General features: G+C 58.4%; 1 protein-coding gene across 5 annotated transcripts; it reads right to left on the reverse strand.

Annotated features, from left to right (window-relative positions):
- Window positions 1–905: 905 nt before the first annotated feature.
- PCDH1 (protocadherin 1) lies at window positions 906–58948 on the reverse strand. 5 transcript variants are annotated; one of them, XM_050979827.1, is made up of 7 exons: window positions 58744–58942; window positions 57475–57628; window positions 50811–51625; window positions 47083–49275; window positions 30404–30623; window positions 6556–6598; window positions 4643–4781 (listed from the first exon to the last, which is right to left on the reverse strand). In XM_050979827.1, the coding sequence occupies exons 1-6, from the start codon at window positions 58909–58911 to the stop codon at window positions 6573–6575; spliced, it is 3576 nt and encodes a 1191-aa protein (XP_050835784.1). In that variant the 5' UTR covers window positions 58912–58942; the 3' UTR covers window positions 4643–4781; window positions 6556–6572. The 5 variants fall into 5 exon arrangements, with proteins under 5 accessions (XP_050835781.1, XP_018770831.2, XP_050835782.1 ...); XM_050979824.1 differs by lacking the exon at window positions 6556–6598 and having other exon boundaries at window positions 906–4781; window positions 58744–58948; XM_018915286.3 differs by lacking the exons at window positions 6556–6598; window positions 57475–57628 and having other exon boundaries at window positions 906–4781; window positions 58744–58882.
- Window positions 58949–69940: the final 10992 nt, after the last annotated feature.

Genomic DNA, 69940 nt, shown 5'->3' on the forward strand with positions numbered 1-69940 from the left:
CATGGCTCAAAAGGAGTCCCTGCAAGGAGAGGGGAGGCTGAGCTTCACCTCCAGGTGGGAACTCCTCTTTCCTCCTCCAGGCTGGGAAGGAGCCTTTGCCTGCTGGTCCAGCCACAGCGAGCCCAGAGCTGAGCAGGGAGAGGTGCAAGGCTCTGTGTGAGCCCACTGCAGCCCAGATGTGCCACAGCTGCATGGAACCCACCAGAGAGGGGAGCAGCCCTGCCCCAAGCCAGGAAACTTCCCGGGATCATCGGGATCCTGTGCAAAGGCAGGCAGGGAAACCCCACAGCCAGGGCTGGAGGAGCTGGGGTGGGAACAGCCACAAATGTGCCCTGGTTTGGAGAGGCCCAGATGTTTCCAAAGGGTCTGAAATACCCCCAAACCCCCAGCCATGCCTGGGAAAGGAGATGGTGAAATTGAGCAAGTCTCCAAGGAGCAGTGGTGGAGATGGGAGGGGATCCAGAGAGCTCTGATGGGATTTTCCCTGATTCCCACCTTGGCTGGTGACAGGCCTTGGGGCTGGAGGTGTTTTGTCATTGAAATATTTGGTTTTCAATCATAGAATCAATCACAGAATCATGGAATGGCTTGGGTTGGAAGGGACCTGAAAGCTCCTCCAGCTCCAACACCCTGCCATGGGCAGGGTCACCTCCCACTGGAGCAGGATGATACAAACCCCGTCCAACCTGGCCTTGCAGGAGCCTGGTCCGTGGGACAGTGCTCTGGGGGCTTATCCTCCTTGTCCTCGTGCAGGAGCGAGGACAAGGAACAATCCTCGAGCTGGCAAACAGGGAGCCAAGAGCAGGGCAGGGAGGCAGGCACATCCCAAAGCCTCGGCAGCTCTTTCTTCCCCTGAGGGTGCTCAGAGGGAGGCGTGGGAAGAAGCAGGCAGGCCCAGAAGCAGCCGGGTTTTCACACTTTTATTGTAAAGCTTTAGGAAGGGCTAATTACAATGGAGTTGGTCATCTTGACAGCTCAGCAAACGAACGGAACAGGGGAGAACGGAAAGAAAGGGGCATCACGACGGTGTCATGCTCACGGCTCCGAACAGAAAGAGTTACAAGGGAATCAATTGTGCTCACAGCGCCCGGGGAAAACCAAGCCCAAGGCCCAAAGGCTTCCCCGCACAGGGAAATGCATCACACATTGAGCAGTACAACCTTAGCAAGAGGCGTCGCCTTAGACATAGGGCACCATCTGAAAAATAGTGGGGGGACTTTACTCTGCCATAGGATTTCTCCTTTAGAAAAGCTACACCTGCATGTACATAAAACTGTACAAAAAACAAGGCATCACAAGCAAGGAAATGAAATCTCGTATAAATAGAACCAACACTGAAGAGCTACAAAGGGGTCGCTTAGATCCTTCCCACGCAGCCCGCCTGCTCCCTGGCTCCCACCTTTGGTTTTCCCCCTGGCTTGTCCTAGTGCAGTGTGAGATACAGTGAACCCTCCTCCTCCCTGTGCTTGTCTGGACTGGAGCCCGTGGGGAGCTGTCCTCCCCCCACGTGCACAGAGGCTTTATCCTTCTGGCTTATAATTGTGCAAATGAGCTTCTTCCCACAGCACCTCTTCCTCGCCCTCCCCCAGGACTGATCCCCAGCGACACTGGCAGCTTCCCCCCGCGACAAATCCCCTCAAACCCCTCTCCCAGGACTGATGGCCGGCACCCTCTCCTCCCCAGGGACCCATCCCCCTGCACCCCGCTGAGGCCCCGGTCTCCCAAGCCCCTCTCTGGCCTTCCCCACACACCCACCCGGTGCCCCGAGCCCCCCAAGCCCTGTGCACCCCCAGACACCCAGCCCTGGCCCCACCGTGCTCCCCTCCAAACCCCCAGCAGCCCTCTGTGCACCCCCACAGGCCTCAGCCACCCCCAAACCCATCCCCACCCCATCCCCGTGGACCCCCCTGCACTCCCCCCTCCCTCCGCACCGTGCTCGCACTGAGGACCTCGCCAGGTGCTCCAGGAGACAGCACAGCAATTCCAGCCACGGGAATTCCAGCCTCGGGATCCCTCTGGAGACCCCAGCACAAGGTAGGGAGCCCCCCCGCCGGGATGAGGTGGTCTTGGACAAGCCCCCCTCGGATGTGGCTCCCCGGGGGTCCCCGAGAGGGGGCACTGGACACTGCCACTGCCTGGGCCCAGGGGAGGCGTGAGCAGCCGAGTTGGCAGTGAAGTCAAAGATCGTGGCCAGTGCGGCCAAATTGCACATTCTGCCCAGTTTGGCCCTGAAACTACAGAGCTACAATAAAAACAAGGTCAGGAGCGGCACCTGCTCAGGCAGCCAGAGCGGGGAAACGCGGCCCTGTGGGGCAGAGCAGGAATCCCGGCCGGACCCCCAGCGGGAGCACCCGGCCGCTCCGGGCCCGGCCGGGCGGGAGCAGCAGCGGGAGGCCAGAGGAGGGTCCTGCCTCCTCCGGCAGGCACCGCCGGGGCCGGGGCCGCGGGCCATGCGGGGTGGCAGCGGTGCCACCCGGGGAAGGCAGGGCTGGGGCACGAGGGACACGAGGGGCATGAGGGGCACGGGACAGCAGGTGCGAGCAGGCGCCTTCTGCCGCCCTTCCCCTGTGGCCCGGGCTCGGCTGGCACCGTGTCCCCTCAGGGAGCCGCGCGGGGAGGTGGCTGCGTCCCCATGGAGGGGAGAGGAGCTGCTCAGAGCGGGGTGCTGGGGGGGAGAGGCTGGGCAGGGGGTCCCGACAGGCACTACAGCTATGGCAGGGCAGGCCCTGCCCCAGCCCTGCGGGGTCCCTGTGGCCCCGGAGCCTGGCGGAGCTCCGTGCCAGCTCCGCGGGCACGGACCGGGCCCTTGCTCACCACAGGAGAGCCGTCCTGGCGGCCTCGCTCCCTCGGGAAGGTGCCAGAGCTGCAGACGGGAAGCACAAGGGTGCAGCACGGCCCCTCCCGCGGCCCGGAGGGGAAGGGCTACCCAGGAATGAGGCGCGAGTCGCCCGGACCCCTCCGGCCAGGGGTGCACCCCAAAACCGGAGCTGTGCCCCGGCTGCCAAGGGAGCAGCGACAGAGCCAGGGGCCCCCTCAGGAAGCCCTGTAAGGGGCTGGGGCTCCTCTGACCCTGCACGGCAGCTGAGGACGCCGGGGCAGCAGGAACCTGCCGGGGAGACCGGTGGACCTTTGACAATGGAAGAGAAAGCTGGACCCCGTGAGAGTGGCCCTGTGGCCTAAGGGCAGCGGAGTCCAGCGGGCAGGGGCTCGGCGGCCCCCGGTGTGACCCTGAGACAAAGCTCCTCCTCACAAAGGCAATGGTGGCTTTACAGGCGGATGGGACGGAGGTCGAGGGCACGGCACAGCCTGGCCTCGTGGGCATCCCCTGCCCCGAGGAGGCCCGAGGCGATGGGCTGAGAGCCAGAGCCACTGGCGACCTCCCTGCCGGCAGAGGCGGACTGAGGGCTTCTCCGGACCCAGCCGGTCCCTTCCTGGGGACATCCCCTCCCCGGACCCAGCCGGTCCCTTCTCTGGGGGCTTCCCCACCCCTCCTCCACCCGCCAGGCGCAGGGCCACCACCGGGGACCCCCTCCCCCACCCCCAAAGCAGCCCCCACCTATGGCACCGGGCAGTCCCTAGGGACCCTGCAGCTTGTGGGCACAGTGACAACGTTCAGAAAGAGATCCAGGCTGAAAAACGGCTAAGTCCCTACAGTCCGGCCAGGATGCTGCCCCTCTTCTCCAGCTCCCCAGCTGCTGTTTCAGGGACTGATCACATCTCTATTTACAATATAGAACACGAGTGCGGGCCGGATGCTGCGCTCCCAGGGGCTCTTCCACGCAGGAAACCATTAAAAGCTGGAACTTGCTCCCTGTGGTTTGTTATTTTTTTTCTCTTTTTTTTTTGTTTTGTTTTTCCTCTTTTTTTTTTTGTCTGCTTCTTTTTTTTTTTTTCTCGTTTTGTTTTGTTTTCTCTTTAAATGTCTCTCTTTTTTTGTTTGTTTCAAGGACAATAAAAAGTTGCGATCAGGCAGGACTTGAATGTCATTCCTATAAGATTCGTATTTACAGGAGTCTACAGCAAAGAGACAGGCAGCTGGCTCCCCGTGCTCGGGGACACTCCTCGTCCTATGCCCCAGGAACTCCACCAGCTCTGCGTGGACCTTTGGTACGTAAGCCCTTCTCTCCCTTCTCCGTGCCCTCCGCACCAGGAGCCTGCCCAGCCCTCCCCGGCAGCAGTTCGGGATGCTCGGCAATCGGGGTCGGGATGCTTTTCACCCTCCCCACCCACCCCCAGCCCCGGGCAACAGGGGGTTAAAAAGGCGCTCCTCTCATCCCTGCCTCGCCCTGCCCTGCTCCCCGCAGAGCCCCCTGCCTGGAGAAGCGGCAGGAGCCATAAAGCATCGAAGTGGAAAATGTTCCTCTGGCCTCAGCTCCCTGCCCCTCGCGCCCAGCCTCACAGGTAGATCTCCCTCTTGGTGGTCTGGGCCGAGGGGGTGGTGGCTGGCTGGAAGTCCGAGGTCTGGGTGAGAGGAATTTCCTCCATGGGAGAGTCCTTGCAGGGCTCATGGCTACTATTGGAGAAGGCACTGTACGTGGGGAGCAGGCGGAGGTTGGCCATTTTGGTGCTGCGCTCTTCCGACAGTCTGGGGCTGCCGTTCCCGACTTGCTCTTGACTCCCTCTGTCTTGGTAAGGCACAAAAGTGGAGAGTTTGAGGGCGTTCTTGGGCCTGCGGCTGGGGGAGGACTGGCCAGGCATCCAGCAGGTGTCGGAGTGGCCGAACTCTGTGCACTCCCGGGTGCAGGTCCCAGTCATGGCTACATCGGGCAGAGGCCGGAGATCTGTGGGGAACAAGGGACAGTGGTGTTACCCCTGGGAACCCCGGCTTGGGAACCTGGCCTTGGGAACCTGGCCTTGGGAACCTGGCTTTGGGAACCCTGCATTGGGAACCCCGCCTTGGGAACCCCGCCTTGGGAACCCTTCCTCGGGAACCCCGCCTTGGGAACCCTGCCTTGGGACCCCCCTCTCTGGATGCAGGGATGAGCAGCAGGGACTGGACATCTCCATCCTACCCATGCTGGGACAGACAGCCGGACTCACAGACACCCTGGGAGATGGACCCATGGACACCCTGAGAGCCAGACCGACAGACACAGCAGGAGCCAGACCCACAGACAAAAAAAACGGGAGCAAAGCAGAGCTGGGAGGGGAACCCAAAGCCACAGAGAAACAGCAGGCAGAGCACAGGGCAGAGCTCCCCGAGCCCTCTGGAGACCAGGATTGCACAGGGAGGCTCCACAGCTTGGATTTGCAGAGCATGACATGCACTGCCACACCAGGCTTGTGATCCCAGAAGGTCAGGCACCTCCTGGAACCTGCCAAGATCCAGGATTCCCACTGGGCACTGTGGCATCCCATGGCATCACTGTGCACTGCCCTGGACTCAGCCCCGAGGCACAGCCATGTGTCCTGGGCAGCATCCTCGGGCATCTCTGCCCTGCTCCCACCAGGCATTCCAGGCCACATTCCAGCCTCCCCTGGCACCCTCAGCAGGAGCCACAAGCCCAGCCAGAAGTCCTGGTCTCCTGTGGAGCCTGCAATCCCCAAGCACACAGAGGCAAAGCCATGCCCACCCTGAGAGAGGCTGGAGATGCCATGGGGTGCCCTGTGCACCAAACCCCTGCCCCCGAGGGAGCCCAGCACCCCAGGGCACCACGGCTCCCTGCTCCTGGCACAGCCGGGACACTGAGCACCAGTTAGACCAATTCACATACTGGTGTCCTCACACACCAGCCACCCCCTGCCCCAGGTGTCCCTAAGCCTTGGCCAGGTGTCCTTGGCACAGGCAGCACCTGTCACGAGGCTTCTGAGGCCGGAATTTGGCACTTCATGCAGTCCCTCCCAGAGCCATCCCAGTCACGAGCCATTCCTTGATTTCTGCCCCAGTTTAGGACACCACAGAGTGCCCCAGGACACATTACTGCCTGCTGCCACAAGCAGATCCAGCCCGGTGCTCATGCTGGGGTGGAAGCAGGGGCTGCCCATGACCTGGAGGCTGCTCGGACTTCCAGATGCCCCTGTGGTTCCCAAAAATCCTCTCTATGTCTCCACCTCTGTGGAGACATGGACAGACTGATGGAGGGAGATGCTAAGGAGCTCTGGGAACCTAAGACCTGTGGGCACCCCCTTCCCATGGGACACACACTGATGCACACAATTCCCTCATCTGAAAAGCAGGGCAGACCCACAGGTGCCCCCTGAGCCCAGGGAAGAAGCAAACCACAACACCATGGTGGGGTTTCTGCCCTGGCCAACGCTCCCTCCTGCCACCAGTTTGGGACTGCCACACACCCGAGTCACCCTGGCACAGCTTTCACACACAGGACGCAGGAGAAGGCTCCAGACAATGCTGGGAATGCTTGACACCGGCATGGACAAAGGGGTGAAGTCAGCAGCCAACCACTGTGTGAGCACATCTTGCCCTAAACCAGTCCCCAGTGATGCTCCCCAAACCCTCTGCTGGGGGCTGGGGCCTGTGCCCACATTCCATCCCTGGCACCCACGGGAGCTCCCCCTGGCAGCTGGGATATCCTGGCGGGAGCCACACAGACATACCTGATGGCAGCCCCCCTTCACAGCCTGCTCCGCTCAGGGGACTCTGATGAGGGGCAGAAAAAGGACGACAGTGTCACATCAGTGCACAGCCCCGGCCTCCACACCCCCTTCAGCCTCTGCCACCCCTGTCCCCCTGGTCCCCGCTGCCTCCTCAGCCTCTCCTGGCCCTGCTCCAGCCTCCTGGAGGCCGCTCAGCCACCGCTGCTCCTCCCTCACTCCTTGCTCCAGCTTCATCCTGATCCTCCCTGGAGCCCAGCAGCCCCAGCGGGACTCACACGGGGATGCTGGGAGCCACCTGGGTAGTGACACCAGAAAGTTGGGCACATGGAGGGGTTGGGGCTGTGTACACCCACGGGGATACACACACATGGACACACATGGATACACATGGATACACACACATAGATACACACACATGGACACACATGGATACACACACAGGGATACACACACAGAGATACACACATGGACACACACATGGATGCACAGACAGACACACACACAAGGATACACACACACGGACACCCGTGCATAGATACACACACAGGGATACACACATGGATACACAAAGGGACACACACAGGGACACACACACATGGACACACACACATGGATACACACACAGGGATGCACATGGATACACACATGGACATACACACACACACACACACACACATATGGATACACACACATGGATACACACACACACACACAGACACACACAGAGACACAGACACACACAGACACACACACACACACACAGACACACACACATGGATACACACACACACACACAGACACACACAGAGACACAGACACACACAGACACACACACACACATGGATACACACACACACACACACACACAGACACACACAGACACACACACATGGATACACACACACACACACAGACACACAGACACACACACACACACACATGGATACACACACACACACACAGACACAGACACACACACACACGGATACTCACAGACACACACACACAGACACACACATGGATACACACACACACACACACACACAGACACAGACACACACACGGATACTCACAGACACACACACACACACACACACGGATACACACACACACACACACACAGACACAGACACACACAGACACACACATGGATACACACACACACACACAGACACACGGATATACACACACACACACACACACAGACACACACAGACACACACACACATGGATACACACACACACACACACACACGCACACATACACACACGCGGACCCACACCCAGATCCATCCCACAGGATGCTCGCCCTGCTCGCGGCGGGGGACAGCCATGCTCACACCACGGGGACAAGAAGCAGCAGCACAAAAGCAGCCCAGGGGACACGGCGGTGGCACGGGCGGCATGAGAGCACAGCTTGGCAGGGCACGTCCTTGGGGCTGGCCATGCACCAGTGCCTGTTTCCCGGGGAATCGCCTCGATTCTCTCTCCCACGTGAGACACAAACCCAGAGGCACAACAGCTCCATTTCCATCCCTGCTCTGGGCAAGCAGAAGCAGAGAACGGAATCTGAATCCAAGAGGATCCATCACGTTTTCCTCTCGGGACCACAGGATGCTCCAGTGGCCACACAATGGCTTGGGCACTTTGAGGTTGTGTTCTGTGGTGTTTTCCTTGTGTCCATGAGAAATTATCGCCATCCTTTCCTCCTGGATATCCTTTCCTCTTGCAGAAAGGCCCTGCTGCTCTGTGCTCCCAAGGAAGTGGATGGGAGCCATCCCCTCTTCCTGGGGCAGAAGGAGATTTGCCGAGCCCGCAGAGGGGACTGGCAGGACTGGAACAAAATCCACCTCTGCAGGGAACAAAGCTACGGAGATTTCCTCGTGCCAGCAGCAGCTTGGGAATGGCAGGATCAAGCAGGAACGCTGTGTTCAGGGTCTTTTATTCTGCTCTACCCATTGTCTGCTCCTGGCACTGGAACCTTTTTCCAGCGTTGTCCCCTCGCTGGCAGAGCGGATTCTGTGCCATGAGCCCGGAACAGGGCAGGGTGCAACTCCTGAATAGCTGGGACTGAGGGAAAACACGACCCCATGGCCTAATTCCCAGCACATGCTGGTGGCTCAGGGACTCTGAAGTGCCACCAGACAGGCACAAATCCCTCCTCGGTGGGAATTCTGCCCACGGATTTTCCCCCGTTTTGTGGGGTGGTGAGGAGGCAGGCCCTCACCCAGGGGTGCACAAAGGGTACTCGGGATTTCCCATCCCTCCTCCACCCAAAATGCACTTTTGTTCCTCCGCGGCCCTGGAATGTGACAACATTCCCAGGGATGAAGAGGATGGCCATGCTCTCTCTGGTATCAGGTTGTCCTGGTCACACCAAGTAAAGCTTCGTGCAGCTGCCATGTTTTCCTGAGCTTTGGCCCATCCTGGTTATTCCAGGCCACCAGACCGTGCTTTCCAGGCAGGGAAGTGGTTGCTTAGGCATTCACAACCCTCACATCCTCCTGGCTCCCCCCTTCCTGCAGCTTTGCCTCTCTCTGGCATGCCCTGGTCAGTTGCCTCGGGGTGCTCTCCTCCTCAGGGACGAACCCAGGGCAGGAAAAGTCAGATCCCTTTGGTTTCTTGGGGAGCACCTCTGGGGTTTTACACCAGGACACCCTCAGAGATGCCAGGTTGGCTCCTCTGGGAAGAGGCACAAATTGGTGCTGCTGCTAATTATTCCTGTCTCCTCTCTCCCACCCAGGGCAGGAGCTCATCCTGTCACAGGGCTCCTCCAAACCTTTACTGGGGGATTCCAGCACAGCTCTGGGGCACTTTGGGAACAAGACAAAAGCAGCAGCCTCAGCCAGCAGTGCTTCCATCTCCTGCAGGAGACGGGCAGAGGTTCCCTCACCCTCTGCAAGCCTGGGAGCTCCAAGCAGAGGCTGAGCCAGCCCCAAGCACGTTTTTTATGCCAGCCTGGTTTCCATCCCCAACCTGGTTTGGTCTTCCTGTGTCTTCCACTTGCGTCAGTGCAGGGAGAGCGGGGATGGATGATGCAGCACAGGAGAAGTCTTGGAAGGAGGGGAAGTGCTGGAGCAGCCCTGGGAGGGGGAGGCAGTGGGGCTGTGACAGAGCAGAGCATGGCAGAGGATGCAGAGAAGCCCAGGAAGGGGGAGGAGGGAAGCACAGCATGCCAGGAGGGACTGGAGAGGCTCAGTGGTGTGGGGAAATGGGGAAGGGGAGTGTGGGGAGAGTAGCTGGGAGGAAAACCAGATGCTTTCCCAAAGCTGGGGTCAGAAAGAGCCTTCTTCCCTTCCTGGGGAGAACTCATTCCAGCCAGCTGCCCCAAAAGCAGAGCCCCAAAGCCCTGACCTGTGCTGGCCCTGGGGACAGAGGGACAGAGCAGGGCCCATGCTGCACCCTGGGGTGTCAGAGGTCTGTCCTGAGCCAGGGAAAGGGTCAGGGCTCCCAGGAGAGGCAGCCTGGCCACCGTGCTGTGGACACCTGGAAATGCCTCCTGTCCCATTCCTGGCCCTCAGAGCTCTGCAGATCCCTCTGGGATGTCCCTGAGGGTGGTGGCCCCCCATGACATCACCTCCCAGCAGCACTGTCCCCCCGCCCTGTGCAACAAGGACTCCCTTCCCACCCCACAGCTCCTGGCAGTCGGCTCCATTCCCTATTTCACCATTCCTGATGCCGTTCTCCTGCACCATGGCTCCTCCAGGAACCACTCCCGGGAATCCTGCTACCTGCTGCCCATGGCAGAGCTGCTGGCAGGCCCCATCCTGCCGTGCCAATGTTCTCCACAGGTGCCACTCCCCACAGCTCTGTCCCCCACAGGTGTGTCCCCCCAGGTGTGTCCCCCATGGCACACTCCCAAAGGCACAGCTCTCCCATGGCGCTGCTCCCTCCAGGTGCCATTCCCTGCAGTGCCATTCCCAGGAAGCACTGTCCCCCACGGCGCTGCTGCCTCCAGGTACGGGTCCCCCAGGGTGCCACGTCCTGCAGGTGCCATGTTCTGTGCTGCTGCTGCCTCCAGGTGCTGCCCCCCCCTGCTGCTGCCTTCCCTGCAGGCAGTGCTGCTGCAGTGGAGCCATCTCCTCCAGGTTCCATGTTTTACAGCGCTGCTCCCTCCAGACACCACTTCCCTGCGGAGCTGCTTCCTCCAGGCACCAGTGCTGCTGCTCCCCTCCCTCCTCAGACACCCCCAGGAACAGCTGGCATTGTGCAGCCCAACATCCCATGTTCCTACACTGGCTAGCCCCATTGCTATCCTATCCTTCCATCCCATGAACAGAATCCCATCCTACCCTATCCCATTGCTATCCTATCCTTTCCATCCCATGAACAGAATCCCATCCTACCCTAGCCCATTGCTATCCTATCCTTCCATCCCCTGAACAGAATCCCATTCTACCCTATCCCATTGCTATCCTGTCCTTCCATCCCCTGAACAGAATCCCATCCTACCCTAGCCCATTGCTATCCTATCCTTCCATCCCCTGAACAGAATCCCATTCTACCCTATCCCATTGCTATCCTATCCTTTCCATCCCATGAACAGAATCCCATCCTACCCTATCCCATTGCTATCCTATCCTTTCCATCCCATGAACAGAATCCCATGCTATCCCATTCCTATCCTATCCTATCCTATCCTATCCTATCCTATCCTATCCTATCCTATCCTGTCCTGTCCTGTCCTGTCCTGTCCTATCCTATCCTATCCTATCCTGTCCTGTCCTGTCCTGTCCTGTCCTGTCCTGTCCTGTCCTGTCCTGTCCTGTCCTGTCCTGTCCTGTCCTGTCCTGTCCCGTCCCGTTCCGTCCCGTCCCGTCCCGTCCCGTCCCATCCCATCCCATCCCATCCCATCAGAGCAGGAGTTTCCTGCAGGGAACAGGCATGTGGCAGCTCCGTGCCTCGTTCCCAGCACGTTTTCCCCTTGCCAGGGGTGTTGGGAGAGGGGGGCTGTGCTGCAGGTGGCTCTGGAGCCAGGATCTCCTTCACAAGCTCACAGACAAGGTCCCCTTCCACAGTCCTCAAATGAGGGGGGCACAGCCAGTGCATTATTCCAGCAGGGAATCATGGAATATTCTGAGCTGAAGGGACCCAGCAGGATCACCCAGTCCAGCCCCTGGCCCTGCCCAGACCCCCCAGCAGTCCCCGCTGTGCATCCCTGGTGCCCAAAGGCTCCTGGAGCTCTGGCAGCCTCAGGGCCGTGCCCATTCCCTGGGCAGCCTGGGCAGTGCCCAGCACCCTCTGGGGGAAGAACCTGTCCCTGATCTCCATCCCAAAGCTCCCCCACAGCTGTTCCCTCCTTCCCTGAGCTCTGCCCTCGGCTCCTCTGCTGCAGCTGAACCAGCCCAGCGCCCTCAGCCCTCCTCGGGTGGCCCCTGCAGAGCCTGCCCCAGCCCCGGCCCCTCCTTGGGGCTCTCTGGAACAGCTTTGGGGCTCTGATGTTGTGGCACCCGAAGTGCCCCAGCACTGGGGGTGAGGCTGCCCCAGCCCAGAGTGGGACAATCCTCCCCTGGCTGATTCCGAGGATACCTCTGGATGCAGAATCCCTCCAGCAGCTCCTCACCCACTTCTGGCCCATATTCCCGTGTGGACGAGCCCAGAGCTCAGCAATGTGCTCCGCGGAGCTGCTGGGGCACTGCCTGTCCCCCGGCGGGGATAGATGGGCACGAAGCGCTCGGAGCCGGAGCAGGGGCAGGAGCTGCCTCAGCCCAGGGCAACCCCAGCCTTCCCCCGCAGCTCCCGCAGCCCCGGCCCTTCCCCCGCAGCTCCCGCACCCTCCCCGGCTGCAGGACCACTCCTAGCACTACATCACCCAGCCAGACGGCTGCGGGACCGATCCTAGCACCCCATCACCCAGCCAGATGGCTTCCCGAAGTTCCCACCCTCGCTCCAGATGGCTCCCGCTATCCGAGCCCGACCCGGCGCTGCCCACCGAGGGGTGACTGCGGCTCCGAGCCACACCTCCGGCTCCCGGGGCAAGAACGAGCAACGTCCGCTCTTCCACCCATTCCCGGAGCTGCCCAGGTGCTGCAGGGCACGCACAGGCTTCTCCTGGGCTCCGCAGCCAGGAGATGGAACCACCCCAGCATCCCCTCGGCCCCTCCATCCCCGCTGCTCTGCCCTTGTGCTGGGCAGCGCAGGCAGCTCGGCCCGAAGGGAACGGGCTCTGCACACACGGATCAGCCCCTGCAGGACGCCCCGGCACTCCAGAGCTGCAGACGGCTTCCCAGGAAGGGATGGGGACAGATGGACCCACCAGGCTCAGCACTGCCCCACAGCTGGGACTGGGGAGCTTTTCCTGGCTCCCAGGGGATGTGTTCTTCCCTTGCCCCACTCCCAGTGGATGTGTTCTTCCTTTTCCCCACTCCCAAGGGATGTGTTCCTCCCTTGCCCTGCTCCCAGGGGATGTGTTTTCCCTTTCCCCACTCCCACGGGATGTGTTTTAGATTTTTCCCCAGTCCCAGGGGATGTGTTTCCCGTTCCCCACTCCCAGGGGATGTGTTTCCCTTTCCCCACTCCCAGGGGATGTGTTTTTCCCGTGTGTGCCAGAGGAGCCACCTCCCTGCTGCAGTCACAGCGGCCACATCGCCACAGCAACAGCAGGCAGAGCACCCAGATGGATGTTCCCAGACACTGAGCATGTCCCTGCAGGGCTCAGAGCACACTGAGGGCTCCCAAAATCCCCATCACCCCTCAGCTTCCCTGTGATACCCAGCAAAAAAAACTCAACCCCCCTATAACAGATTTTGTGGTCGTGGTGTCACCCCCGTGATCTCCTGCCCTGGCACAGAGGGGCTTCAACCTTCACTGGAGTATGAAAAGCAGAATTATTACATTAAACTGCTGAATAATGATGTTAAGAAGCACCTAAATAGGATTACAGGGTTCAAAGGTTAGGAAATGCCAAAATTAGGATTGTCCAGGCAGCCTTAATTCTCCTCCTGCAAATGCTTCCTGATGCAGAGCAGAGTCTCACTCTGGAGGGAAATACTTCCCCTGGGGTCCCTTTGTGGCTTCCAGGGAGAAGACAGAACCCCTGGGAGGTTTAACGGGGAAGAAGCTGATTTGCCAGTGAGATTCTGCCCCAGAGGCTGCAGAAACTGGGGAAGGTACAAGGAAAGGGTCAAGAGATCACAGAAAACTCCTCCTCTAAAAAGGGGTTGGAGGATGGGGGGGGTGGGGTGTTGCTCTCCTAATGAGAAAAAACAGCAATTTTCTCTCCTCCTTCCAGAAATAAAATATCTGGGCACATTTCACTGGCACTTCTCAAAATATTTGGTACCTGGCACACGCCCTCTATGAAAAATCAGGTCCCTGCAGCTAAAACTCACAGCAGCCAAACGCAAAGGCACAGAATGAGCATTGCTGGGCAATCCCCTCACCCACTCTGCATAAAACAACCCAATCCAGCTCCAGAGTGAAACCCTGGATGCATTCATATCCCAGCATTATCCTCTGGCTGTCCTACAGACCAGAGGCACTCCACAAATATCCACCAGAAAGGCTGGGGAGCCCAAACTGATCTGCAGAATAACCAAAGCCTCTTCCAGCGCTGGCTCCTGCAGCACCCAGGTGAGCAACAGCACCTGAGGCTCCTTTAGGGGCATACAAAGGCCCTAAAACTGTGGAATTTGGGCAGTGGAGCTCCTGCCCTCCTGCCCCAGGAGCTGAGACAGGGGGAGCTCAGGGCTGATGGGGGTGATGTAAACCCCAGGGGAGGGAGCAGCACCACCTGCCAGCCCCGGGGCTGCCAGCTCATGCATGCCTTGGATGCGCATTCCTGCTGCCCAAATTCCTCCTGATTGCTCCTGCCTGCATTCCTCATTCCCACCTGCCTCTGCTGATGGGGACAGTCTGCCCCTGGGGGGCTGGGGATGGCCTGTCCCCCTGCAGACAGGGGCTCCCTGGGGACAAGGAATGGCAGAGCTCCCTGGGGGCAGGGAATGGCCACCCCAGAACTCCCTGGGGATATGGGAATGGCTGTCACAGAGCTCCCTGGAGACAGGGAATGTCTCTCCCAGAGCTCCCTGAGGACACAGGAATGGCAGAGATCCCTGGTGACAGGGAATGGCTCTCCCAGAGCTCCCTGGGGACATGGGAATGGCTGTGCCAGAGCTCCTTGGGGACACGGGCACGGCTATCCCAGAGTTCCTTGGGGACACAGGAATGGCTGTCCCAAAGTTCCTTGGGGACACAGGAGTGCCCACCCCAGAGCTAACTGGCACACTCCAGGTGGCCTGTGCTGCCAGCCAGGGTGACCACAAGGGGCCAGGCCAGCAGGAGCCGTGTCACCAGTGCCACTCTGAGCACCCACTGACCTGGTGACACAGTGCCCACAGCCCAGGTGCCCTTCCCAGCCCTCTGGTGTGCTTCACTCTCAGCTGGACCTGGGTGAGGGACAGGGGTGGCCCTGGTGGCACCAGGTCCTGGGAAGCTGCCAGTCCATTTTATCAGGGGTTGGTGACACACAGTGGTCCTCTTACCCCGTGTCCCCAAGTCCCCAGCTCTCAGAGAATCACTGGTCATGGTCCCAGAGGGGCTGGAGACCTGAGCCATGGCAGGATTGTGCCCTGTGGGGCTGGGCACAGTCCCCCCAGCCAGCAGGGACATGTCACAGCAGCAAATGCTTCTTCCAGGAGGAACCTGAGCATACAATCCTTGAGCTTTGAAAGTGTCTGAGCCTGTGGAAGGCTAGGTCTGACCCTCCCTGACCTCTCCCCTCTGCCCTGGGCTGGGGGGAGCACAGAGGGTCCCCTCCAGCCCCATGCCACCCAAACCATGGCACTGCAGCCTGGCATCCCTGGGGCTGGCCTGGGCACCCTCCTCCTGCTGCATCCCCGTGCTCACGCAGCACCTGCAAGGGTTAATCTGCCTCTCCAGAGCTTCTCAAAGCTAATTAGAAAGAGCCTGGGCAAGTGTGGTGGCAGACACCACTGCACTTATCTCCCCACTTCCGGGGCTCTGCCCTTATCATTTAATTAAAGCTGCAGCCTGCTGCCCTGGCTGCCAGCAGCTCATCACCGAGGGCACTGGAGCTTGAGGCGGCCTCTGCCAGCTCGCCAGCAAGAGCAGGAGAAGGGAGGAACAGGCCCTGGGAAGGACAGTCAAAGGGAGAAGAAGATAAAGGAAGAGTCCCTCAGTGCTGGCTGGGGACTGGGGAGGCAGTGAGGGACCCCAGAGTGCCACCCCTGTGCCATGCATGGGGGACACGGGGACAGTTCTGCTCCAGGGGGACCTGGGCACTGTCACAGCCTGGGAAAGAGCCAAGGAAAGGCACTTCAGACTGGCTCCATCTCCCAGATCCCCCAGAGCAGCTCTCCCACAGAATCCCAGGATCACTGAGGTTGGAAAAGCCCTCCAGGATCAAAGAGTCCCAGCTGTGCCCAATCCCCACCTTGTCCCCAGCCCAGAGCACTCAGTGCCACCTCCAGCCCTTCCTGGGACACCTCCAGGGATGGGCACTCCAAACCCCCCTGGGCAGCCCCTCCCAATCCCTGAGCACCCTTTCCATGGGGAAATTCCTGCTGTGCCCACCCTGAGCCTGCCCTGGCCCAGCCTGAGGCCGTTCCCTCTCCTCCTGTCCCTGTTCCCTGGAGCACAGCCCGACCCCCCTGGCTGTCCCCTCCTGTCAGGAGCTGTGCAGAGCCACAAGGTCCCCCCTGAGCCTCCTTTTCTCCAGGCTGAGCCCCTTCCCAGCTCCCTCAGCCTCTCCTGGGGCTCCAGCCCCTTCCCAGCTCCGTTCCCTTCCCTGGACACGCTCCAGCCCCTCCAGGGCTCTCTGGCCATGAAGGCCCAGAACAGGGGACAGCCCTGGAGGTCCCCCAGCAGTGCCAGCACAGGGGACAGGCCCTGGCCTGGTCCTGCTGCCACACTGGTTCTGATCCAGGCCAGGTGCCCACGGCCTCCTTGCCCACCTGGGCACCCCTGGGCACCCAGCAAGGCTCCCTCAGGTGCACCCTGACCCCAGAGTCCTGGAGCAGAGCCAGCCATGCTCACCCCTTCCAGAGGAAAAGGACAATCCCAGCCATGCTGGGCCCAGCTTCCCAAAGAAACCTGGGGACCACAGAGCTCTGGGAAATGTCCAGGAGGGAGAGAGGCCACCAAGCCCTGAGGGATGTGAACCAGGGAATGGGATGGGTGTCCACGAAGCTATGGCAGCAAACCCTGGCTGCTCTTCAAAAGAGAACATGGATCACAGGACCATGGAATCACAGAGCAGTTTGGGTTAGAAGGAACCTCAAAGCTCATCTTGTTCCCTGCCATGTGCAGGGACACCTTCCACTCTCCCAGGCTGCTCCAAGCCCCATCCAACCTGGCCTTGGACACTTCCAGGGATCCAGGGGAAGCTACAGCTGCTCTGGGCAAGCTCAGGGCCTCACCACCTTCACAGGGAAAGATTTTTCCCCTAATATCCAATCTAAACCTCCTCTGTCAGTTGGAATCCATTCTCCCAATGGATAAACCCTGGGAATGCTGTTGTCTGAAGGCCACACAGGGCAGTGTGGGCACAGCTCCCCAGGGGTGTGTTCTGAGGTACATTCAGAGCACATTTTGGGACAAGCAGCCCCCAGCTGCTGCTGGCAGCTCCCATCCAAATCCCACCCCTCCCTCCCAAAGCGTGGTTAAGCTAATGGATCTTGAAAGGAAATTTTCATCATCACTTTGTTAGCAGGGCTGAGGCAGCACGGCTTGTTCTCCAAAACTAGCTGGAACAGCTCGGCTAAAACTGGTGAAAAACAGAAAAAGAAATCAACCTGAGGGAAACCCAGCATGGAAAATTGAAGCTGTGGCGCTGGAGGTGATAAGCCATGGGAAAGGAGCCTGTGCGGCACAAAATGTCAGAGCTGAGGCTGCAGGGCAGGGCTCTCCAGCTGAGGGCAGGGCAGGATCCTCACTGCAGGCTCCCAGAGCTGCTCCAGAGGCTCGGCCTGGCTGGAGCCAGGGATCACATCCTGACCCCCTCCTGCTTCTCCTGCTGCCTCCTTGTGTGTGCCCAGCACGCCCCGAGCGCCAGGAGCGGAGCAATGGGAGCAGCCCAGAGCCAGAGCTGCACTGGGAACGGGAGCACCAGCCCAGGGAAAGGGGCTCAGCTGGAGGAAAGGAGCTTCAGGGGACACTTGGTGGCTCTGCACAGCTCCCTGACAGGACAGGAAACCAGGAGCTGCTCCCAGGATGAGTGGCCTCAGGTTGCAGCAGGAGAGGTTCAAGTTGGACATCAGGGAACATTTCTTCCCTGAAGGATGGTCAGAGCTGTCCAGGGCAGGGGTGGAGTCACCCTGGAGGGATTTCAAAGCCACATGGATGTGGCACTTGGGGACAGGGGTTAGTGGTGGCCTCGGCACTGCTGGGAGAATGATTGGACTTGATGATCTCAGAGGTTTTTTCCAACCTTAATTCCACGATTCTGTGTAAAGGGTGGTCCTCTCCCACCCCCTGCTCATGTCCTAATCACACAAGCCAGAATTAACAGGCAATAACTGGATTATTCTTAGTTAATTTTCAGCACGGCCAGGCCTCTCACCTCACCTACAGCCACGGGGAGCACTCCAAGGAGCACCAGTTCATGCACACAGGGATTTGGGAATCCCAGCCTGGCTTTGTGAGTCCTCTCCAGTGTTTGCTCCTTGGTGGCTGCCTCTCATTGTTCCCGGGTATTAAAGCTCTTGTGTCAAGGAGAAAAGAAGTGGCGTTCGCATGTCTGCCTTTGAACAAAACCATTGTTCTGCTCCATCAACAATTTAATAATCCTTCCCTGGCAGGACAATGGACGGGGGGAAATGGTGGGTGCAGGGGGGCCGGGAGCCACAGACCCAAGTGCTGTTCCCGGCCTTTGAAGTCAGGGAGGTGTTTAAGTGACAAAAAACCCACAAGTTTATGAAAAGGGCTCCTCTCAAGGAGGGGATCTGCAAACAAAGGGAACCGAGACCACTCAGAGGGAAGCAGAGCAGGGAGAAGGAAGAGCCCTTGGAAGAGAGTCAAGCCAAACCCCAAGGAAACCGGGAGAGGAAATGACAGTATGGATTTGAATGTGGACGCTTTGTTTCCTTGCCACGGATCTTTCCTGGGCTGCTTCTGAGGAAAGGGAGCACCCTCAGATCATTGCAGCTCTTTTACAGCCTGTCCTGCACACACTGAGGGGGAAGAGGCAGATCCCTGCTGGAATTTTTGGTGGCTGTGAGAAGGATCAGGGGACAGGCACTCCATGCAGGGTGAGGCTCTTGGGCTGTGCTGAGGGGCAAACGTCTGTCCCTGATGGAGGCACACACAGCCCTGGACCCCAAACCCAGCCCTGGGGAGCCAAACCCACCTGAAATCCAACCCACAGCAGTCCTGGGAGCGTTGGAGCAGGCATGAAGCCAGGGAACTCTGCAGGAATGATCCCACATCAAATGGGGCCGTTTCTCTGCCAGCTGCTCTGAGATCCAGAGCCCGAACCCCTGGGCTGCCCAGCCCCTTTCTCTGCAGTGCAGCCGTGCCACAAAGCAGCTGAAAACGCTCCTTATTGACGCCTCCAACGCCCACAGACTGCGAGGCTGAAAATCTGCAGTGGGAGCACCACAGGGAGAGGTTTTGTGGCTGGCACGTGGCAGGAGCAGCACCGGTCACATCCTCCTGTGGTGCAGGCAAAATTCACCCCGAGGAATCAACCCCGGTGCTTGAATTGGAGCATTTGCCCTCCTGCTGTGATTCCCCACCAAGCACTGAAAGGATCTGCTGCCCTAATGGCCAGGATTGGGGAGAAATCCCCTTCTCCTGGAAAAGCAGGAGGGATCAGCACCAAAGCATCCGGCTGAAGGAGCAAACACGGGATATGGGGAAGTTCGGGACCAGGGCAGCCTGGTGATGGCTCATTTGGGGAAAAAACCCTGATCCTGATGAATTTTGCTGTGCCCTGTGTTTGTTTTTAGGATGGCATCAAGAAGCCCTTGTGGGAAAGCAGGGAAAAGACAGAAAATCGCTTCCGATAGGGAATATCAACCTCCAGCTACCCCTGGGTGCTGCAGTTTACAGGCTGCTGGAGGAGAGATGCAATAAAGTTTGCACCACTCGAGGGAGGCCTGCCAGAGGCAGTCCTAAAGGCTGCCATGAATAAAACACACTTTAAAGAGCCAGGGAGGATTACAAAATCCTAAAACCCAGGCAGGACAAGCAGGATACATCATTCCCCTCGCCATGTCAGAGGGAGATGTGCTCAGAGCACAGCACCAGGGAGCAGCAGGATGATCATCGGAAGATTTGGGTTTCACAATCCAACAGAGATGTATGAAAATCTCCAGAATCGGTCCACGGGCATAATTTTTTCCAGTTATTTTTCCAAAGGGAGGAGGCGGCAAGAGCAGGTCTGCTCCTCATGCGAGGGAAAATCCGTGTGCGGCACGGAGCGAAGCAGCGTCTGTGCCCAGGTAGAGAGCTCCGAGGGATCCGCAATTGGAGAGGTCCAGGCCAGCAATTGACCCTTTGAAGGAAGCCGTACATCATCATTAAAGAGCTCCTCGTCCCGGGGGACCCGGAGGCGAAACAACCCCGGCGCTTCTGTCCCGGTGTGGGAGAAAACAGGGCTCAGGGAATGACAAATGGAATGCGCGGGGGCGGCAGGGTTTACCTGCAGCCCGAGCACGGGAAGGGCTCGGGATCTGCTCCTTAGGGAAGCTGATAGGGGAACAATAGCCTGCAAGTGGCATTGTTTGCAGGAAAGGCGAGATATTTGCCTTTTCTTAGTGATGTTGCTGCATCTCTGTGGGGGCCCCTTCCTGTGTGGCTAATAAGCAGCAAGACGCCAGACGTGGAATACAAAAATTCCTTTGGCTTTGATTCGTTTTCTTTCTGGATAGAGTCAGCCTTACTTTTGTCAAGATCCCTGTAGTCTGGGTAATTTCATCTAGAGATCCTCAAGGAGCAGAGATCTCCACATCACTCCGAGTTTAATATCTCTGTTTGAGCTGGCATATATTCCAGCAATAATTTATACAGCTGAAGAAGGGGAAAAAAAAAAAAGATTACTTCTGTCTAATTGGCATTACACTAATTACCAGCAAAATACATCAGGCAAATATCACATCTCCTCACTCTCTGTCATTTTGCATTCCCTGCTCCATTTTCTCTTTCCTCGGCAGCGATAAAACAACACGACAGCCATTCCGACATCCCTGGGCAGGGATCACATCCTGACCCCCTCCTCCTTCTCCTGCTGCCTCCTTGTTTCCTCACGTCCAGGCAGGTTGTACTAACCCAGACACACGCAGCTGACGGAGAACTGCTGTTCCCAGGAACCTGTGCATTCCAGCACCCTGCTCTTCCCTGCTGCATCCCTTCCCCAGCCTCTCCCATGCCCCTTGTCCAGAGGGTTCATCCCTGGGAGAATATTTTATACCTGAGTGATACAGAACACAGACTACAGGAGAGTCACAGGCTCACCCATAGGTACCATCTGAGCTGATTTATTCCTGATTCACAGCATCCCTGCCAGTCTCCCCCAGGTTACTGGAAAAATGATGTTATTTTAGCCCAACACCAGTCTCATGCCAGAGTAAAGGTGCCAAGTGTAAATCCAAGCATGCCCAAGAGCTACCACGAGCAGAGTCCTCGTAGTCCAGCTCGTTCTGACGTGACTCCCAGCCAGACAAGAGCCCTGGAACAGAGCACTTTGGAGGGATCCTTTCCTGTTCTTATCCCCCAAGCCCAGGAATGAGGTCTGGATGTTTGTTTTGTGGGATACAGCCCTGGAAGGAGCATCCAGGTAGGGCTCGGTGTCCATGGGTCACACATGACACCCTGGGAAGTTCCACGCTCACACCAGTGAGGTCCAGCCCTCAGGACTGAGGCTGAAAGGCCTCACAGGAATCATCTGGGAGCCTTGTACCCCGTTCAGAGGCACAACCCCCTCTCCACCCCACTGGGGACAACACACACAGACAATGTCCCTTCGTTTCTCTGCTGGGAAAATGGAGCCTTCTGGCCACCAACACATAAATTCCCCCGGTTCCTGCTCAGAGGTGCTGGAAAGGGAGCCCAGCTCCAGCCACACTGGCCAGGGAACAAGGACTGAGCTCCACGTGGCCGCTGGTGTGTCCCTGAGCAAAGCGTGGCTGCCTCAGCTCCCGGGAAATGAGCCCTGGATGCTGGCAGGGAACGGAGCTCTCGGGAAGGAGAGGCAACCACAGGGCTGCCACGGTTTGATAACCTCTGAGGCACAGCAGCCTGGCCCTGGGATGGCTCGCCACATCCATGACTAATGGCAGATTTATGGAGTGTCCTCTCCGCTGGGGAAGCGGAGCGCCGGCGTTCCAGCCACTTAACAGAGGGGACTTCAAACCAGGATGGATGAGAGCCCGTGGGAAGGAGACAGGAAGAGAGATTCTTTAACGGTGACAGCACAAAGGATCAAATCCCGGGGAAGAGCAAACAACTGAGACTGACACCTGACCTGTCTCAACAGCAAAGCTCCCATTGATTTCACCGGGGACAGGGATGAATCCCTTATCCTCTATCTCCTGCTGGCGAGAGGGATTTTCCATGTGAGGGATCCACACCTGACCGATCCTTCAAACTCATCCACCTGCTATTTTTATGAGAAAGAAACTGCGGTGTGGAGTCCACGAGAAGCTCAAATGGGAGAGTTTGTAAGCTCCTCTGGCATTAAGTTTAAATCCCACGCTAATGCAGGTCCCTTGCACGGGCAGAGGCACTGCCAGGCAGGTTTATGGAGACATTCCGGAGCATTGGGAGGCAGATAAAGGGGAATAACTGCGGTAGATCACACAGGAGCTGGAAATGGCACGTCAAATTACTTCAAAAGGAGCTTTCTAAGGAAGCAGGTCTTTGAAAACAACAAATAGTCTGGGGCTGCTGAGGGATCCTGCCTGTCTGTTGCTTTTACACTCGGTGGCTTTTTCTGGTTTAGACGTGTTCTAAAGCTGGATGCCAAGCTCAGAATCCCTGCCTCCTGCAGAATCCCGGCTTCCTGCAAGTTCAGCTCTTTGTGGAGCCACAGAGCAGGCAGGGTGGGAAAACTGCTCTGTCTGGAGAGCAAAAATGGCCAAAAAAATGTGACCCAGCAATACCTCAGCCTGGTCACTCCCCTGTCCAGCTGACCACAGAGCTGTGCTGGGACAGCAGGATGGCACAGGGACACGGGTGAGCCAACCAGGAGGGACAGGAAGGACCTGCCTATTCTGCTCCCAAAACACACAGAGGCTGTGGCTCAGGAGAAATCATCATTCCCATTCCTGACTGTCCCCACCTGTCTGAAGAAACGCCAGCCCAAGTTCAAGCGTTCATTTTAAAATGGGCTGGGTAACACAAAGAAGGGCCTGAAGCAGCTTCACCCAACCCCTCACTCCGAGGAAATGTCCTCCCTGGAGAGGAACAAAAGCAAAGAAGGGCCCCACCCTCCCATTCCCATTGCAGATCTAATTCGGAAAACTCTTCCTGGAGCTGGGTTTAACGAACTCGAGCTGAAGACATGAATAGTTGGAGGCTGACGTAAACTATTTTTGGAAAATCGACTTTCTACCAAAGAAGGGATGTTGAGATTTGGCCCAGAGATAAGAATAGCTGTGCATGACCATTTGCATGGGCATTTGCATCGGAATTTGCAACCATTGCCAGGGAAAAGGAAAATGCCAAGTCCTGTGTGGGTTGGGTTCCTGTTTTAATGTCACTGGGGTCATGTTCTGCCAGGTGAGAACCTTTTCCCAGGCCTGCTGAGGTGGAATGTGATGGAAAATGTTCCTACCTTGGACTGGAGGAGTTCCATGACACAGTTTGGCCTCCCTTGTTGGGAAGGTTGGAAATCCTTCCTTCCCTGGGACAGAAGAAGGCGCCTTCCCTCAGCAAGTTCATTTATAATTTTTAGCTTAAAACTTCCATATTCCCATCTGTTTGTAGCTTATTCCCTGAAGGAAAGTCTCAAAGTTTGCCATGGAGCTGACCAAGCCCAAGAGTGGTTCCAAGGAGCGGGGTGAGCTTGGGGTCAGCAGTTCCCCAGGCCTGGGGTCTCTGCAGGATTGCCCAGAAAATCCACACAGTGAGAGCAGGGTCACCTCCCCGAGCTGTGCACTCACCATGCACAGGGACAGCAGCATCCTGGGGAGGGCTTCCAGAGGGAAAGAGGAATAAAGATTAGGAGAAATGACAGAATTTTCTCCCCCCAGTAAATTCAGAGCAGGAGGAATGTGATGGACATAACACAAGCGAGAGGGCATTCATGGATTTCCACCAGTTTGCCACAGACAGCAGGAGGGAATGGGAGAGATCCCAGCCCAGCCCAGGATGGGAAGGACCAGCAAGAAACTCCCAAAATCCAATCCTGAATGCGGCAGGCGCACACAAGAGCCATAGGGACCTGGATATGCTCCAAGTGAAGGCACCTTCCCACTGAAATACAGAGTTTGTGTCTCGGGCGTTGACTCCGAGTGACTGCACTGCCTGGACCTTTCACAATCACACCACGTGGGCTCAGGGACAGAATGCTGAGGGAAAAGCAACCAGAATCCAACAGGGAAATTTGGGTTCTACAAATAACTCCTCTAAAGATGTCCAGGATCCGCCAAGGATCTCTGGAGAACTCGAGGACAGCCTTATGTGTGTGCTACCACATAATCCTGTGAGGCAGGAGAGGCAGATAAATTATTGCAGCTATTTTGGACAACGTCTGAAGCGCGGAGCAGCCTTCTTAGAAGGTCTTGAGAGGATTAAAGGCAGTCTCTGGAGCTGGGAGCAATGTGCTTGTTCCTGGGACAGGGGAACAGGCGTCCCCTGTTTACCCCAGGCTCCTGGGGACAATCAGGGAAGGTCACCTGGCTGGCGTGGCAGGACAAATGCCCTGCCCCGAGCAGCTCTGGCGTCAGAGTCTGCCCAGACACAGCCACTGGAAAACATGGAAAATAAGGAAATAGGGCTGGAATTACAGCTCAGGCAGAAATGTTGAAACTGGGATGGGGTAATCCAGGGCCATTTGCAATCTGCTGGATGTTGTCTGTCCTGATAAAAATCTTTTCCCAGCAGTGATTAAGCAAACCAGGAGCCGGTTTTGGGGATGAACCAACATTAAGTGTGGAAAGGAGAGAAGCTCCCGATTTCTTCTGCAGAAATGCAGGTGCTGAGGATCACTGAGGGACACAGAAAGAATTTTTAGAGGCAGATGATGAGCAGAACATGGTCACAAAGAATGTGGACACCCTAATCCCAGGCAGCAGTGGGAGCTGCTGGTCAGGATAAAAGGAATTCCAGCCCTGAGGTGTTAAAAAGGGCTGAAGATCAGTAACAAAAACCCCAAACCCACAATGTCTCAGCTAGAGAGGAATCCAAGCAGCAGCCAGACCCGAGCCCAGCTGGGCAGATGTGTGACCTGCTAGATCCCAGTCAGCAAAGACCAGGAAGAGCACGGATCTAGCTGGAATCCCACATCCCAGACAAAGCCCACTCCAAAGCATTCCTCAGCCTCTTCAACAAAGCAGAAGTTCTGCATGGTACATTTGAAAAAAACCCCAACTCTGCAGACTGCAAATGTGCCTGGAACTCTTTCTGCAAGACAAAAGGGACATTTAGAGATAATGTAGGAAAAAGAGAATAGATTTGAAGATCTAGAGGAGTCTCTGTGCCAGGGAAGGAGACAGAATGTAATTTTTTTGTCCCATCTGTTGGCTGCAAGGAATTGAACAACAATCGCAGTGAGAACCTTAAAAAGCAGCTCATGACTGGCACTAAAGCAGAGGCAGCAGGCAGTGACTGCCCAGGGCTGCAAATCCATCCTTGTGGTGAGCAGGAAGAGAGGATGGTTGGCTCGGGAATACTCTGAGCCATCCACTTTCTCAAGGAGCTCAAAACTGGGGGTGCTCAGCATTGAAAACTCCAGGGAGAGCTCAGAGCTCCTTCCAGGGCCTTCCAGGAGAGCTGGAGAGGGACCTGGAATGAGGGATGGAGTGACAGGAACCAGGGAATGGCTCCCACTGCCAGAGGGCAGGGCTGGATGGGATATTGGGAATGAGGAATTGTTCTCTGGCAGAGTGGGCAGGCCCTGGCACAGGGTGCCCAGAGCAGCTGGGGCTGCCCCTGGATCCCTGGCAGTGCCCAAGGCCAGGCTGGAGCAGCCTGGGATAGGGAAAGGTGTCCTTGCCCATGGCAGGGGGTGGGACTGGATGGGCTTTAAGGTCCTTTCCAAGCCAAACCATTCCACAATCCCTGGCACTGCAGGGTGCACACACAGCCAGGTGCAGCCATGTTTCCATGCCACGGTGACACTGGGAACACAAACACTCCCAGACACATCATCCCTGCACCTGGAGCTGCTGTGGATGTCACCAAGTGCTGCTGGGGGGCTGTGGGACATCACCTGGACACATCCAGCCCACCAAAAGCTTGTGGGCAAATTGGAGACCACACAGAGAGGAAAATGAGCCAAAGGAACGGAAGGCTTGAACTATAATCAGAAATTAGCAAAGAGGAGGATTGAAACTTCTCCCCAGGCTGCCTCTGCAAGGGTTGCCAAAAAGCACCACAAACATCCAAGATGTGCCAGATGTTGTTGCTGCCCAGGAATGAGGCTGCAGGTCTGTGGTGGTGGCAGGAGCAGATGGCAATGGCTGGGAGGAGCGCGAGGAAGGGTGGGAGGAGAGGAAGAGACACCCAGCTGCCAAAATCCCTTGCCTTGGCTCTGCTCACAAGGAGGGACTTGACTCAGTTTTCTTTCAAAGAGATCTTTAAATGTTGAGTTGCCTGAATGGGATCTCCGAGTACGCACCAGGAGAGGGAATTCTGGTGTTGTGGGACTCAGTGGGAAGAAATGGGAGGAGCTGAAGCAGAGTTTAAGTGTAAACTGGTGAAACTGGGGGCAGAGAGGACCTTCCACTGGGAGGGCTCACCTAGGGTCTCACACACTGTTCTAACCAAGTGGGAAATTCCTAAAGGGATGCTCCCAGCAGAATCATGGGCTGGGATTTCATAGCCATGTCACACACAGGTAAAACAAGCTGCTCCTTCTTCCTTTGCAAGGCATCCCTCTAAATCTTCCTTGAAACAAAGCAAAACCTGGACTGGAGGGGTTTTATTGAGCCCAGCAGCCAAACCTGGGAAGTGGAATCTCCATCCATCCGTCCATCCACTCCAGTTGTGCTGAGGTGTTGGGAAGGGCCCAGACCGCACTGGGAAAAGGCTGGGCTTAGCAAAGCCTGAACCAGGCAGGAGAGCTTCAAACCAGCTCTGCCACAAAGTCCCAAAGCCAAGCTCTGGTCCCACCTCAGATGTCAGCAGCAGCCTGGGCTCTGGCATCTGGGAGCAGCCGGATTCCTGCCTCGTGCCTCTGAAACACCAGGATCCCGACAGCACAGGGAGGAGCTGCCAGCTCATCCAGGGTCACCCAGAGCGAGCAGCCACCTCCAAAAAATGCAAATCGCAATTTTCTATTTCATTCCCCACCTATGGCGGAGCTTCCTCCCTGGAACTGTGAGGATAAACTCATGAACATCTGGGAAGAGCAGATCCTACGGCACAGAGAGTGTTGGGAAAGCTTGTGAGGTGGTTGTTAATTCCATACTCAGAGCACGGTTGTAACTGCATGCATTAAAAATGGCATGGGGTCCCCACTTTAAATAACAGCCATAAACCAGATTTTGGGGGTGGAAAAAAACAAATCAGAAATCGCTCATCCAATAAAACACAATCTCAGATACATTTGCGCCACACGGGGACAGAGGGAAAACAAGCTCCGTGTAACAATTCTGAAATGGCTCATATTTGGTCCTGCAATCCTGTTAAACTCCCTCGATGGCTGATGGAGAGCGACTGGCATTGTCCCCACCCAAGCCCTCTGTGCATTATGGCAGGGCAGAGCCTCCATGGAGCACCAGCATTCCCAGGCTCCTTCCAGCCAAAGCAAATCTGGGATCCGGGGGGAACAGATGTCTTTGGGAAAAGCACCGGGTGGCCAAGTGGGAGACTGAGCTTCACCCCCAGCTCAGCATGTCCCACCGAGGTGGGGAACAGTGCAGGGAAATGTTGGGGAGGAAACAGTGGGCAGAGAGGGAAAATAGCAGGGATGACAAACGCCTGGGATGACTGAGGAGCTGCCACGTCAGTGCCAAGCTCCTGGAGAAGTCTTCACCAGAACCAGCGTAATTCCTCCTGCAAAGAGCCTGGCTCAGCCCCTGCAATACAGCATTTTACTGCAGTCTGCACAGCAGAAAGGGTCCAAAAAAGGAGGACACTGAGATGTGTGTTAATCAAGTGAAGAACCATCTACAAAGAAAAGGCATGGATCTGTCTTCCAGTTGAAACGCTATAAATAGCCTTGCATACTTGCTTATCAGATTGGTTCGGCTGCAGGGATAATCTCCTGGAGAAAGCAATGGAAGCCCTGTTATGTTGGATATTTATAACCAGATGAAAGCTGAGAAAATGCACGGTCGTGTCAGCCTGGCGCTCGTGCCGCGGGATGGGGGTGCGGGATCCAGCACGTCTCCGCGGTTTGACAGAAGGTCAAGAACAGCTTAAGTCTGCTCAGCTCCCCAAAAACCCAACAGCTGACCTCTTTGAGCGGCTGGGGCTGCTGATGGAGCCAAGGCAAGGACGTGGTGGGACAGTCCCCAAAAGGTCATGATGGTCCCACATCACCGGAGAGACTCTGCAGGAAACAAGTCATGATCCTTCTCGGGACTAACAAGGTCTGGCTGGAAGCACAGCTGTGGATCCCACTCGGGCAGGGGATGGAGCAAACACAACTCTGGTGAGCTGATCTAACACCCCAGGGCCTCCTAATCCCCCAGTCGCCTGTCCCAGTGCCAGGATGCCCTCACAGTCTGCTTAGAGGATCACGACCCTGAGCCCAGCTCCTCAGGTCCCCCCTGAACTGCCGTGCCAGATTATCTGCAGAGCACCAGGACCAGCTCGGGATAATGCTGGTGGGATTCGAAGAGCCTTGACCTGCCACGGCCTCTGCACCCAACACAGGATGTCCTCCAGCATCAGGACAGATGCTGGAGCCACTGGAGCCTGATTGCCAACCAGTGCCATGGGAAAGGAGCCAAGGCAGGACGTTCTGGGGGATGGAGAGCGGAGCAGGGCTGTGGTTATTCCTGGGAGCCTCCGCAGGGCCTGTACCACACAGGGATCTGGTGGTGGATGGGTGTGGGGTGATTCCTGCTCTCCTGGGAGGTGAGCACACACAGGGCACCTTGTGCCATGACAGGGAGCTGGTGGGTAGGGCAGGTTTGTGATGCTGTGGGCAGGGAGCCATCCCTGGCAGCTCCAGGCCGTGTCCCTTGGCTTTCCTCAGCTCTGCCCATCCAGCCAGGCACACAACAAACATTCCAAGGAATATCCCAAGACAACGAACATTCCAAGGAATATCCCAAGACAACCCTCTCTGCCCTCTACCTTCCAGGTGCTCCTCTCTCTCCCCTCTTTCTACTTTTAGCCCTGCTCCTTCCTCATCATCCCTGAGTTTCCTGTCACATTCCAGGGCTCAACCTTTCCTCTTCCAGGTCCATCACCCCCACTACTTCGCCATATCCATCAGCTCATCCATGGGACAGCTCCTTGCTCACCACCCTTCCAGCCTCTCTTCCAAGTACTTCCACCATGTGCCAGGGCTCCAGGAACTGCCCCAAACTGCTCTTTCCAGGTGACAAATGGCACTTTTGGGGGAGAAAGTCATCTGCACAACACTCGTGGACAGGAGGGTGCAACAGATGGATTTGGGAACCCCACCACGCCTCGCTCCAATGGTTGTAACACAGGGAACTCCAGTGTTACTCCAGGAATAACCTGGGAATTGGGAAGAGGTGTTCCATTAGACCTGTCCATTTCCCCAACAGAGGGACCCAGCAGGTTTGCAGCTCCCTAAAAACCATCTGAACACACACTCAGCCATCTTCCCTTCCCACACACAGACCCGCCCCAAAGCCAAGGATGCTCCCAGAAACAGGAGGAGACTTCAGGAGAACCCTCTGCCACCTGCTCCTCTTCCCTCCCAGAAGTTTCTTTGACCCTGCCACCTCCACAGCCACCTCCCCTGGGGACACAAGCACAGAAGGCAGCAGGTACAGGAGAGAAGATGTTATGTGCACAGCCAGAGCCAAATCCAAGGAAGCAAGGGGAGCTGGCCAGAGAAGACAGCTGGGGGGGTGGGCTGCAGCCAGGGGGGCAGCACAGAGGCAGCATGAGCAGCACGACCGCGAGGAAGCAGCTCTCTGGTGGTGACACCACAGACACCTCCAGGGGTTCTCGGGAAAGCTGGACCCCACTGGGAGGTGACCTGAGGGCAAGGTGAAGGGACATGTCTCTCGGGGGTTTGCCGCCACCACCACCACACTCGATGAGCCTCCGCTCTGAGGATCTCCCCCAGCCCAGCCTGTGCCACTAAACCTGCTCTGCCCCTTGGAACCTCCCATAGCTCCGACCCAGACACACACGGGGAGCTCCAGCACACCCCAATCCCCCTGAGGTGGGGACGGACAACCATGGGACCCCTGAGTGCAGCACACGAGCTCTCCTCAGCTCACCCCTGCGCTGCCATCTCAGACATCATCTGGGGCCAAATCCACCTGTCCCCTGCCACACCCACCTGCTTCCTGCCACACCCACCTGTCCTCTGCCCCACCCACCTGTCTCCTTGACTCTTCCCATCCCACAGCTCACCCAGACCTCCCCTCCCGCACCCACCTGTCCCCTCCCCACCCCTCCTTGCTGCTCTCTTGCTCTGAGCCTCATCTCTTCTCCGTCCTCCCATCCCCACCAAGCCGAGCGTGTCCCAGCCGAGCTCCATGTCACCCACACCCCTATGGATCATGGAGGACCAGAAGCCTCGGGGACAGTTCCCAGGAAGGGGACAGGCGCGAGGACGGGCACATACCGTTCTCGGGGTGCTCCATCTCCCCAATGCTGCCATCGGGCGTGGTGCGCTCGTAGTGGTCCTCGGGCAGGGCCAGGGGCCCGATGCGGGGCCCCGATGAAGATTTGCTGCTGGGGGTCTCGGATTCCTCCAGCCCGCTGTCGTAGTAGCTGTGCTGGGAGGGGTCCTGCAGGTCCTGAGCCTGGCTGGCTGCAGAGAACGTCACTCGGCGATGAGGTAACTGCAGACAAGAGAGAAGATGTTACATCACCCACCTGACAGGTGAAGGCAAAGAGTGGAGTCATCCAACCTGACCCCATTCTCAGCCCCCAGAGCCATCCTGGCAGGCTCAGCACCAGGCTCCATCCCAGCCAAGAGCTCCCCATCACATGTAGGGAGCACACTTTGCATGGTCCCTGTGCTGCCCCAACCCATCACTCCCTCCAGGCTCTGTCCCAGTCTCATCTGTCACCCAGGTGTCCCCTCCCACAGCAGGACAGCTCTGGAAAGGTCCCCCCATCAGCACAGCCTCCTGAATCACTGTCCCCACCCTTGACCAAGTGTCCCCACTTGGCAGGTTCCTGGCACAACCCCAGAGCCTCGCGTGGCCAAGGCCACCCCAAAGCCTCTCTGACGGCATCGCTGCCCAGCACAGAGCCACATCCTCCCTCCCCTGCCGGCCCCTGGCCTGCCCCCAGCTCCCATCCTCGGGACTCTCCTCCCAGGGTCACCACCAGCCTGCTTTGGTGTGCTCGTTAAGCGTTTCCAAGAGCCCACTTCACACCCTCCCTCCCCAGCTCTGCTCCCTGCCAGCAGCCATTAAGCCACATCATTATCCCACTCCAAATCCTTCCACCAAATCCTTCTTTGGTGTGATTACCGAGGAGTGGAGTGGAGAGTTCAAGGGGCAAGAGAGGGGAATGAAACGCAACCACTGAGAGCAAGAAAAAGCCACCACGATGTTTCTCCACCAGAAACGTGGGGAAAAGCCCAAGACAGGAATTATTTGATGGGGATCTGAAGGTGATGAGGTGAGAGAGGAGTCACCACGCCGTTCAGGCTGAACTCCTTTTTTTGTGCTGGTGTCTTTCCTACAAATCAGTGGCAATCAGGCGTCCCACACACAGTGAGCACCGGCCAGGAAGGGGAAGGAATTGAGACGAACAGAGGGAAGGAACACAGAGGGAGCATTTAGATGAGCTGCTTTAAGGTTGGTTGGACCTGATTAAATTCACCACAGATGCTTAGAGACCTGATTTAAGTAACTTCAGAGCTGTTAGGGCTGCTTTTTTTTTTTTTTCCCCAAGACTTTTTTTTTTTTCCTGAAGAATTTGTAGAGAATCAGGGAGCTTCCAGAAGACTGGAAGTGAGCTAAAATAGCGCCTGTCTTTAATGATGAGAAAAAAGAAGAGCTGGAGAATTATAAAACAGTTAGCTTAATTTCAGTTCCTGGAAAAATACTGAAGCAGATAAAAGAACTCTTTGTAAGTACCTACAAGATAACAAGGAAATGAGTAACAGCCACTGTAGGTTTGTCACAAACAAACATGTCAAGCCATTGAACTCCTTCCTTTGAAACGACAGCAGGCCTCGTGGAGGGAGGAGGAGCAGTAAATGTTCTAGCTCGACTTGAGGAAGTTTTTTTTTGACACTGTTTTAGCTGATTTTCTCATAAGTAATGCAAGCAAACAGCAGAGGTGCAGCACGGTACATCCCTGCCTGGGTAATGTGGGTGCAAATCATTTGGAAAGTGTTATTCCCAAAGGAATTACTGCAGACAGCCTTTTCAGCTGGGATCACGGATCAAATGAAAGCTCTGGGTTGTGTCCCGAATCCGTTGCTGGGCTGTGTTTTCATTAGCTGCTGGCATGACAGATCTGTCACATCTGCAGCCTCGTGAGGAGCAGTCACAGCTGGCTGAGGATCACTGCACATCAGGGCTGGGGATCCACCCCTGCTGCCAACCTCCCACCCAAAAATGCATCAATATTGGGATGTGTGAATGGGCTGGGATGTGCCAGCTCTGCTGGGTGCCAGGAGGCTGAGCTGGGCACCAGTTTTGAGCAGAGTGCCCCACTTCAGCAGAGGAGAACAGACAAGCAGTCGTTAGAAACCGTGACAAAATATTTCAAAAAAAAAAGAAAAATTGGTTCAGGGAAGAGAAGGTTAAGGATGGCAAAGGCTGGTAAGGAGAAGCCTCTGCTAGGGACCACTGGCAGATGAGAAGGAGTGACCTCTACCTGCAGCGGGGAAGACCGGGTTAATCACTGTGGCAAAAAACCTACAGTGGTAGCTTTGGCCAAGTGCAAGCACAGAATCATGGCAGGGTTTGAGCTGGAAGGGCCTTAAAGCTCATCTCATCCCACCCATGCCATGGGCAGGCACCTTCCACCAGCCCAGGTGGCTCCGAGCCCCGTGCAGCCCGGCCTCGGGCACTGCCAGGGTGGGGCACAGCACCCTGTGCCAGTGGGCTGCCAGAGCAGAGGGTGCAACCCCTGCCATTAAGGCACAGGGGAGCCCCTCCGGGGGCTCTGGAGGAGCTGAGACCAAGGCAGCGCTGCCCAGGTGCCAATGACCCTCTAGAGTCCCCTCCCTGCCCACAGGCATCGTGGAAAACCTGGCACTGCCCTCCCCCTGCACCCTGCCCACCCAGCTGAAACCAATTTCCTGCCTTGCCCGGCCCATCCCGAGCTCCTGCTTTCCCTCCGTGCTTGCACCAGCCCCGCCAGACCAGCTGGGCTCCTGGGGGTGCTGAGATGACACAAATAAACAGCTCCCACAAGCCAGCCTGTGACAGCCACCATCCCCCCACCCCGGGGGGCTCCATCCCAACAGCAGCGCTTCTACCTGAAAAACACTTCCCTTAAATGTCACCTCCTGCCAGGCAGCCCTGGAAAGGGCTCCTCTCACTGCAGGGCTCCCCACCCCTGTCCCCTGCAGCCCCACAGGGCAGCGTGGCACTGGCACGGGGAGGGCCCCCTCCCTCTGTGCCCAGCCCCATCAGTGGGTCCCTGGGAAGCTCTCCACCCGCTCAGCTGGGCTCTGGAATCATGGAAAGGCACGGAATCGATTTGTCTGGCCTTGACTCACAGAAATTGGGTTTGGTGTGACCTTTCTGGGGGAGGGTAAACAGCCTTTGAGCAGGCAGTGCCCTCTGCACAAGGAGCTGCCTGTGCCGTGCAGTCCAGGCACACCAGGGCCTTCTGCTTGAGGAGTCAAACACAGCACGTCCAAGTCACAACCTGCAAACAGCAAATCTGTTTTGGGGCCCTCATCTTTGCTTGCCCCAGTTTTTCCCCGTTCCTCATCAGAGGTGACCTTTGCCGGTGCCATCTCACCAGGGCTTCCTGCAGTGCCTTCCTGCCCTTCCAGCCTCGCAGGTTGTTCCACCTGAGGTCTGTGCCAGCCTCTTAACCCTGAGCCACTCATGCAGCGTGACCCTTGAATCCATTTTAAAGTCAGCACTTCCCAGGATATCAGCCAGCGCTCCGTTTCTCCGCGCGCAACTCCACGTTAAAATGCACTTGGTTTAAATGGGCCCAGTTTACCAAGCAATCTGGACTGCTCTGCATGACTGCTCCATCCTCAGCACCATCTCCCACTCCACCAATCTCCGTGGCAGCTGCGGGTTTATCAGCAGTGATTTCAGATTCCCTTCCAGACCATTGATTACGGCGGTGAATGGCAGCGGGCACGCCGCCGCCGAGGGGCAGCTCCAGGAGAACCTCGCTCCACGAGGAATCCCAGCCAAGCTTCCCTTCCCTAAGCTCTGGATAAACCGGATCTGCCTCACAATGCCGTGCTGAGAATCCCAGAATCCCAGGTTGGAAAAGCCCTCCAAGGTCATCGAGTCCATGCTGTGCCTGATCTCCAGCCCAGAGTGCCAAGTGCCACATCCAGGTGTTCCTTGGACACCTCCAGGGATGGGCACTCCAAGACTCCCGGGGCAGCTCCTTCCAATGCCTGACAACCCTCTCCATGGAAAAATTCCTGCTGATGTCCAACCTCAGAGCAGTGTTCATGCAAAACAATAAAAATAATAATGATGATAGTGATAAAATCCCCATTACCAGCTGGGAGCATCCATCAGTCACCAGCTGCTCTGTACCCAACACAAACCAGCTCTGCCTCTCCAGCCCTGTGGGAATGCCTGCAGCAGCCCTTGTTCCTCACGGAGGCCAGGACCATGCCTAAGGAAAGGTTTAAAAGCCAGACCTGTCACGTAATGCCAGTGCCCAGCGTCCCCTGCCATCAGCCACAGTGAGTGACGTCAGTGCTATTTCCATCAGCCATTCCCTGCTTTAGCCATTAATCCAGTTGTTCCCTGGGGCTGCCGGGGGCAGTGAGCATTGCACAGCCCCAGCCAGCTCTTCCAGCTGCTCCTGGCATTGCTGCCCTACCAGTCCTGCCCACCCCAGGCTCCCCAGCTCCACGGACACCTCTGGAGCAGAGAGATCCCACTCTTTGCTGCAAAATATTCCGTTCTATTATGTCAAATATCTCTATTTTGAGTGCCTTTGCTGGTTCCCAACACATGGGCAGGTCCCACGTCCTACGTTGTTATGTCTCAGCCCAAATTGCTTCAACTATTTAGTCAATACTTTTGCATTTTTCTCCATAATTAACAATTTTGCAATCTCCACTTGGAATTGACAGTTCCTGAATTCCACCTCTTCCCGGCGCATTTTTTAAAGTACTTATTGTGTTGACTTTGTAATAATTTATTTTCCCCCAATGTCTTTGGCTTTGCTTGTTAATTTTCTACACTCCAGAACGACTCATTTCTCCTAATTGCTGTAACTCCCTCCTTTTACCCCCAGTATTTATTGGTTTCCTACTTCCAACTGCTGCCACTGTGCTGGAATGGGATTTGGAGCAGAGCTGTCTGTTTGCTCAGCTGAGAGATTGTGGCTTTGAATAAAAAACCTGTGTTTTCAGGTCTCCCCAGTGCTCACTGTGATATTCCTGATGGGGACACCTGTGCCAGCGCCACATCTGAGGGACAAACTGAGCCCCCGTTCCCCTCTTCCCACAGGGATGCTCTGATGGGGATGTTCATCCCCGAAAAAGTCCTGCAGCCTCCGTGCTGCTGCAGCTCAGGGATTTTTCCCGAGGAGGAATCCTTGGCAGCTCTCCCTCTGATGACCCCCATCCTCTGTGAAGTGCTCTCCTGCCTTTTTGAGTCCGTGCCTGCTCCGGCCTCCGCAGATTCTGGCAGCAGTGAACTCCCAGCCCATGTGCTCACTGGAAAAGCTCTTCCCTTTGCTCCTGCCTCTGCTGCCTGCTCTTTTTGCCTTGAACTTCTCCTACCTGCAGGGTTGTGAGGAACAGCAGTAATTACTCCTCGCTCTGCCCCCTTTCAATTCCACAAATCCAGGCTGCATCCGGCTCTGCCAGCTCCTGCTGCAGACACCAGGCAGGTCTGGCCAGCCCTGCTGCCCTTCCCTGTGCCCCTTCCAGCCCTGCTGCCCTTCCCTGTGCCCCTTCCAGCCCTGCTGCCCTTCCCTGTGCCCCTTCCAGCCCTGCTGCCCTTCCCTGTGCCCCTTCCAGCCCTGCTGCCCTTCCCTGTGCCCCTTCCAGCCCTGCTGCCCTTCCCTATGCCCCTTCCAGTTCTTCCAAGTTTTCCAACCACAGGGAAGGCAGGCCCAACCCACAGCTCCAGTTCTGGGGCTCGTCTGGCAGGAGCAGGAGCTTTGTTTTGGTGAGGAATTTTTGTGGGCTGTCCCCGATCTGCCTGGTCCTGGCTGCACATCCCAAGCCCCCCAGCACCAATCCCTGACTGTGCTGATTCCTTCTGCCAGGAGGGCACACTCGGAAAAATTACATTGGGAGACATTTCCTCATGGAAAGGGTGGTCAGGCAATAGAAGGAGGGTGGTGGAACCACCATCCCTGCAGGTGTTTAGGTAACAACTGGAGGTGACACTCAGTGCTCTGGGCTGGGTCACATCAAATCTTGATGATCTTGGAGGCTTTTTTTCCCGCCCTTAATGATTCCATGAGGATTCCCACTCATGGATGCTGGATGGGGGTCAGGGGACCCCGCACTCCTCAGCCCCTCTGCTCCCCCCTGCCTCTTCCTTCCCTCATTCCCTTCCGTCAGATATCCCCAGCTCCCAGCACGACCTGCACCAGGCTGATTCTCCTCACTAAATCCAGGGAAAACAAACTCAGCCCAGGTGACAGCAGTGCCAGGAGGCAGCAGGAATTTGGGATGTCACCATGTCCCCACAAACCCACTGGCATCACCGCCTGTGCAGAGGGCAGGGACCGAGCAGCAGGAGAAATTCCATTGTTCACAGAGGAAACCACAAAATCCGCCCCGGGTACCCTTTTCCTGCTGGCAGGGACGGAGGGGAGCCACCCTGCACACCCTGCTCCCCTCCCCGAGCGCAGGGGAAAATCCAGCCCTTGTTAACTGGCTCACTGCTGATCCCAAAGCGGGATCCACACCCCCCTGGCCTCCTGTGCCTCCCCACACGCCAGAAGCCTCCTTTCAGGCAGCTGCCAAGGGAGCTGCTTCCCCAACAGCCGCCACAATGCAGCAACTCACAGGGCCGGGAGTGAAAGGCAATGTCAGAGCCAGCGCCCGGAATATCAACATAAGCGACAAGGGAGCCATTGTGGCACTGGAGTTACTCAACTTCACACGGATTCATCAACCCCTCTCCTTCATACACCGACCTGGAGCCATGCAGCACCCCTGGATATGGAGAGGAAGAGAGAAGGATAAGCCCACGGATCGTGCTTTGAGTGATCCAGGATCAGCTTTCCATGGGTGGAGGCTTGGGAATCATTTGCTTTGCCTGGCGAGGAGCGGGGCTCCAGTGCAGTGCAGCACAGCCTTGGGAGCAGGAGGCTGAGAGGATATTATGTCCATGGAAACCAGGGCAGGCCTCAAGGAAAGCTGGAGCTGAATTGCCAAAACCACCCAGGGCAACGCTCAAGCTCCAGGAAACAGGACACAGCTCGTCCCTGAGCCGACCATTTTACAGCTTGTCTGAGCCACGAGAGCTGAGAGCTTCTGCTGCCGTGCTGGGGTGAGGCTGGGGCTGAGACAGCTCTTCCCATCCTGTTCCATGGCCCTCCAGCAGCACACTGTGCAGCCACTGCACTGGTTTTTGGAGAAGAAGCCCCCCAGGAGCCCTCCCTGCTTGTTCTGCACTCACCCTGCAGGTGATAGGAAGAGCTCAGGGCATCTCCCGGCACAGCAGCACCCTGAGGGACAGGGACAGGGACAGGGACAAGGCAGGCACTGCCCTGGCTTGGTGTCACCTCCTGGCATCTACAGCTCCCTTCTGCTCCTGCCCTCAATGGCCTGGGGGTTCTGTTTGCCACAAACTTCCTCCCCTGCCACAGCATCTCCAGGGGTTCAGTTGGTTGAGCAGACCCAGCTGCATTCCCAGGATTGCTCCCTGTTCGCCCAACACAAAGGAATTGAGGGAAGGGCTGGGATCAGGTCCCAGGGGCTGCTTTGGACAAGGGAGGGACATGGATGGACCCATCTCTAAGCCATGATCTGTGGTCTCACACCTGTGAGACCCATCCTTTTATTCAAAACACTCCTTCAGGCCCTCCCAAGATTTTGTCCCTGAAGGTGGTGTCTCCCAAAGAACCCCAACAATTCTGGAGCACGGTTAGAGGCCCGAACCTGTGCTCTGCCAGTCTGACTTTACTGGGGTCACCTCCACCACAGCCACTGGGTTCCCAGAGGGCACATTAGCCGTGGGGTGACCGCTCTGCTCCGAGATGCTCACGGGGTCTCGTGTGGTGCCTGTGTCTGCCACAAATCTCTGCATCCATCTCCAGCTCCCAACAGCCCTTCACCTCTTCTGCTGTTGAGAAACCAGAGAAGGAACCCACAACCAGAGGAAAAAAGCACAGGAATCCATGGAATCCCAGCTCCCAAACCCAGGTATTATCCCAAAAAGCACCTGCTCCCCCCTGAGTGGCTGCTCAGCTGACTATTAGCGAGTGCTGACCTTGCAGTCAGCAGAGGCAGTCTCCAAGTCCTGCCGAAATAATGATAGCAGAGCAGCCAGCCTCAAATGGACATCAGCTCCCGAGGCACTCTTTAATGAATAAATCCAGGGAAAATGCGGGCTGACTCCACATAGGTGCCCTGAAGCCTCCTGAAATTTGCATGATGCTCAAAGAAGCCGCCAAAGCCCGGTGCCAACCTGCCTGGTCAGATCGAATTTATCTAACTCAGAGCAAAATCTAACGCAATTAGAGACCCATTTAGGCAGCCTGGGGACAGAGCCTGCCTAACCCTCAGCCTATCCCAGCTCTGAGCCCATCCAGGAGGTGCCATTTGGCTTTTCTTTGGGTGAAATGAAGATGGGCAAGGAAAATACGGAAATAAATCGTCGGAAGGGCGAACGGCAAAATGGAAAGGGGTCATAATCTTTATGGAATGATGTCTAAATTGGCCTGGCCGTGCTGCCCTGGAATGCCTGTCACCATCCAGCTGATAATGGAGCTATTCTGGAGATGGTTGGTGTGGAGTGGAAATTGCCCTGGACGCTGCAGGAGGCCTCATAATCACGTTAAAACTATCTTAAGATCCCAGGGAGAAAAAGCTTTCCAGGACTGGGAACAACACTTGAATAAAACCCTCGAGGAATCCAACAGCTGCAGAGTGGGAAAATGATGCTGGGAAAATAATGAGCTAATCTGGCTCCCAGTTGCACCCAGTGGAGCTGACAGGGAGCACTGAAGGCTCTGGGGAGAGCAGGGGGTCCGAAGCTGTAGACTCAGGACTCTATAAAAAAAAATGGAGATAACCAGGAATGCTTCTGTGGAAGCCTTTCCACAGAAAACCTGTCAATTTGGTGAAATCAGATCATTATTCAAGCGAGCTCCCTGTTTCAGGGCTGGGGCGTGGGGGGAGATCTTTGCTGACACGTGAAAATGAAAAAATGATGCTCTTGCAAAGGTACCTTTCACTTCAGGACTCCAGCCAAGTATTAATTATGGAGCTCAACTCAAAAAGGTCAGGCAAAATCATGCCTTTAGACATTACTAGAAAAAAAATATTTATATATAATATATATTCTGATTGACCTGGGAAACAGGGGGGAAAACTGTCAGTTCTTCCTGATTTGCTTTCAAATTGAAAATTTTCCTCCGAGAGCAAACCAGTTTTGCAACCAGCTCTATTTCTACAGGCAAAGGGCAGCAGCTTTTCCTGTTTGCCCAAGGAATTGTGCCTGTTCCAGAGGTCTGGGCACCCACACGATGCAGAGATGGGCAGAGCCCTCACTTTAGTGGTCTGCACCTCCTGATGAGTGGAGATACCGGGTGAGACAAACCTTCCTTCAGAGACATCAAACAGGTAGGACAAGTCAGGGGAAGGCTTCTTAGGGCCACTTATCTTGCCTGCACTGCTCCAATTCCCATTCCCACTGGCACAGGACCCCTGGAATGGTCAAGCTCCTCAAATCCCAGGATTGCTGTCACATCCTTGGCTAAACCAGATCCTGGCTCCAGACAAATTTCCAGCACATTAGCAAAGGTTTCTGAGCTCTCTGTAGTCCCTAAAAAACTGTGATCCACTTGAAATCCTTGGGAAAAAATCCCACCCAAGCTCCTCCAGGCACTTGCAGAGCCTGGAATCACAACACCTCAGAAGGTCTTGCCCAGCCTGAATGAGAACGAAGGGCTCTTCAAACATCTGACACGGGTTTTGCCTTCCACGGGGCTCAAGTGCTTTTGATGAACAAGCAGGAAGATGAATGGATGATGTGAGAGGAACATCACACATGGCTCCAGCAGGACACTTCCAGCAGGATCTCAGTCCAGAGCTCAGCCATGAGGCGCCCCCCCAGCAGCTGCTCCTGAGCACGGGGGAGCTGGGAGGATGTGAAAACCAGGCCATGTGGGAGCAAAATAGCTGCAGGCTTTCAGGTTGCTGGGGCCTTTCAAGATGTCTCCGAGGAGCTGAATCAGGGCAGGCTGCTCTGACAGCTCCAGAGCGGGATCAGCTCCCAGGGAGGGAGGTGGGATCGCTGCCCTCCCCAAAGGACAGCTCCCAGCTTTGATGGAGCGTGCCAGGATGCCTGTGCCATGTGCAGACAGGAGATCAGAGTCAGATCAGAACCCAGATCATGGCTTTTGCAAGGCAGGAGGAGCTCAGAAGGATGTTTACATCCTGGGAAAGGGGCATCTTCAGGGATCTCTGGGCAGGACCCACAAGGCCTAGCTGTGAGTGCCACAAGGATGGAAATAATGAGGTGGTGGAGCTTTCTCCTGCTCTCCTGGCAGGTCACAACCCACGCTCCCACCACAAACCCACCCACGCTTCCCTGCGAGCAGCTGAAGGGCTGAGGCAGTAAACAGCTTCCACCCCACAAGGCATTGATGCAAAACAACCAGGAATGTTTTTAAAGGGATCTGGGGGAGTTGTTTTCTTTCTGGTCCTCTGCCTGACCGCCTCTTCCTCTCGAGAGGGTTGGGTTGGGAATCATACTTGGAAAAGAAGCCTTTACTACAGGTAGGATGTGGAAACCAGGTACTCAAGGGTGAGAGACCTCCAGAAAAGTTCAGAAAGTCAGAGAATAAAATCACTGAATGGTTTGAGTTGGAAGGAACCTTAAAGCCCATCTCATTCCACCCCTGCCATGGCTGGGTCACCTTCCACTGTCCGTGGCTGCTCCCAGCCCCATCCAGCCTGGCCTTGGACACAGCCAGGGATCCAGGGGCAGCCCCAGCTGCTCTGGGCACCCTTGCCAGGGCCTGCCCACCCTCATGGGGAGGAATTCCTTCTCAATATCCCATCTAAATCTCTCCTGTTTTAGTTTCAAAGAGTTCCACTTGTCCTATCACTCTCTGCCTGTGTAAAATCTCCCTCCATCATTTTTTGTAACTCGCCTTAAAGTACAGAAAGGGTCAGGACAAAAGCCAAGGTCAGTGAAGGACCTGTTGGGGGGAAGCTGAGTGAAGGTGAGTTGCAGGTTTGACTCCAGAGGTGAAGCCAAGGCTGAGCTTCACCCAGGCTGGACCGGTGGATGCTGCAGCCACAGTCAGAGGTGACAAGAAGAGGGGCACCAAGATGTCAGGGGTGAGCTCCTCACCCCTGTTTAACCCTCCTGTGCCCCAGCTGAGCTGTCTGTGCTTTCAGGGTGCTGAAGGATCAGGGCACTGCAGGAAGAGCCTCCTTTGGAATAATCTCCAGTGACCATCTTGGTTTCTGCCAGGAGCAGAGCTGCGTTGTGCAATGGCAGCACAGCCGTGCCCTGGGGATGGGCCGTGCCCAGGGCTCCTGGCAGGTGCTCTCACAGGACAGGGCTGTTTGGGGATGAGGGCGGAGGGGCAGGAAGGTGATTTGGGCCTGGCACAGGGCTCAGCATTCCAAAGGATGTGCCAACCAGTGGGAGGTTTGCCAGGGCACCACACGTGCTGAGTGTCCAACACCCCACAGACCACGAAGGGGCTCTTTGGGACCTGCCCTGGCACGGCCCCACATGGGGGTTTCACTCTGGGGGTCCCAGCTGGCCACCAGAGCACAGCAGCCACCCCTTTGCTGTCGTCCCACAGCTTCCAGGGCTGCCCTCCCCAGCTCTGACACAATTCCAGCCACTCTGTGCCCTTTGCTCCAGGCATTCCTTAGCCCTTGTTCCCTCCACAACAACCTCCTTGGCCTGTCCTACATCCTGCACCCTCTCATTACTCCAACTTCCTTCCATCCCATCCCAGAACATCCCAGAACATCCCAGCTCTGTCCTCACCCAGGAACACCCCACCCTCCACCCCCTCCAGCTTCTGTGCTTCACCCCATCCACACCTCTGGGTGCTCTGTGGGCTGAGGGGCCACTGAGTGCCTGGGGACACACAGGGACCACAGGGACACACAGGGACCATGGGACACACAGGGACCATGGGACACACAGGGACCACAGGGACACACAGGAACCACGGGGACACACAGGGACCACAGGGACACACAGGAACCATGGGACACACAGGGACCACAGGGACACACAGAGACCATGGGGACACACAGGAACCACGGGGACACACAGGGACCACGGGGACACACAGGGACCATGGGGACACACCCTGTCCCAGCCCCGGGTTCTGCCCCAGGATTTGGGTGCCGGGTGAAGCAGCCTGCAGGGCTGGGCCCCGCTCCAGGGAACAGCACTGCAGCTGAGAGCCCGGCCGAGCAGGCAGAGCAGTGCTGGGAATATCAATCAGGGAGGCTTGGAGCGGGTGGCTGCACACACAGCCAGGGCTTTCATCCCCCAGGATCCACAGCTCGGCCGGCAGAGCCAGCCAGGGGCTCAGCCCTGTGCTGGGAGGGCCCAACATCCCTCTGTACTGGAGCCAGCACAGTCAGGAGAGACTGGGAAAAGCCAGGGAGAAGGGAGAGATCAGGAGAGAGAGTGGAGAAGAGCAGACAGTTGTGAAAGAAGCGGGAAGATTTGGGGGGGAAAAAGGAGGAAGTCCCCAGATCCAAGCTGGGAAAGGCCAATGCTGGCTCCTAGGGCATCAGGCAGGGGAGAGGCTGAGGCTGTGAGGAGGGAGAGGAGGGGAGGGAGGAATGGCAAGAGGGGAACTGGGCAGTGCTGTCACCCAGCCCCACATGGGGAGCCCTAGGCAAGGAGCACAGGCTGAGGGAGCCTTCAAGGGTCCCCAGCGCTGGTGGGGCCAGGGACTGCCAGGCAGGAGACACCTGATGACCTCCCTGATGTGTTAGGGACAGTAAGTGCCACTGTCTCCTTGCAGACAACTGCCAGCCTGGCCAAGGCTGCCCACTCTGCTGTCACCTGCTGTCACTGTGTCCACCCCACTGCCACCGTCCACACAGCACAGCCTGTGCACCCCCTGTGCCACCTCCTACCGCAGCCCAGGCTGCACAGTCTCCACTGCCATCTCCCTGGGGACAGGGGTTGTACCTTCTCTGGGGGAGACTCCAGCTGCATCCCCTGCATCCCCTACCCCTGACACACAGCCTGAGCCTGTGTTCCTGCCCCCCTTGTCACCAAGACCATGCTCCCCTCTGTGCCACCTCCACAGGGTGTTGGCAGTGAGCATCCCGTTGTCACCTCCCACATGTGGGGGCACGGGCTGGGTACACCCCGCTGTCACCTCCCCCTGCAGCACAGCCTGCACACACCCACGCTGGCTCTGCCTGCACATACAGCCTGTACCAGGGGTTGCTCTTCTCCTGTGGCTGAAGCTCCTCATTTTGAGGTCCCAAGTGCCGCACAGTGCTCTCGCTCATCAACCCAAGTCCCCAGCACAGATACACCAGGAACCACTGCACCTTCCTGCCTCACCCTCAGCATCCTCACCAACGCTCCAGCACGGTGCACTGACCACTCCCAACCCTGTCCTGTGCTCCCCCAGCCCCCCCAGTGATGCTCACAAGATGCTGTGCTTTGACACAGCCACTCTTCCCAGCAGATCCAGGGAGCTGCAGCCCCTCAATGACACTTCCCTCATTCTATCTCAGCCCGGCAGAGCCAAATCTGACCCAAGCCCTGTCGATCCCAGCAGCAGGAGCTGATTCACAGTGTGGAGGAACTGCTCCCAGCACAGCTTCTCTCTGAAACTGGGGGAAAGCAGGGCAGGTCCCCCATGAACCCTCAGCTCCATCTGCAGCTCCTTGCTGGATCCATTTATCAGCTCATTCCACGTGAACGACCTTGAGAAAACCCACTGACCCAGGACAGTGGGAGACTTTCCCAGACATCTGCCAGCACCTAAACCTGCAATTTATGGAGACTCTGAGCTAAATTTTCAAACAAGACGATTTCATTTCTGTCCATTACAGCTACAATATTCCTCTCCTCCCCTCCCGCAGAGAGTAATTAATGCTGCACCGCGCTCCAAGCCCGCGGGCAGGTGCAGGAGCCTCTGCTGAGCTCGCTCAAGTTCACACCACTCCAGCTGCCTTCTCGGGTGGTGGGGGGCTCTAAGGACCCGGGGCAGCTCTTGGGAAAGGATGTAGAATATCCCCTCCCAGTGAAAAAGGGATGGAGCCTGGGAGCCAGGCAGAAGAAAGAGCCGCTCCCCACGCCAGCACCTGAGTTCTCACCCCAGGTTCATCAAAGAGCTGCCGAGGACGAGGAAGGGAGGGAAACTTCTCTCAGAAAGTTCCCAAAGGGAAGCAGATAGCAAGGCTGAGCCAAGCCCCCAGACTGCCCAGCCCAGCCCTGCGGGGAGCAGTTATTGAGGTGGTTGCTGGTGTCTCCTTTCCTCCTCTGCAGCCATCGCATCTCCCTGCGGGTCCCAGCCCTGCCTGCCCAGGAGGCCCAGACACTTCCTGGATGGTTCAAGATAAAACCTTATGCTGTTAGCAAAACAAACGAGGAGGCTGTGAGAGCCAAGGCTGGCACAGGGCTCAAACCACCGAATCCAGAACCACTGGTTTTCCCGGCTGATCTAATCTTTCCCAGCGCCAGAGCTTTTGGCCCCAGCAGCCTGGTGAGGCCACTGGAGGCCCTGGGGAAGAGGTGAACTGGTGTGACAGGAGCAGGGATGGGTGCCCCAGTTTGGAAGAAAAACCAGGAGAAACAGGAACGGGTGGCCAGGGAGGGGGGCCCCTGAGATGGATAGTGGGATGGTAGGAAAGGGGTGTTGGACTGTTCCTGCCTACCAGGGTCTATCTTTTCTCCAAACAGCTGGAGACAAGATCCTGAGCGAAGCCCATAGCATTGGCATCACCCCCATTAATCCCGCCAGGAGATCCCATACAGGGCAGAGCCATCTGCGTGGGCAGCAGGACCACCCGGCTCCAGCAAGACTTGCTGAGAGGACTTCTCCTTCCCATCACCTCCCAGGCTGGGGGAGCCCTGGGATCTGGGCGCTGCTGACACGCCAAGGCTCCATCTGCAACCGCGTGCGCCCTCATTGCAGCACTGCAGCAGGCGGGAGCGGCGGCTGCCAGCCCGTGCTGGCGGGATTTGGGTCAGGCTAGCCAGGCACGGGGATCTGCTCCACCACGCTCTGGCTGTGGGACATGGGTGTGGCTCAAGAGGATGTGGGGATCAACCAGGAGAAGCTTTGAGGGAGGATGTTGGTGTGAAATGAAATGAAAGCTGGGCGGGCTGGGCCGTGGCTCGGTCTGTGTCCGCATCCACACAGGTGTGCGTGTGTGTGCGTGTGTGCGTGTGTGTGTGTGTGCTGGTGTTGGGAACGCTGTCCTGGAGGGACATCTTCAGAGGGCCAGGTAGTGACTAGACATGGGACATGTAAACCTGAGGATGAAGGGTAAGCACCGTGAGGCCTCTGGACTGACCACGCTGGGGTGTGGTGGAGGGTTTGTGGAGATGGCCAGCTCACGTGAGCATCACTTCTGGCCTCTGCAGGGCCTGAGTGCTCCAGTGGCCAAGGACATGGAAAATATGCCTGGGAAATTGCTGGGAGAGCCTTCTCAGGGGCAGCAGGGAAAATAAGGCACAACCGGTCAAAAATAGAAAACTTTATTGAAGTCAAATCCAACAGGGCAGCTGAGCTCAGCCCCACGGCAGGAGCCCAGCCTGCCGCTCACTGGGGTACAAAGAAGGGGGCAGGGGTCTCATGGGGCACAGGGGGTACAGCACGGGGGAGAGAGGGTGGTTCTCACCCATGGGGCCCCAGGAAGAAGAGAAAGCCACAGGCACTCGCTCCCCCTCTCCCTTCCTGGCTGGTTAAAGACAGAAGTGCCAAAGCAGAAATGTGGTGCAAGCTCCTGTAAGTGGCCAGACAGCCCGAGAAAGAGGGTCCTGCAAGCTCCACACTCAGCCCATGACCTCGTGGCTCAGTTGCAAGCTCCAGTGCACACCAGCGAGCAGCCAAGACCTGCCTCCGCCCTGTCCTGCACGCACAGACCCCCCCGGCAACACCAAGAGCAGTGACCCGACCGCAGCAGAGACCTCAGTGTCCCTCTCCCCCAGCCCCCAGCACAGCCCTAGCCCTGCCACACGGATGGGCCATTCCCGTGCCACCAGGATCTGCAGACCCTCTCCCACAGAGCCACAGCTCCAGGCCCGGTGCTCGTGCTACGGGAAGCCCGGATTTCACAGCTCCGGCTGTGGCAGAGGGCCCAAGCCTGGGGGAAGCCGGGGCCTGAGCCTGGGAAAAAGGCAGAACTTTGCTCCTCCACCCAGCCCCACCTGCCCGGGCAGCCGCAGCAGGCGCAGAGCTCCCTTTGAGGCGCCCTGGCGCAGGAATGGTGGCAGGCTCAGCTGCACCAGTAGAGCCAGGCTGGCAGCAGTGAGGCCAGAACCTTCCCAACTGCTCCCTGGAGCAGGGCAGGGCTGGAACCCGGCTGTGGCAGGAGCAGGACCAGTCCCTCCTCCCCATGAGCCAGCCCAAGCAGAGGGAGGGATGGGAGGGTGGGCATCATCCTCCTTGGTGCTCTTAGAGTGGTCCCCAAAGGGGAAGCAGGAGGGTGGCATTCCCTGCCTGGAGCCCCACATGCACACATGCAGTGCCCTTTGCGTCACCATCACCCAGGCAGCGCCACCAGGACCCAGCCCCAGGCGCTCTGACAAGGGCTCGGACAGTTTTTGGCCTCCCCCACACCACCCCCATCCCCTCCCTGCACCACTCCCAGGCTCTGTGGCTCGGCTCCGGGGTAGTCCAACGCCAGCCCCCTGGGCCACACATGCAGGGCTGGGGGCCAGTCCATGCTCACTCCCACACCTCTGTCCAGATGGCTCCCCGGTGCAGCGGGGGCGCTGCTGCCGGCCTCAGGATGAGCTCTCCTACCTGCTTGTTGGTGTATTTCTGGGGGTTGGTGCGGTAGCTGTAGTCCGAGTACTGCTCGGAGCCCGTCGAGTTGTTGTCCCCGGTGCCAACAAAGGTGTTGGTGGCCGGCAGGTCCTGCACCACTTGGTGCTTCTTGGAGGCTGAGGGTGACTGAGGCTGCAGCTGGATGGAGGGCAGCGGCGAGTTGGAGCGGTAGTGGCGGCCCAGGTCCGGGCTGCCCGGGGGGTAGTTCAGGGGCAGGTGGATCCGGGGGCTGTCGCTGACAGAGTCGTTCATGAGGTTGAACTTGAGCGATTTCTGCAGCCCCGTCTCCTCCTCATCCTCCGTGGGCTTGGGTGGCTTGGGAGACTTGCTCTTCTTCACCTTGTTCTTGCTCTTCCCGCTCTTGCTGGCCTGCTTGGGTGCATACAGGTCCTTGGTCTCCTTCTTGCCCGCCTGGTAGCCACTCTTGGCCTCGCGCTGCCGGCAGTAGCGCACCAGGACCACCAGCACGATGACCAGGGTGACAGCCACGATGCCAGCGATGACCCCGAAGAGGATGTTGCTCCGCTGCTTGCTGCGCTCGTACTCGGGGTCACCAGCAATGTCGATGTCCAGTGGGGTGTCCAGGCTGTGCCCCACCAGCGTGTCCAGCAGCGTGCGGTTAGCCAGTGTCTCATTGACATAGAAGTGCACCAGAGCCGTGCCGTGCCGCGAGGGCTTGCCCTTGTCGTTGACACGCACAACCAGGCGGTGCAGGCCGTGGTGCTTGCGCAGGATCTCCTTCTCCAGAGTGATGTCACCGCTCTGCGGGGAGATCTGGAAGAGCTCGAAGGGGTTTCCTCCTGTGATGCTGTAGATCAGCTCGGCGTTGATGCCCGAGTCGATGTCCTCCGCCTTGACCTTGCTCACTTGCTGGCCGGGGCTGGTGTGGGGCAGGATGTGCTTGTAGGTGGCGTTGGAGGGGGAAGTGATGAAGGGGGCATTGTCATTCTCATCCAAGACGTTGATGGTCACCCCCACGTAGGCAGACCTGGGGGGATCCCCACCGTCTACTGCCTTGAGTCGGAAGGTGTAGGTACTCTGCTGCTCCCGGTCGAAAGAGATGCTGGAGAGGATGGTGCCAGTGCCATTTTGGATGACAAAATCCCCGTTGTCTTGCTCCACTGACAGCTGGATCCGGGCATTTTCTCCTTTGTCAGCATCGATGACCGTCACCATGCCCACGGGGCTGAGGGGCGGCATATTCTCCATCACTGAGAAGTTGTAGCCGCTCAGCATGAACTTGGGGTCGTTGTCATTCCTGTCCATGACGTTGATGGCCACAGACGCTGTGCCCTGCTTGCTGGGGCTGCCTTTATCTTCCGCCACCACCAAGAACTCGTAGCGTTCCCGCTGCTCTCGGTCCAGCACCGCCTTCACCCGGATCTCCCCGGAGTCAGGGTCAATGGTGAAGGAGCCCTTGGAGGAGGGGTCTGTCACCAGGGAATAAACCAGCTTGGCATTGGAGCCGCTGTCAGCATCAGTGGCACTCACCTCCATGACCAGCTCATCAGGCTCGTTGTTCTCAGGGAAAGCCACCTCAGTGAAGCTTTGGCTGAAGACAGGGGCATTGTCATTGACGTCCATCACCTGCACCTTCAAGGAGTTGGTGCTGGAGAGGGGCGGATTCCCCGAGTCCACAGCCACAATCTCAATCGTGTACTCCTTCACCGACTCGTAGTCCAGTGGCGTGGTGGTCTGCAGGAAGTATTTCTTCTTGCTGTCACTCCCTGTCTCACTGGCCTGGCGCAGCTGGAATGGGACGTCACCGGCCACCACGCAGGTCACCACAGCGTTTTCACCCTCATCTCGGTCAGACACCTGCACCAGAGCCACTGCTGTCTCTACTGGCACATCCTCTGAGATGTTGGCCATGCCATCCTGGTGGGTGACCAACCCTATGCCCCGGATCTCTATGGAGGGCGCGTTATCGTTCATGTCCTTGATGGTGACCACCACCTGTGTGCGGGCGCTCTTGGGGTTGGCGCCCTTGTCCTTGGCCATGACGGAGAACTTGAGGGTGCCGATGTCCTCGCGGTCGATGGGGCCCTGCACGGTGATGAGCCCCGTGGCTCGATCCAGGCGCAGCAGCCGCCGCACCATGTCCGAGGCCTGGTGGAAGGAGTAGTCGATCTCGGCGTTGGCGCCCTGGTCCGAATCATTGGCTTTCACCTGGGGGACAGAGGGACAAGCGGTGAGCAGGACAAGGGCACGGTGGAGCGAGCCCCTCCGCAAACCGCTGCGGCCTTCCCTGAGGACAGCCGGGGGGAAAAACCAGGATTTCCTCTTCTGGGGCCAAGGACTGTGGGGCAAAGAGCCTGGGATCGGCAGAGCAGCTGGGAGCCACCCTCGGGCATGGAGGCTTTGCCTTGCTCTTCCGGAGAAACCGGCTGGACTGGTTGGCTGCGCTCCCCTCCCAGCCGGCTCCGGCATGCAGGGAATCCTCTGGAACCATGGAACCGTGCCACTGAGACCCAGCCAGCAGCAGGGAGGGACAGCTCCAGCTGTGCCCCCGAGGAGGGGCTGGAGCAGCTGCCTGGCTCAGGTGAGGGCGAGGAGGGAGGCAGCCATGTGCGGAGCTGCAGCAGCTCCATCGTGGCATCTGGGGATGCAGCCACGCAGGGACTGGGGCTGCCTGAGCCCCGCACAGCACCGTCCATCCCTGCCCACCCGCCAGGAGCCCTGCATCCCCATAAACCTGCCTCTACGCCTATTATTTGCTTTCTAAAGAAGATGAGGTTTGTCTAACATTTGCCTCCCTAATCGGCTCTCTGAGCAGCCTCTTCTCTGCACCATTTGCTGCTCCGCCGTTATCTTGCTCAGCAGATTTGGATGGAGAACGAAAGTTGTTAAATGTAAATTCCACCTTTTACCTCCACTCACAAAACAGGCGGAAGTCATTTTCCCCCTGAAAGATAAAAGCTGAGCAATGGCAGCAGCGGCATCTCAGCCCATTCTCCTCCCGGCCATGCGGCTCCCTTATCTGCTTCCAACTCCCATTCTCTTAACAGTGAAAAATGAATTCTTAAAAAATTCACATCAGAATTAGCAGGCAGATGAGAGCTGGCCGCGCTCCGCTTATTAAGATGGCAGCTGCAGATAAACAGATGTCGACTACTATCATCTCAATGCCCCCTCCAAGCCAAATCCACCAAGATCCAGGCCCCTGGGCTCTCTGGGCCAGTTTGCAGCACTGCCTGAGACGAGGCAGAGCCCCCGCTCTCTGCAGACAGCAGGGCACCTCCGGAGCTGTGGCCAGCCCTGAGCATGGGCAGCAGGGATGCTCCCTGTCCCCACCTCCTGAGTTTCCATGGAGCAGCCAAGGGAATGCAACTTATGAAAGGCTCTGTGTCTTGTCTGCGGGCAGCACTGAGACCGTGCTGGCCCCAAGCCAGGCTCCCGGTGGCCCTCAGATCCCGGCCCTCCCAGTAACCCGGAACCCTGCTCCCTGCATCTCTGCTGCTGCCCCTCAGCCATGTCCTGCAGCCCCATTCCAGCTATGCTTTCCTGTGCATCCTCTCCAACCTCACTTGAGCAGATGTGATATCCCAGGGACCTGCCTGCCCGCTGGCCCTGGGTGACACTCTGAGCTCCTCCATTCAACTCTCCCTCCTCCCTGCAGGAACCACAGCCATGTCGATGCTCCTGGGTTGTCCCTGCAGCCAAGCGGAGGGGAAACGGTGAGGGGAAGAGTGACGCGCACTCACCTGGAGGACGGAGTGCCCCACAGGGCTGTTTTCGGAGAGCTCTGCCTCGTACAGGGCCTTCTCGAACTTGGGCGCGTTGTCGTTCATGTCCAGGATGGTGATGCGGAGCAGGGCACTGCTCGCCCGTGGGGGGTTCCCCCCATCCTGCACCTTGATGGTCAGATCGTAGGAGTCCCACTGCTCCCGGTCCAGGTTCCCCATGACGATCAGCTGAGGCTGCTTCTCATCCTGGTCCTCGGCCACCTGCAGCCCAAAGAGCTCCTGCGCCTCCGGACCAGCCATCAGCTCATAGGAGGCAACGCCGTTGGGGCCCGAGTCCCGGTCCATGGCCAGGGGGATGGGGAAGAGCGTCCCGACGTTGGTGTTTTCAGGGATGGAGAGGGTGAGGACAGGTGAGGCGAAGTTGGGGGTGTTGTCATTGATATCGAGCACCTCGATCTGCCCCTCCAGCAGGCGTGGGCTGCTGTTGGCATTCAGGTTAGTGATGGACACCTCGAACTCCAGGAAGCAGGGCTCTCCGGGCAGGAGGTGCTGGCACTCCCTCAGGCTCTCCCGGTCGATGGAGGTCTCTGTGGTGTAGATGTCCCCAGTCTTGCCATCCACACGGAGATATGGGGCCCCCACTTCCAGCTTGTAGAGGTGCCCCATGTCCGGTAAGCCATAGTCGGAGGCCAGGCTCCCTATGAGGGTGTTGGGGGGCTGCTCCTCCTGCACTTTGTAGACTGCACGTGTCCCCGAGGCCAGGGCAGGGAGCTGGCAGAGGAGCCACAGGCCCAGGCAAGATGCCAGCGGGTTCATCCTGCGCTGCAGGAGAGCTGGAGGAGACACAGACACCGGAGATTAGTGACCAGCCCCCTTCCCTGGCTTATCCCCCTGCACCATGTGGGACCGCACATGGTCCTGGCATGGCTCCCGAAGGGAAGGGGCTACTGGGGCTGGCTCCTGGCAGCCTCCAGTGCCCTGAAGGACCCGTCCCAGCTTGCAAAGTTCCTGCAACGCCCTGCTGGAGTGAGTAACCCTGTTATTGAAACCTCAGCCCTGTCACTTGCAGGAAGCCACTCCTGCCACTGTCCACCCTCTTCGTCACCACACCAACTGTAATTAGACCCAACGAGGCACACTAACAGGGTGGACTGCAGGCAGCCTGCTGCCAGAAACCCGATGGGAGCCGGCCAGACTCTGAGACAGCTTCTCACCACCCAAACACAGGAGCATTGTGTGCCACCAGTGCAGGGGCACTGCCTGCCACGCACGGCAGGGACACACGAGCACTGCACGCAGCTGCCAGCACTGCAGAAACGGGAGCACCAAACGGGGAGTTCTGCCTGCTCTGTGGGGATGTGGGGCTGACACCCACCCAGCCCTGTGGGGATGTGGGGCTGACACCCATCCAGCACTGCGGGGATGTAGGGCTGACACCCACCCAGCACTGTGGGGCCATGGGACATTGAAAGGATACAGGACTGACACCCACCCATGGACACAGGGCACAGCAGGGATGCAGGGCTGCCATGCACCCAGCACTGCAGGGACACGGGGCACTGCCAGCATACTGCCATCCATCACTGCCTGCACTGCAAGAACAGCAGCAGCCATCACTTCGGGGACACCGGGCCCTGCAGGAATGCAGGACTGCTGCCCATCCAGCACTGCAGGAAGACGAGGCGCTCCAGGGATGCCGCCTGTCCAGCACTGCAGGGCTGCAGGGCACTGCAGGGCCATGGGGCGCTGCGGACATTCAGTGCTGCCACCCCTCCAGCACTGCAGGACCGCGGGGCACCGCTGTGGCAGGAGCAGAGCAGCACTGCCCTTGGTGCACTGCCAGCACAGTGGCACTGCCAGCCTCACACTGCCAGGTACAGAGGCACCACCCACCCGGCACTGCAGGGATGCAGGGGCCCTGAGCCTCATACCTCCTGCACTGCCTGTGGAGCACTGCCACCCCCGGTGTCCCGGCAGTCAGAGGGACACCGGGGTCCCTGCCCAGGCTGCAGTGCAGTGCAGGAACCCCCGGGCAGCCCCCAGCAGTGCCCAGCCCCGGCACACTGCAACGGCAGCACAGCATCCCCCTCGCTGCACAGTCACTAGGCAACCCCACACCCTGCGCCAGCAGCTCCTGTTCCCTTCCTCACTGCAGACACACTGTTCCTTCCCGTTCCCTCCCACTTCAGTCTGGGACATGGCACACACTGGGTGCCCACCCCGTGCTGGTGCCCACCCTGCTGCTGCAGCACAGTGCCGGGAGCGCTGCCCCCCTGCATTGCAGAGACACCCCTGCACTGCTGCACCCCTGCACCGCTGCCCCTGCCACTGCCACCTCTTCCCTGTGCCCACACACTGCCCAGGCCATGCCAGCCCCACAGGCTGTCCCCTCATGTGCCAAGCCACATGCCCTGCCACCAAGCTCCTGTCTGGTGCTGTGCTTGACCACTTGCTTTCCTGTTCCATTCTGGGAACACATATTCCTCCTCCAGGGTTCAGGAGCTTCTGCTGAGCTGTGAGCATAAAGTGGTTCAACAGAGCTCACTGGCACCCAAAAGCCCAGAGATTGGATGCCCTAAAATTAACAGTCACAAACATCTGCCAAGGCCCCACAGCATCACCCTGCTCTCACCGCTCCTATGGCTCCCTCTCTCCACATTCTGCATCCAAGGACAAGCAAACGCTCCATGGGCAAGCACTCCATCACCATCACCATCCCCCTCTGTGGTGCCACGCTGCAAGTGGCCAGTTCCTGGTTAGCCTGACATGGCACAGATCATCAGTAAGTGAAACATCCTGCACTGTCCTCCTGGGTGCTTCCCACAAGCTAACAGCTCCCGGTCCCTCCACCCCTCTGCTTCCCCACGGACATGGGGACACGGACAAGATGAGTTCTGCCTCTGCAGTGAAAATACATCTCCGTGCCTGGAGAGGAGACTGTGGCCCTGAAACCAAGCTTGCCTCTGCTCCCTCGTCCTGCCCCTTCCTTTGTGCAGAGCAGAGCCATCCAGCTGGCTGGGGCTGTGCAGAGCTACCCCCACCAGTGCTGGGATGTGTGACTCCAGGAGGAAGGGATGAGGAGAGAGAGCAGGACATCTTCCATCCCTGGACTGGGCTGAGGATGGAGGAGGTCAGGAGCAAGGCAGAAACACAACAGATTTTTGCATCAGCACGGGCAGTGTGTACACACGTGTGTGTGTCTGTGCTGGGTGTGCACTGTGAGCGTTCCAGAGTGTGCACCTGCCCAGAGCACGGCCGTGTGTCCTTAGGTAAAGGCACACAATCCCACCTGTGCCCTGGCAGGGTGTGCAGCTGTGTCACACGGGGCAAGGAGCACATCCCTGCCCGTTCTAGGCCCGTGCCCCGGGTGTGAGCTCGCACTCCTGCACGTGTGTGCACCCCACACAGCGCGTGTGCCCGCGTGTGCGCATGCCCCTGGCGCTGCCTGTGCCTGTGTGTGATGTCACCTGTGCGGGGGCACTGGCACCTGGGTCACGCTCGTGTCTACCACCCCCCAGGTGTGCTCACCCCACCAGACCCCCCTCACCCAGCTGCCTCCATGGGGTGAACCTGCCCCGAGGTCCGCCAGCCCTGCGCTCCCGTAGGGGATGGCCATGAGTGAGGACAGAGAAGATGGGCAGCTCCAGCTGTTGGGAAAGGGCTCCTGAAGGATGCCCGGGCTGGGGGAGGCACCGTGCCAGCTGCTGGGCTGTTTGCACTGGGCTGTTGGCACTGGGCTGGGCCTGGCTGCTGGTGACGTAGCCACATCCTGACTAAGCCCTGGTGAGAGGTGAAAGATCGCCAGGAAAGGGGAAAGTCTCAAGGCAGTCCTGATGCCTCACATGGCTGAGGGAGCTGGGAGGGAGGGCCCAGCAGCTGGAAATGCCAGGAGCCCTGTGCCAGCCTGGAGGAGGAAGGGTGTCACCCAAAGGTGCCCAGCACCCAGGATTTCTTCCCCAAAACCAGGGCTGGAATCTGAGCCCAAGCCCCATTCCTGCAGGTGAAGGAAGGCACCCTGCAGAGCAGGGAGGTGAGACAAGAAGAGGGCCTGAGAGCCTGAGGGGCACTGCTGGAAGGCACGAGGGGCCCTGGGCTGGGCAGGATAAGGAATCAGCAGGGTCAGGAATCCTGCTTGGCACCCAGGGGTGCGAATGACACGGTGAGGACGTGAGAGCCCAGAGCTGGGCGTGAGGAGGAGGAGGAGGAGGAGGAGTAGGAGGAAGCCTCCACAAGCACGTCTGTGCAGGAGACACAGGCTTCCCAGGGGCCAGTCCAAGGCACCAGGCTATTTTCCCATGGGATCTAAGGACCATCCCACACTTTCTTCTCTGGTGCCAGGCACCTTTTTCCAACCTGCTGGCAAAGCACAGAGCACTTAAAAATAAAAGCCCCTCCCAAAACAACTATTCCTCCGCACACACAATTCTCCCTACGGGGAGTGTGTGAGAGAGACTGAACCACATGAGAGAGGCGTTAGTCACGCTGCTTAATGCATGACTGGGAAGCTCTCGGAGGACACTGGCATGCAAAATCCGACAGAATTCAGCCATCCCCACCAAAAAAAAAAAAAACAAGCCTTAATGAGAGAGAGGTTATAAAGCGCCGCGAATTTAAGCAACTGCTTGAACAAGCCTGTGCTCCCTGTGATTCCCACAGCCTGCTGGCCGCGTTCCACGGGAGGCAGCACCGCTTCGGGAATGGGCACCAAAGTCCAGCCTCTCCTCGCTCCCAGCGGCTGATTGCGTGGCTCGGAGCCACGGCTCACAAGTCTGTCCAAACCCTGCACTGAGCACACAAGTGCTAATCCCCCCTCCACGCTCCCCCCAGCCCTGCTCCGACACCCGGAGCTGAAGCGACATCCCAGCAAGCAGCAAACAGCTCATCCCAGCTCCACGCGGAGATCAGGGATCGTGCTAGCCGAGAACACGGCCGCTGATGGTCAGTCCTGCGCCGAAGGCACGGATGGGCTGAATCCTGGGTATTCCGTAGCACGTCCCAGGATTTGCTCCAGCTCCGGCTGCCACTGCGGCTGCTCGGCGTTTCTGCAGGCTGGACCCGAGCGCCGGGAGCCAGAGCACCCCGCGAGGAGGAACCCCACTGGCCTGGCAACAGCGTCACCCCAAAATCATCCCTGAGGAACTGGGCGGTGATGAAAAGCCGGCAAAGCCCAGGGCCCTCCCTCTTCTTGCTGCCTTCTCCACATCCCTTCCAAGTCTGGCAGCCAACGAGGCAGAGACCTGTCAGAGCCTCCCTGGAGTGGCACCCTCATCCTCCCAGCCGCGGGTTCCCCACAGCCACTCCGGTCCTCTCCCGCCACCATCCCACCCTTCATTCACCCCGGCTGGAGAGGGGCCCTGGGGGAAGACAAAAATGTCGCGGGCCTGGAACACCCCGGCAGGGCCGCTGGGAGCCGGGCACAGCGGGAGCGGCTCTGCTCCGGGGATGCAGCCGGGAGGCTTGGGGGGACCTTGGGGAAGAGGCACAGGGTCCCCCTCGGCCTCGCAGCGTGCCGTGGGAGCTGCTGCTGCCGGCTGCGGGGGCTGGGAGGGAGGATGGAGGCCGGGCTCCGCTGCCGGCCGCCGCGGCCGAGGCTCCCCGCTCCCCGCGGCGCTGCCCGGGCTGAGGCTCCGGCTGCCGCCGGCTCCGGCTGCGGGCACGGAGGGAGAAGAGACCCCGCTCCCCCAGGCGGCTCCGCCAGCCCCGCGCACCCGCACAGAGACACGCACACACACACGGACACACTCACGCAGACACCCGTGACAAAACCACGGGAGCCGCTCTGCCGGCCCCGGCTTCGCGCTCAGCCTCGCGTACCGCGAAACGGGGATCCTCCGCGGCACGGGCACGCACAGCCCGCTGACACACTCGGAGCCCGCTGACACACTCGGAGCCCGCTAACACGGTTGGAGCCCGCTGACACACTCGGAGTTCGCTGACACACTCGGAGCCGGCTGACACGCTCGGAGCTCGCTGACACACTCGGAGCCGGCTGACACACTCGGAGCCCGCTGACACACTCACCGCACGCACACCCGTCACACACACGCAGCTCCGCACACAGACACGCGCACCCCACTCGTCCCCGCACCCCGGTGTCACAGGACCCACGCGGACACCCCTCCACACCCTCGGCGTTCGCCCCCGGAGCACCTCGCTCCCCGCCGCTCTGGCTCACGCACCTTCCCGCTCCCAGCCGGCTCCCGGCTCACCCGCAACTTCTGCGGCTCCCACGCAGCCGCGAACCCCGCGGGCGCACACACCCAGGGCTGGACGAGGGACACACACCCAGGGCCACCCCCACGCGGAAAAATAAACACCCCGAAAGAAGCGCGCACCCCCCGCCACAGCCGCCCTCCCGCAACCCCCGCCCGCCCTGCGCTGCGCCGCGCTGTGCGGGGCTGGCCGCGCTCCGCTCCGCGCAGCACAACAAGTGGCAGCGCCGGGCGGGACCGGGGACAAACGGGAGCCGCCCCGCTGGCCGCGGAGCCCCGCGCAGCCCGGCGCGGAGCGGAGCGGAGGGATGCGGGATGCTCGGGAGCGGGATGCTCGCCAGCGCCGCTCCCGCCGCCGCCCGGCCCCGCGCTCCCGCACAGTGCCGAGCTCAGGCACCGGGCATCCCGCACCCCCCGCCGCGGCTCTGCCTGGCTGCGGGCGGGGGTCCCGGCCCCACCGCAGCTCTTACTTGGATGGTGCCGGCGCTGCGCTCCGTGCCGAGCCCCTGCGCGCTGGTCCCGCGGCGTCTCCATCGCCTCCTTCCCGCCGGGACCGCGCTCCCCCCACCCCCCCGGCTCCTCTCGAGCGTTATCCACGGATGAAAACCAAACGGAAAAAAAATACTGGGGAAAAAAAAAAAAAAAGAAAAAAAAAGAAGAAAAAAGAAAAACAATGGGGAGGGGGGGCAAAAAATATATAAATGTCCCGTGGGAACCGCCCCCCTCCCCGGGCCGGGGCTGCGGCTCCTCCGGCGGAGCGGCGGCTCAGGCTGGAGGCAGCCCCGGTGGGCAGCTCGGTCCGTGCCCGCCTCCGTCCCTCGGTGTGTGTGAGGATGTGCAAGGGAAGCGCAGCGCAGGCACGGCCCCTTCCCCCCCCCGACGCCCGCCGCTGCCTCCGCCTCTCGCCGCCGCCACCATGGGGAGGTGGAGCTCCGGCTCCTTATCAGATCCCGAGCCCGGCCGGGCTGCCGGGACGAGCGGGCAGCGGCTGCCGGGCAGAGCCGCCCGGCTCCGGGCTGCCGGCACCTCGCCCAGCGCCGTGCCCGTGGAGAACGGGGGTCACCGCGGCCGCCCTCACCCCGGGGACCCCTCCGCTCCGCGCCCGCACACGTGCGGCTCGGGTCTCCCTTTTCACTCCCCTCTCGGTGCTCTTAATAATTAATTCGCTCGTTTTTTCTTCCAGCCGGCGTTTCGCAGCCCCACAACCCCGTGCACAGGGCCAGAGACCCGGGCCAGCGCAGCCGGGAGGGTCCCTCCGTGCGACCGAGCTCAGCGGGGGCTGTGCCCACCCTCCTCGGCCCCCCAGCCCAGCAGGGCTGCGGGCACTCTGCAGAGCCGCCCTGCTGGCTGCGGGGCCGGGGCTGGAGCGGCCGCTGTGCCCCGCCGTCACACCTCGGTGAATCACGGCTTTATTTATCGCGGGGTGTCGGGGTGCAGCAGGCACGGAGCACCTGCGACTCCCAAAAGCACCCGCGAGCTCCCAGCGCCCTTGCGATGCTTTCACAAGCTGTTCTCCCTCAGCTGGCTCCTCACCCCAGTTCCTCGGCTGGCCAAGCCAAGTCCCCGGGGGCCTGGGGACAGCGTGTTCCAGGGCTGCCCCTTCCCTTGCTGCCTCCGCCGCCTCCGCGCTCCTGCAAGGAGCGGCCGCGCTCCGTGCCGGGCGCTGGAGCTGCAGCCCGACCCTGCCAAAACCCTCAGCACCCTCCGAGGGTCTCGCAGCCCGTGGCGCTGCCCCTCACCCGCCTTCCGGGCCTGTTGCGGCGCGGATTTCTCGCCAGGATGCTGGAAAGTCCTTCCCGCTCCGCCGCAGCGAGGATGGGAGCGCGTCTCCCCGCTGAGCTACGCCAACCTGTTGCGCAGCGCCCTTCGCTGCACACATGCTCAGCTCGGCTGCATGACTGCACCATCTAGAGGCTGCGCCTGCCTGCTCGGAGCAGCCCGGCTCTATCTCACCCCCTAAATCGCCCCGTTTTCCCCGCAAAATTGCCGTGGTTTTCTCCCAAATCTCCCCGCTTTTCCCCTGCAACAAGCGGGTTCAGGCCGTGGCAGGGCTGCATGCCGCTGGGCAGGAAAAGGGGGCTGGCGAGTCATCCCTCAGGATGGAAAGCCCAGCTCTCCTCCCAGACTTTCTGCTCCTCCAGAGATATTGGCTGCTCTCGTCTGTGTGCGGGGTTTTTTTTTTTTTTTTTCCGAGTGTCAATTCAAATGAAGCCAATTTAGCAGGAGACGTGAATTGAGAAGCCAGGGAAGGTCACAGCCCACCTTTGGGGCAGGAAGAGGAGCTGTGGCGTTTGTCAGGCTGTGCCCTGCTGATCCAGCGTGAGCTGGGCTGGGAGAGGAAACAAAATTCTCCGGAGACAAGGGGAGATTTGATGGATCAGTAACTGGCAGCCCTCCTTGGAGGGACGGAGAGCTGGAGCAAGAGGAGAAACCGAGAGAGTGACCCCGTGGGTCTGAGGTTGCCCGTGGAGCAGGGACAGCAAACTTTAGAGATTGCTGGGGACCAAAGGTTTGCATTTCACAAGAGTCACGGGGCAGTCAAGGAGTCGATGGGCAGCGGCACAGGGAGTGCTGGGGAGCTCGGCACGTACATGGATCACTGGATGCCGCTGATTTGTGGGACACCCGAGACTGTCACATCAGCCTCTGCTCACACATGTTTCTGAGGGACAGGTCCAGGCTCTAGGAATGCAGGGGAAAAGTGGCCTGGCATCAGGAACCACCTCTGTGCAGCCCAGGGGAACAGCCTGGCAGAGCCTCTGCAGTGCCAGCAGCCCCCGTGACCTGGGGAGCTGGTGGGGGGACACTATGTCCAAGCTCCTGCTGGCCTGGCATCCCAGGGCTGCCTCATCCATCTCTGCCTTCCTCCTCCACCCCAGTGCCTTTGAAAGCCCCTCCCAGAGTGCTCCTTGCCCTCTGACAACACAGGAAGCTTGCCTTTCCCTGTACTTCCTTCTCCTGGGTGTTATTGTAGAATTTCAGACGGGTTTGGGTTGGAAAGGAGCTCAAAGACCATCTCATTCCACCCTTGTCTGGCAGGGGCACCTCGCACTATCCCGGGGTGCTCCAAGCCCCATCCAGCCTTGCCCTAAACACCTCCAGGGATGGAGCATGCACAGCTTCTCTGGGCAACCTGTGTCTCACCACCCTACCAGGGAAGAATTCCATCCTGTAAATGTACCAGCTCCAGATGAGTCACCCATCCTCACCTTGTCTTCACCATTCCCAGAAAGCAGAGCCAGTCTGAGCAACAAGAAGCCCTCAGGCTGCAGCTCTGTCTGCAGAGTTATTCCGTGAGCCCCTGCAGGGTTGGCAGTGCCACCGCCCCCGGAGCTGCTGCTGGAGGCTCTGGCTTGCCCCGAGCTCTGGGTCCCCCGTGCTGGGCTGCTCCAGGTACCCCGTGCTGGGCTGCCCCGGCATCACGCAGAGGCAGCTGCTTCGTGGTGCCAGTGGGGCCTTGTCAGAAGAACAAAGCCTGCGAGGGAAGAGCATCCAGCTAAATCTCTGGGAAAGCGAGAAGAAAGGGAAACACGGAGAGCAAATGAACCTTACAAGAGAATAAATACCCCCTCCCCAACACACACACGCAGCAACCTGGCTGCCGTCTGCTGCAAGGAGTTCAAAGGCTCCTCTGTTCTCTCTCTCATCAGCTCTGGGCTCCGCAGGAGAAGCAGCAGCTCGGATTTGGGCAGCAAATGCTAATAACACAGATGTTCTGACAATCCGCTTGTTTCTACAATTAAAAACAAAAAGATCCTCAAAACCCAAATGCGAGGAAATGAGCACATTAAAGAACTTCTCCTCCGCTCGCCTCCTGCGTCACCGAGGGCTGCAGGTTTGCGGGGGAAGGAGCTGGGTGGGCGCAGCCCCATCCGGAGCGTCGGTGGGATGGAGTGGGAGCAGCGCGGCCCTGGGATGGAGGCGGTGCTCTGGCCACGGGCTGGGATCCAGGGTGTCCCTGGGAGCACAGGGATGGTCCAGCCACAGGCTGGGATCCAGGGTGTCCCTGGGAGCACAGTGACACTCCAGCCACAGGCTGGGATCCAGAGTGTCCCTGGGAGCACAGTGATGCTCTGGCCATGGGCTGGGATCCAGAGTGTCCTTGGAAGCACAGTGATGCTCTGGCCATGGGCTGGGATCCAGAGTGTCCCTGGGAGCACAGTGATGCTCTGGCCACAGGCTGGGATCCAGAATGTCCCTGGGAGCACAGTGATGCTAATAACACAGGCTGGGATCCAGAGTGTCCCTGGGAGCACAGTGATGCTCTGGCTACAGGCTGGGATCCAGAATGTCCCTGGGAGCACAGTGATGCTCTGGCCATGGGCTGGGATCCAGAGTGTCCCTGGGAGCACAGTGATGCTCAGGCCATGGGCTGGGATCCAGAGTGTCCCTGGGAGCACAGTGATGCTCTGGCCACAGGCTGGGATCCAGAATGTCCCTGGGAGCACAGTGATGCTCTGGCCATGGGCTGGGATCCAGAGTGTCCCTGGGAGCACAGTGATGCTCAGGCCACAGGCTGGGATCCAGAGTGTCCCTGGGAGCACAGGGATGCTCTGGCCATGGGCTGGGATCCAGAGTGTCCCTGGGAGCACAGTGATGCTCAGGCCACAGGCTGGGATCCAGAGTGTCCCTGGGAGCACAGTGATGCTCTGGCCATGGGCTGGGATCCAGAGTGTCCCTGGGAGCACAGTGATGCTCTGGCCATGGGCTGGGATCCAGAGTGTCCCTGGGAGCACAGTGATGCTCTGGCCATGGGCTGGGATCCAGAGTGTCCCTGGGAGCACAGTGACACTCCAGCCACAGGCTGGGATCCAGAGTGTCCCTGGGAGCACAGTGATGCTCTGGCCATGGGCTGGGATCCAGAGTGTCCCTGGGAGCACAGTGATGCTAATAACACAGGCTGGGATCCAGAGTGTCCCTGGGAGCACAGTGACACTCCAGCCACAGGCTGGGATCCAGAGTGTCCCTGGGAGCACAGTGATGCTCAGGCTACAGGCTGGGATCCAGAGTGTCCCTGGGAGCACAGTGATGCTCTGGCCATGGGCTGGGATCCAGAGTGTCCCTGGGAGCACAGTGATGGTCCAGCTACAGGCTGGGATCCAGAGCGTCCCTGGGAGCACAGTGATGCTCTGGCTACAGGCTGGGATCCAGAGTGTCCCTGGGAGCACAGTGATGCTCAGGCCACAGGCTGGGATCCAGAGTGTCCCTGGGAGCACAGTGATGCTCTGGCCATGGGCTGGGATCCAGAGTGTCCCTGGGAGCACAGCAATCACAGGCTGGGATCCAGCATGGCCCAGGGACCACAGTGATGCTCTGGCCATGGGCTGGGATCCAGCATGGCCCAGGGACCACAGTGATGCTCTGGCCATGGGCTGGGATCCAGAGCATCCCTGGGATTGCAGCAATGCTCCGGCCACGGGCTGCAGGCAGCCAGCCCCAGCTGGGATCTAGCGAGGAGCCGCGGGGCTCCCATGTTCGCCGCCTGTCTTGCCTGTGGGATGCTCACTGCCAAATTATTGGGAGATTGTTTTTATTACTGTTTTAACTCTTTTTTTAACCTTGTTTTTCTCTTGGCTGCTCTTTCACTCACTCATTAATTTTGGTATTTTTCTCACGGTATATAACCCCTGTCACGGCTGCCATGGCAACAGGAGGGAATGTGCTCAGCGCTAAAATATCCTCTCAAAAATAACAAAAATAAGACAACAGAGGCAGCTTCTGTGGGCTGCTGCAAATGCAGATCTGGCCTGGCTTTGTGGTGACAGAGGATGAAAGATCCTGCAAGCCGGGGAAGCCCCTGAGCCCTGGTCCTCCCACAGTGCTCAGCCCACCCCTCATCTCAGGGCACAGGTTGGGAGCTCCTCCTGGGATAGACACTGGGGCAAGCATCTCCACTCTCCTCATCCAGCCCTGAAAGCTCTTCCTCATCCTCAGGGACCATTCCTCGGGGGCCACTGTCCCCTGTCCCTCTGGGCCGCATGAGTTCCACCATTGCCGCACTGGGAGCTCCTCCTGGGATGGACACTGGGGCTGAGCATCACAGAAAGCTCCTCCCCTTCCTCAGGGAGCAGCATTCCCTCGATAGTGAGGAGGCAGTGTGGGTCTCGGCTTGGAGAAGGTGATGAGGGCATTGCTCGGGGGGGTTGCTGGTGCCCTGTGGGTTTCCATCTACCCATGGATCTCTGGGACAGGTCCCACCTGGTGATGTGATGTCCCCAGACTCGAGAGCTGCAGGCAGCATTGGTGGCAGGGCCAGCAGGGCTGTCACCCAGACCTGTTTGTGTGTGACAGGAGCACCGGGCTGGGGGAGAGAGGCACTTGTGTTGATAGAGCACACTCGGATCTCTCCGAGGCATTTGACTTCCTTCCACCTGACATTTTGATTAAAACTTGCATTAGAAGGAATTAACAGGGCACAGATGAGATGGATTCAAACTGCTTCCCTGGCAGATCTCCGAGGGGGCTGCTAATGGGGAGAGAGCAGAAAGGAGCATTATTCCCACCTCCCTCCCCCGGGGCCCTGCGCTTCGTCCGCTGCTGTGAAACATTTTTATCAATGATGGAGATGAAGAGATGAAATCTTTGCTGGGAAAGCTGGAAAATGACACCCAGAGTGATGAGACAGAAAGGGAAGAGGGTGTTTTCAGCTGGTTAAATGGTCAGGGGGTGTTTGACTGCAGATATCCAGAATAGATCTGGGACTGAAGCTTGGATTTGAAGCCCTGAGGCTGGATCTCGGAAAGCAGTGGCTCTGGACATGCCCATACAGGCTGGGGAGAGGAACCCTGGCTTTTAACCAGCAACCAAGGCAGCTTTAAGTTTAAGCCCTCCCAGGAATATCTGCCTGGTCCAGCGATGCAGATTTGTCTGTGAAAGGGTAATTAGGGATCATTGTGTGCTGGTGTGTGGGGGCTGCAAATCAATGAACAGCGCCCTGCTGGAGCTCTTTGTCTGGCACCCACACTCAGGGATGGCAGGGGAACACCAGAGAGCTGGGAGGAGCACCACAGACCTGACCACAGGCTGGAAAAGCCAGGCCTAGGGGTGTGATGCTGCTAAAACTCTGTTATCAGGTGATCTGAGCACCTGGCCCGTGTGCTCCCACATGGAAAACAGAGCGGGGAGCCCTTAAATCCCACAGCAAGGAGGAACAAGAGCAGGGCTAGAGCTGAAGAGAGGCAGATTCAGCCTTGGATTGAAATCCAAGTGGTGAGAGCATTTGAAGGCTGGAGGAGCTTTTCTTGGGGAGATGATGGGCTCACAGCACTGCTGCAGCTTTTGTCACCAGATTAGATCTCACTTTTAAAAAGAAACCATTTAATCCTGGGAGCAGCTCTGAGGCTGAGGCAAGGATGGGCTGGGGTGAGTGACCTCCCTGGCCCAATCCTCCACCTCATCCCTTCCCTCCACAGGGAGCAGAATGTCTGCAGTGCCCTGCAATTATTCAAGCACTGATTAATCAATCCCCTGCTCCAGGGTTCAGGAAGGTTTCTCCAGTCCCCACCCATCCTCTGCGGCACCAGAGATCTCCTGAAGAAGAAGCAGCAGAGCCCCAAAATGAAACCCTGAGGGCTGATGGAGCTTTGATGCTCAGTGCCTGAGCTGATCCTGGGATTCAGACTGGAGAGGAGCTTCCCTGGCACTCCCAGGCTGCTGGAAACCAGTGGGATGCTCCAACAGCTTCCCCAGATTTGGAGCCACCCCCCAGGGGCAGCTCCTGCTGCTCCCAGCACTGTGGTCTGGGCTGTGCTGGCCTCCCTCCCATCCCCTGCCCCTGGCACTCTCTTTATTCCCAAAACACTCAAATTCCTGCTCCTGGGTATAAGGAAGGAGTGAGTGGGGCTGTACACGAGGTGTGGGGTCACAGTCATGGAATCACAGCATGGTTTGGGTTGGAAGTGGCCTTAAAGCTCATCTCAATCCAAAACAGGGATGTCACCCACTAAATCACATCGTTCATGTCCCCTGCCCCCCTCAGCTGTCCCCATCCTGGGCTCCCCAGGACCTGGCAGGAGCAGGTTTGGGAACAGGCACCCTGGCCAGGACTCTGGTGGTTCCTGTCCTGCTGCTGGAGCTGCTGAGGCTCTGGCAGAGCTGGGGAGAGGCTGGAGAGCAGCAGGAAGGGGGAAGCTCTCAGGAAGTGCAGCGTTAGGAGGAATGAGCCGAGTTTCTCACGTCCTGCCGCTCGCTGAGCTGGCCTCGCCTCCTCCGGGGATCTGCTATTCATTCCTCCTCCGAAGGAGAATTACACCCATTTCCTGCTTTTGTTAGGGTCCAACGGTCTCCTGCCTGAAATCCCACCTCCAGCTGCCGCTGGGAGATGGTCCAGCCCTGAAGACAAGCAAGCAGGCACCGGGGAAGGGAGGTTTCCACATCCTTCCAACAGGAGCTGTCGGGGAGCCCTGACCTCCCTCCACAGGATCCTGTGGCCCAAGGGAGCAGGAGCAGACTCAGGGAGAGGAGACCAGACCAGACCAGACCTGCCCTGCCCGTGACTGGCACGGGGATGGGACACTCAGAAACCTCTGCTCAGGCTGGGACTTGCCCGTGGAGTCTGGGCTGGGCAGGAGAGGAGCAGCTCTGGGCATGAGAGAGGGGGAGGCTCATCCCCCATCCCTGGAGAGGAGGGACCCAGGGCCAGCAGGGTTCTGTGGGGTCTGGGGACAGATGGGGACCATGGGAGGGTGCTGGGTGACAACAGCAGCTCAGGGTCTGTGGTGGAGGCAGCAGAGGGGGGAGAGCTCAGGGTGAGCGTGGATTTGGCAGCAGATGGCAGGGACAGACCGAGGGCAGGGTTAGGGCATGGGGACAGCAGAGGAGACAAGGGGGACAGGGAGCCAAGGTGCCACGAGCACCAGCAGGGCAGGAACAGATCCCTGTGGGCATGGAGGGCAGGAACAGGCAGCCCTGGCACTGGGATGGGGAGAGCAGGGCAGGGCTGGGAATGGGGAATGGGGAATGGGAACGCACTGAGGCGTTCCCATTCTGGGGGGAATGACTTCTGGGGGAAGTCATTGTCCCTCTGGAGCTGGCACGTGGCAGGAGCACGGGGCCAGCCAGGGGCTGGGGAGGGAAAGGTGATGGACCTGAGTGACCTCTGCAGGGCTGGTGCTGTGTTTGCTCCGAGGGGGTGATGCTGCCCCTTTATCTCTGCTCTGTGTTTGCTTTGCAAAATATCCTGGAGCCAGCACTTCTCGGGTCAAAATCCAGAGGCCCTGGGGTGAGGATGGCAGGGGAATGCAGGGCTAAACAAGTGGCAGACAAGTTGGGATCTGCAGGAAAGGCCAGCCAAGATCAGATACAGCCCATCCTGAGGGAGGCAAGGGGCCTCAGAGGGATGGCTGCACTGGGGGATCCTGGTGGGGCTCTTCTCTTGGGGTTGGGGCACAGTGGCACTGCTGACCCTGGGAAGCAGTGGTGGAACACTGGGAATGGGACATCACTCCCAGCTGTGCCCAGGTGCCAGGGTGATAGCACAGAGCTCACAGCACATCCTGCTTCCCCCTGGGCCTGAGCATCACCACCCCAGGCTGGCAGCCAGCATGCACCTTCAGGGGGACAAAGTCTGTCTGTCCCCAGAGACAGAACCATTGCTGGGTGCCACACAGGCCAGTGTGCCCTGCCCAGGGGAGCAGGGAAGGGTGGCAGGGCTGAGTAGGAAAGGGGTGAGGCAGCTTTGGGGAAGGATCCTGAGGAACTGGGAGCAAGCAGGGAGAGCAGACTTTGCCCGTCCCAGTAAACAAACAGCATGGATCACTCTAAAACAATCCCTGACTCCACCATCCCTAACAGACACAACCTGCAGGGCCCTGAACTTTTGTGTATTTATTTTAGGACAAAAGCATTGAAGGGAAAATATCAAACAACAAATAATCTCCATGCATACCGGCCTGCCAGGCGTTCTCTGCTCCCCAGGGCAGGCTGGCAGCTACAGCCTGTGCTGCTGAGTGCCACATCACATGCCCACATCTGCCTGGCTGGCGCCTCTACATCCACCCCTGGTCCACTGCCTCAAATCAGTCCAGCCTGGGTGGGTTCCTCCAGAGGGGCAGTTTTTCTCCTGGCTCATTTGCTGCACTGGCCCTTGAATTCCTTTTTTCCTTTGCAAAGGGGCCCTGTGGGCCCTGGGGCCTGGAGGATTTGAGCAGTGCAGGGTGTGGTTTGAACATCTCCAGCATCTCCACATAATCCTCTCTCCATCCCTTTGTTGGTTGCCTTTCATGGCACACAGTTCCCAGTCTGGGAATGAGCCAGAACACCTCACTGCTGGTGGGCTCTGCCCCAGGGGCACCTTCCAGCCTGGAGGGCAGCTCCTGTGGCCAAAGTGGCCAGGCCAATGCACCCCCAGGCAGGGCACTGCCCAGCAGCCCAGTGTCCCCAGGAGCTGCAGCTCAGCAGCGATTGCTGGCACTCACAAACAGCCTTGTTTCATCTCCAGAGGAAACTCTTCAAAGCCACCCAAGCACTTTGATTTCAGAAAGGTTTTCATTCCTGTGAAGATAAGAAAAGCTCCCTTGGCACGGTGCAAGGGCCCCCAGGAGGGGCTGCAGCCCACATGCCGGGGAGCCTGGCAGCCACGGGCTGAGAGCTGAGCAGGCAAATGAGTCTGCGGCCACCAGCAGTGTCACTGGTGGCCTGGCACAGGACAGGAGCTGGACCTGCTGCCACGGGACTGGGCCCTGCCCTCTGCCAGGGTCAGGATGTGCTGGGGAGACCTGGAGAGAGGCTGTCTGACACCTGGTGATGGGCTGGGCACCTCCAGGCACTGGGGACAGGGAGGAGCCTCCCTCCAGCATTGCAGGTACAGTGGGTTGGTGGCCCAGGAGCTGCTCCCAGCTCTGGGCTCTGCTGCCCAGGGGCTTGGCTGGAAACAGGTGGAATGAGTCTGGATGTGGGAGCAGTGAAATGAGGAAGCACCAGAGGAATGGATTGGGAGTAGGGAGTTTTGGGTCTAGGAGCCGCGCAGGGGCTGGAGAGGGTATGGAGCAGTCTGGGAATGATGGGGACAGTCTCACGCTGGGGGGTATGTTCTTCCTGTCACCCCTCCTGTGGCCAGAGCCTGGCCCTGACCCTCCAGACTCATCCTGGCTCACAGTCATCAAGGCTTCAACCACAAAAGAGACTTTGAGCTGCAGGATGTGGAGGTCAAGAAGCAGAAGCCCTTTTGGGGTCTGGGTCTTCTCCATAGCAAGGAGTAAAATGAATGAGACAATTTGGAGGGGAGATTTGGATTATGAGATCCCATTGTCATGGGATAACGAGATCCCTGAGACACCTCAGCTTGAGGTCCCTGGCAAAGCCACCATGAGCTGACCCAAAAGCCCTCAGGAAATCAGGACTGAGCGTGGAGACGGCACAGGGGGGTCACAGGGAGCTGCAGCCTCTGGGAGGAGCTGCAGGAAGCTGAACCCATGGTGTCCCCATCCAGCAAATCCCACTGAGCTGCGCCCGACGTGGGATTTGCTGGAGCCAAGGTGGGAAGTGCCACCAGGGCTGGGGAGGGCTGTGCCAGGACACCAAGGGAGGGGCAGAGGAGCAGAGGAAGGAAAATCACTGCAGAATGCTGGCCTGGCTCACAGCGAGACATTCAGAGTGGATCTGGTCACAATTTTGCTCACAAAATGAAACCTCTTGGCCTGATTGCAGCAGCACCACTCGTACCTGGAGAGGGCTGAGGGCACATCCAAGGGTGCTGTGGAGAGGCCAGGGAGCTGCTCAGCCCCTCTGGAGTGTTAGGAAGGTGAAGGGGCAGCACTGGTGTCACTGGGGTGCTCGGTGACAGGAGATGGGGGCACAGCCAGCACTAGACTGTGGAAATCTGGGGCAGAAGGAGATCTGGGCCCCCCTCCTCCATCCCTGCCCTGTGCAGGGGCTGCCCCACAGCCCATGCTGGGCTGCTCCATGTGGCAGCTCCCACCCTATGTACAATGCCCACGGTGTCACCTCCCAGAAGTGTGGGATGGGGCAGCTGCAGAAAGCCAAGGAGGGATGGAGAGGACACAGCAGTTGTGCCCCCACTGCTGCTGTGCCACTTCCACTGCTGTGCCACCACCCCTGTCAGCCCTGTCAGGGACACCAGCACCACGTCCATGGTGATGCTGGGTGTCCATCACCTCCCAGTCCCTCCTGGGGGTGCCAAGGGGTGCAGGTGCCTCACCGAGCACCAAGAGGCTCCTGAATGGTTTTTCAGGTGGGTGAAGGGGAGTCCCCAGGCTGGGGACTTCCCTTTGGCTCTGTGTGACCCCCCAGCTGCCCTGGCAGGCAGCAGACAGGCCCAGCTTAAAGGGGGCAGTGAAATCGGGGCTCCCTTGGATGTGAGGATCACATTGGTGGAGCAGGAGAGGGCAGGGTTAGCAGGAATCAACTGGAGACATGCTGGGACTGATGGAAGGAGCACGGCAGAGCCTGGGAGACCTGTCCTACTTTTCCAACAGAGAGGAGCCAGGGCGGGGGTCCCTCCTGATTTCCCTTCTCAGGCCCCCGGGCTGGTGCTGGGGGAGCTGCAGTGGGGATCCCAGCCCGCAGTCCCAGAGGTGCCCCAGCTCCGGAGGAAGGCGCACGAACGCCCCAGGGCAGCAGCAGGCAGAGGAAGCCCTGGAGGGAGACGCTAGCTCTCCTTTCTGCCGAGAGCAGCCTGGGGCAGGAATGCTCCCCTGTGCCCGCTGCCTGCCCGGCCCCCACCCCAAACTACGGGCAGCTCCAAGGGCACGCAGAGAGGGGCACCCCGAGCATCAGGATGATCCCAAGGGTGCTTTTCAGGGACCTGTGTCTCCAAAATTATTACAGAAAAGTCTTTCTCAGCTGGTTTGTTTTTTTTTTTTTCCTGTTTTTTTCCAGCCTGAGTCAGGTATTTAAAACCCTGTGGACCTTTCTGTGCCACTCCACCTCTTTAGGAAAGTGGGAGGGGAGGAAGCCATGCAGAGGATCCCATAATTG

Source organism: Serinus canaria, chromosome 13 (assembly GCF_022539315.1).
Source record: "Serinus canaria isolate serCan28SL12 chromosome 13, serCan2020, whole genome shotgun sequence".
In the NCBI taxonomy this organism is placed as follows: Eukaryota; Metazoa; Chordata; class Aves; order Passeriformes; family Fringillidae; genus Serinus; species Serinus canaria.

Bases quoted from the DNA above. Each gene is read 5' to 3' on its own strand.
- PCDH1 (XM_050979824.1), bottom strand. From the start codon at position 58,911: ATGGTGCAGTCATGCAGCCGAGCTGAGCATGTGTGCAGCGAAGGGCGC. The intron at 49,276-50,810 runs GTGAGTGCGCGT...TCTGTCCCCCAG, and splicing joins TGGGGCACTCCGTCCTCCAG to GTGAAAGCCAATGATTCGGA. The intron at 4,782-30,403 runs GTATGTGCCCGT...TGTTCCCCACAG, and splicing joins GATGGAGCACCCCGAGAACG to ATCTCCGGCCTCTGCCCGAT.